General features: G+C 35.4%; 3 protein-coding genes across 4 annotated transcripts; all 3 read left to right on the forward strand.

Moving 5' to 3' along the window:
* Nucleotides 1–5,119: 5,119 nt before the first annotated feature.
* On the forward strand, nt 5,120–7,454 carry LOC131168139 (uncharacterized protein At4g26485-like). Of its 2 annotated transcripts, XM_058127379.1 has the most exons (5): nt 5,144–5,263; nt 5,627–5,644; nt 6,356–6,595; nt 6,724–6,922; nt 7,064–7,454. In XM_058127379.1, the coding sequence occupies exons 3-5, from the start codon at nt 6,361–6,363 to the stop codon at nt 7,353–7,355; spliced, it is 726 nt and encodes a 241-aa protein (XP_057983362.1). In that variant the 5' UTR covers nt 5,144–5,263; nt 5,627–5,644; nt 6,356–6,360; the 3' UTR covers nt 7,356–7,454. The 2 variants fall into 2 exon arrangements, with proteins under 2 accessions (XP_057983371.1, XP_057983362.1); XM_058127388.1 differs by lacking the exon at nt 5,627–5,644 and having other exon boundaries at nt 5,120–5,263.
* An 18,422-nt stretch (nt 7,455–25,876) lies between these two features.
* Nucleotides 25,877–27,031, forward strand: LOC131168169 (heavy metal-associated isoprenylated plant protein 47-like). Its single transcript, XM_058127439.1, has 3 exons — nt 25,877–26,033; nt 26,391–26,469; nt 26,573–27,031. The coding sequence occupies exons 1-3, from the start codon at nt 26,028–26,030 to the stop codon at nt 26,890–26,892; spliced, it is 405 nt and encodes a 134-aa protein (XP_057983422.1). The 5' UTR covers nt 25,877–26,027; the 3' UTR covers nt 26,893–27,031.
* Nucleotides 27,032–49,778: 22,747 nt separating this feature from the next.
* Nucleotides 49,779–50,981, forward strand: LOC131168162 (heavy metal-associated isoprenylated plant protein 47-like). Its single transcript, XM_058127427.1, has 3 exons — nt 49,779–49,951; nt 50,334–50,412; nt 50,516–50,981. Exons 1-3 carry the CDS (start codon nt 49,946–49,948, stop codon nt 50,839–50,841), a joined length of 411 nt encoding a protein of 136 aa, XP_057983410.1. The 5' UTR covers nt 49,779–49,945; the 3' UTR covers nt 50,842–50,981.
* The last annotated feature ends 21,108 nt before the right edge of the window (nt 50,982–72,089 follow it).

The following is a 72,089-nucleotide window of genomic DNA, read 5'->3' on the forward strand; positions in this document are numbered from 1 at the left end:
AATTTCCATACTGAGCATACCTCCCCAATGGCATCAGTAGGAATTTCACACACACAATCTTCGTACTGAGCATGCCTCCCCAACGGCATCAGTAGGAATTTCACACACAATTTCCATACTGAGCATACCTCCCTAACGACATCAGTAGGAATTTTACATACACAATTTTCATACTGAGCGTACCTCCCCAACGGCATTAGTAGGAATGTCACACATAATCTCCCTACTGATCATACCTCCCCAACGACATCAATAGGAAAAGAATACCACTTACCCGCAATTATTATGCGGTATTGGCATATCCTCAATCATATTTCAGTATTTTCATATCAATATACATCATTAATCTCATATCAGTATATCTCAATTCATTTTAACATAAATGTTCTCATCATTTTCTGTGCGTATTTCATCATCTCATAATAATATATATCGTGTTTCACGTATTTCAAAATTTCTCAAAATACCTATATCAGTAATTCACAAATTCTCATTTTTCATGCAAATTATTTTTACTCACATATATATACCATATTTCATATTTTCCACTAATCACATCAATAATTCTCATTTCAATATTTTCTCAAAAATTACCCATCGTTATATTTCACATCTTTAATCTAATATTGAGAATATATTAATTTCACACTCCAAAATATCACAATTTAATATTACTCAAATGTCACACAATTTATCTAATATTTATATCATAATAATAATCAGACAAAATATCATATGCTCATTTTCATATACTGATTTAAACAGTAATTTTAAAAATACTGTTATAATTTATTCCCCTTACCTAACTTACTAAGAGTCTCGTTAGAACCCCAAATCCCACACCCTTGGCGCCCGAAACTCAAATCCTGAAATTTGCATTTTTCCCAGATTAATTAATTCATTTTCCCCAAATACTATCCATCTAACCTTCCATGGGCCTCATGTACTCCAAATTTACATTTAAACCAATATTTGACACCTCTACTTAATTTTCTGAATTTTTCCTGGTGCTCCCAAAATTACACCCGCGATGCTCACCCGAGTCCTAAATTCTGAAAATTCTACTTCAACTCCAGATGCTCAACATTTTAACATTTCTAAATTAATTCTAATTAGTTAAAAATAAGCCCTTTAATAACCTACGTAACCCAAATTTGGGGTTTTGTCCACAACGACTCTACGAGAATTTCGTCCCACTAGGCTTGTAGAGATTTATCCCTAAATTTTCATGGTGGTGTCTATTCGTCAATCGAACTTATAATTTGTAAGACATTAAAGAAAAAGGAGAAATTGGTTTACCCCAAGAGATACACCTACGCCGCTCTTACCATTGATCCGCTCCGGTAGAAATGATGGCAGCGGGGAATGGAGTCCGGCGGTATCTTTCGATTTTCAATCGGGGAAAAATTCGTCACGAAACTGAGGAGAGAGGGAGAGAGAATGAGAGGAGAGAGGAGAGGAGAGAGAGAGAGGGAGAATTCAGAGACTGCTGGGGGGGGGAACCTTTGCGCAGGATGCTTCTTTGCATCCTCTTTTTTTTTTTTTTTGTTCATTTGAAACCCTCCTAAAGCTTCTGCTTCAAGAGGTGAAGATATAATAATAATAATAATAATAATAATAATAATAATATATTTAATTAATATTAATAATAATATATTTTATTAATAAAAACAAAAGTAAATTTTAATTTTTTTTCTTTTGTTTTATAAATTTAATTAACTAATTAGCTAGTTAATTAATTAATTAATTAATTATTTTTTAAATCACTCCACTAATCTTCTATATCACTTTTTGGGGTTATTACAATATATCTATACATAGGAACTTCTGCTATACCCTAGGATCCGTATATCATGATATATCCCCTCATGATAGGGTTGTACAGCCTGTAGGCTGGACTTACTCTGGTTGGCCTACCAGACAAGTCAATCTGAATCTTTAACATCCGCCAATAAGTATCAATCTAGCCCACAATAATCACTCCAGGCCATCTCTAACCTCTGTCATCGTCTAACCGGCTACCTCAACCCAGCATGTTGGGGAGACTGCAATCTCTCCTCACACGGTTAGATGGAATCAACATACTATCTAAGTTATGTGGTTGCACGTGTCCGAAATAGCAACGATACCGTGCTCTACCGTATATCTCTCTATGTAATATCTATAGGGGTCTGATATCGTGTAATACTGTATACATGTATAAATATATAATCATCTTACTCCTTTTAACATGATTTCAAAAACAATCATAACACTATAATTCTGAGTTGTATTATCTGAGATATCTGACTGAAAATATATATATATATATATATATATATATATATAATATATGTCTGTATCATCTGTGATTTCTGTCTGTACTATCTGTAATATTTGTATATAATATCTGTATATTCTATATATAATATCTGTAATCTCTGAACAATCTAACTGTAGCATCTTGATGCTATAACTGCATAATCTGTTTGAATAAACTGTCTGAATGTTATGGTTTAAAAATTATGTTATTCTAAAAAATACTGTAAATCTCATTCATTACTATAATTTGTATAACTGAATATCTGTAATATTGTAAAATCTACATACTATACTGTAATAAACTCATGCCACACATCTGGGTAATCAAAATGTCTTGCTCAATTTCTGTAATTCTACTGTAAAAATAATATTCATGTTATTCTGGAAAAATAATCTGATTTGCATGCTTGTAAATACACATTCATAATCTTCTAAAATATATAACGAAATCTCTAGCATAACATATTTCCCTTAACTAAACTCTGGAAAAACCCCTACTAAATTTTGGCTCTATACCTGCAGGGTTTCCTGCTCAACATCCTGAAAACAACATCCCCAGAATAAAATATCAGTTGGAAAAATATCTTACCTTGAAATTAGGATGAATTTCAAACCATCTCCACCAACGATCAGTTCCAGTAGACTTGCAAAGAACTTCGCCAAGAGCGTCGTGGTGGCTTCAGATCTTCAATCCGATGAGAAATGGAGACGGTATCGAAGAGAGAAGGGGAGGAAGACGTTTTAGAGAGAGAGAGAGAGAGAGAGAGAGAGAGAGGGGGGGTTTTCTTGTGCCAACATCTGCCAAAAATCTAAGTTTCAGCTATTTATAGAGTCGGATTCGTCGACGAGACACGTCACCTCATTGACGAATCCTGTAGAAAGCTTGTCGACTAATTTGCACCCTCGTCAACGAGTTTTAGTCTGCCTTAAACCCTCTCTCGATATCTTCTCGTCGACGAGACATGTCTTTATTGACGAGGTCCTCATTGTATCCTCGTCGATGAATCCCCTGTGTTCGTCGACGAGACCCTGATTAATTCCTCAAGTTATTACAATGTAAGCTTGAATGCTGATTTTAAATTGATTGTTGGTAATTGTTGGTTTGCAATTAAGATGTATTTATAGAGTTCTAAAAGTAATTTTCATGTTGCCCAAGTTACTTGCAGTATTTCTCAAGTTTATACAAAGTTTGAAGCTCAAACAATCATTTTTGGAAACTTTCTCATGCTACTTTATTTCAGATTTTACGAAAGTTAGTCACCTGTCAAAAAGTGTCAGTTGCTTATCACTTTAAAAATCCAACATATTTCAAAAGTCAGTGTTGTGTGAGTCACCTGAATGTGTTTAGTCAGTCGTCTAACTCAACCTCAGAAAATCTGTCAGTCAACTAAGAAGGATCTGTGAGGCGCTTGTCTCTGTTCTGTTTGCATTTCTTAAAAATCATATGAAAGGTCAGTCACCAGAGAATACTCAATCAAGCACTTGAGCATGCAAATTATTGTTTTTAAGAATTTGTTTATAAAAATTCTTTTAACTTTTAATCTTGGAATTTTTTATTTGAAACTTGAAAAATATATTTTCCAATGTCTTAAAAATGGGTCTCTAAGTCTATAAGCATTCCTAAAGAGCTTCAAACATTTATACTGAAAATATAAAGTACTTACATGAGACTCTAATTTTATGAACTTTCTAAAACACTAAGTGTTCATGTGGCTTTCATTCTTTTGATCTCTCTTGAAATTCTTTCTTCAATTGACTTTTACTTAATCATGAGCCATGTCTCTACGCATATATGATCTTCTCTAACCACTTGAGTTTGATCTTTTAGGAACTTGATCTTTTATAAGAATTTTTGAGCTGGATCTCTTTTGAGTCTTGAAACTTATCTTAACAAAATATGTTAAGTTTCTTTGGTTTGTTATCATTAAAATAAGATTCTAAACTTTGTAAGACAATAAAGTAGATTCCCTATTTTTTCAAATTTCAAATGGAGTCCTAAATTTCATCTCGCATGGTATATATAATCAGTTCTTTCTTCTTGCAGCCGCCACCGAACATTGGTCTGTCTGTTCCTGAAGAATGCCAAGGAATTAATTGCAGACAAGGGTGAAATTCACATTACCCACAAATCAAATGGTTTCCACCGCCGGTGGAATTTGGAGAGCTTGGCCTCGAGCGTTGGGCTGAGACTCATCGACTATCCAGGGTACCGCACCAAGTTTGGATTTGGAGGCGTTGGGAACATCGGGTGCCACCCTTGCAAAACGTACAAATCTGGATTATGAAGTACAACGAAACGCATACAGTTTGGATGTGATTAACGTGCATACATATATGATTCTGAAGTAATATATATATATATATATATATATATATATATATATATATATTTGTAGCAGTAGGAATTAAATGGGAAACTTTTTATGATGTGGAGACTTTCTTTTGAAGTTGTTTGATCTGTATTCTTCCTTTCTAATGGATGTGCCGTGCATACATGGTTTTACATTGGAATATCTTTTTCGGGTGATTGAACCATAGAATGAACAAAAATCTGCAACAATTCTGACGTTTGAGAAGAAAAATCTTTCTTTAGATTGGGGTTTGGAGTTTACCAACACATTTACTCTTCTCAAATGGGGAAAAGAGAAGAGTGGTAAGCAAAGGATTGTCAAGAAATGCTTTTAGTGACATGCATTTGCATGGAACAAATACTTTGATTCAGTGGTAAATCATAGGTTGGGTGTGTGAGAAGCAGCTTCCCAATGATGCATACTCGCATTCTTTTACATATAAATAATAATTAAAGCATCCAAAATACGAAGGAACTGCTCCCAGAGAATAGATAAAGCATTACAGTAGCTCTCAAAAGATAAGATACCGCTGGTGGGAGAAGGGAATTTTTCATCTGCTGCTGGTTTTGCCTCTGCTTCCAACATTGTTGCCACTTCTCTCGATTCAAAAGGTGCACGGATTCAAAGAGTGGATTCTTTTGTACTTTTTCTATTAAATCTTTTATCAAATTCGTTCGTTTTATTTTAGCAGCATATTCTGGCGTTGTCTCAAAACTGATTTTAAAATGGTGCAATACATTTTCTATTAAAATAATAGTGCAAAGTATTTACATAGAATTTCATTATGTGTATAAGAAAATTATTATAAGATTTTTTTTACAAGTGGTTTGACATCTTTATATTAGTTGAAATTTTCACGATGAACCAATCAATGCCAAGAAATTTTCATTTCCCTTGGGGAAAAATTCTGGTCATAGATTTTCTTGTGATGAATTGAGTTTTCTTTTTATATGTACTATTTACTTTCTTAACAGATTCGTGACATCTGCAAGGTACGGATATCCACTTTTTATTCAATATTATCATCATACAAATTTTCATTGATAAACCATAGGCTCCAATTGTGTCACCGTCACAGAAAGGGAGACCAATTTTTCACAATGACCACCTTTTTTGTAGACTACAAGTATTTTGTACAGCTATATTGTGAAAGGTAAAATGGGGAAAATATATTAGGCTGCAAATTAAATTCTTCAAGGAAAACAGTTAATTAATTCAATTGTATGGATGGCAAAGCATAGTGAAATCATTTCTTATATGCATGCGCATGGGGAGGAACACTAGAGGCGTCTTATTGTTCCCACAAATCAATGCAACAACTGACTAGCTATACACCTCTAAAACAGACAAATATGTTGGGTGGTCTTAGGCATGAAATGAGGCTTTCCTCACACTTAATAACTAATCATCAAGCCCCTTCCACAACTAATATAGGACAATCCCAATAATTTTCTCCTCACACATCGGGCTCCATATTGGTAGCACCACATGTCCGGCATCCCAGGGATAAACCATGGACTTTGATACCGAGTTGGGTGGTTTTGAGTCTTCTTAACCTCAAAAGTTAACTCACGAGGTAAAATTTTCCCTCACACTTAATAACTGACCACTAAGCCCCTTTCACAACCGATGTGAGACAACCCAACAAAATAGTCAAATAAGAATCACTGAGTTCGGTTCTACTGTTGGTTTTGATGCATAAGTATAAATGGAGCACATGCATACGCACGGTACTGCATGCTCTCGCCACATGGGAATGGAAGAATTGGATCAACGGGAGTATTGTGGTGGGGGTGGGAAGGAGGAGACCAAATGGATAAAGCATTACAGCAGCTCTCATAGGATACTGCTTGTGGGGGAGGGCAATTTCTCATTTGCAGCTTCCCTTGCCAACGCTTTTGGCTCTGCTTCCAACATTTTCGCTACTTCTCTCGACTCCAAAGGTTGGTGCATTCTCTAATATTTAACCCCTTGTAATTAACCACTACCCAATATATAGTAATATAATGTAACATTTTTTACTCATGATTAATTAACTACTAAAGTGTTTAATTTCTATGCTGATCATCAGATGATGTAATGCGGAAGCATCCAAGTGCGAGAGGCAACCTGGAAAGACTGGAGAGCCTGGAATGTACCATTATTCATGAAGTGGATGCCCACACCATGAGCCTTCACCCCTCCCTCTCCCGTCTCCCCTTCGACAGAATTGTGTTCAACTTCCCCCACGCTGGCTTTATACTCCCAGAACACAATCAGATCCAAATTCGGTAAGTTTAATTGTTTAGGAATATTACTGTAATAGCTAGAGTTTTGAGAAATTATACAGGAAATTAGATATATATGTATATATGTGTGTGTGTGTGTGTGTGGTAATTAATTATTTAGTTGAGATAACTAAATGCACGCAGGCTTCACCAGAAGTTAGTGAAGGGGTTCTTTGGGAGTGCAGGGAAGATGCTGGCTGAGGGAGGAGAAGTGCACGTGACCCACAAGACGACTTATCCATTTAGCGAGTGGAAGATAGAGGAGCTGGCAGGGGAGTGTGGGCTGAGCCTGGTTGAGAGGGTGGAGTTCTGTATATGGGATTATCCAGATTATAAGAACAAAAGAGGAGCTTCTCCTCGCAGCGACGGGGCATTTCCCGTTGGTCAATGTTCTACTTTTAAGTTTTCCAAAAGCATGTCGGCGCTGATTACTTAATTAAACCCCCCTACCTAACCCCTTTCCATTCTCATTCCCATCCATCTATGTTTGTTTAACAACATATATATATATGTCAGCCTATGGATTTTTTCAGCATGTCTAAAATATATGTGGTGTCTTTAGTACTACGTACATATAAAACAGCATAGCTTCGCAGTGAGCACCATTTGGATGGGGGTTTTACTAATTTCAAAATTCAAATGATGGGTTTTCAAATATGAACATGCTTGCAAAATTCTAGTTGGCTCGAACAAAATGGAATTATTCTAAACCACAAAACTAAAAATGACGTGATGAAATTGTAAAGGACTTTCGAACAGCAACTATATGCTTAAAAATGGGATTTCTTTACTCTTCCAAAATTTGGGCAGCTTTATTACCCTGACAAGGAAATACAAGTACACTTAAAAATACAGAAAATTCTATATCTGCACAGTACTCCCAATATTAAGCATACCAAGTTACAATATCTGCTACCTAATACATGATATAGAATGGAAATAATATGAATGGAATGACATGGAATGTAACTAAAAATAGATGAACTATTCGCGTTTTATTATTTGGATGCAAACACAAATGACATTAAAAAACAATTTGCATTTCAATTAAACATATGTTTGAATAGGAAAGAATCAACATTATTTTCTCTGTCATTTCCATTCTTGCTAGCAAACCATATTTAGAAAACAAAAAAAAAAAAAGAGGTTGTCTTCCAAACAAAAGAGGTCTGTCATTAAATTAATTGACAAAGGAAATCATCATGGTGTTAATTTCACTAATACAAATTGCACTTTCAGTTCTAACTATATATATATAATTCATCTCTCCCCCTATATCACTTTTTTTTTTTTTTTCACTTTGATAGCTTGTTTTTAAATTTTAATCACTCAGAATGTTCATACAAGACAAAGAGCAACTCTTCGAATTAGACTTGCGCAATTCAATGCATGGTTTTGTTGAAAATTAAACTTAACTCGAGATGGTCGACAACCCACTTCTGTTGAATTTGGGCTGGAGTCCGCAGCAATCTCACTAAAATCTCACCAACTTCAGCCACCATTATTGATTATATTGTTCTAACCCTACTCTAAATAGATGTGTGTGTGTGTAATGTGATATGCGATGTAGAGAGGGTGAATAACCAGTGAAAGATTTGTATTGAGATTTTCTTCTCTAATTTATTTCCAGTAAATTATTGAAATTAATTGTTTTGCAATTGAGTGCAATTTCTTACTGAGTTTCAATCACAACCAACGATAGAGTGAGTACCATCCACCCATCAGTGGTATCAGAGCGTCTAGGTTCGCTGAAATTCGCCAAATAGAGGCGGACAGAGGGGGAATTCGAATTTTTTCCCAGATTTGAAGTTGCTCAAAATCCAAAATTGAGTATATCATTGTGAAATTCACCTCGATACGAAACCAGAGGTGGAAACCACGTCTCAAATGAAGTCCCAGAGCATCTACACGTGCTCAAATGCATCGACAGACGAAACAGTGTCCTCTACATGCGCCGCATGCATCGGCGAGGATACTGACTGCCAATGTCACGCCCCACACGCTCCTGCATGCGTCTTTTTCGCTCGACTGGTGAGATCCGACCCAAACACCCGATCCGCAACCCGATCGAGTAACCAGCAACCCGAACCAGTGCCTCAAATATAACCCAACCCGACAGACCGACCCGTGTCCAATCCCCGACACGTGACACGCCCAAAATCTGCCACGTGGCCCTAATGGTAATCACTGTCATCGTTAAATTCCGTTAAGTCAAACCGTTCAAAAAAAAATCGGTCCATAACTTCTTTTAGTCGGTTCAGTGTCATTTTGACTGGTTCTTTGCAACCCAAAATCAGTTCCTAAGGTTTTTCGACCTTCTAAACACACTGGTGGCATCAGATTTGCAAAAATCAATCTCTATTACTCTTTTATATATATATATATATATATATATATATATATATATATATATATATTAAACCCAATGGCTAATGGTACTACACAAGTTGTTATTCCAAAGCTGACATGGGAGAACTATGACAATTGGTCTATTCAAATGAGAGCTCTACTAGGTTCTCACGATATCATGGACATCATTGAAGATGGATACAGAGAACCCCCATCAAAATAAGATGAAACAACTATATCTGACGTTCAAAGAACAATCTTGTGAGCCGATTGAAAGAAGGATTGCAAGGCGAAGTCCATAACCTACCAAGGCCTTGATGAGACCACATTCGAAATCATTATCTTTGCCAAGACGTCTAAAGAAGTTTGGGACTCTCTCCATCGAACACAAAAAAGTGTAGACAAACTGAAGAAGATTCATCTTCAAACATTGCGAGGTGATTTCGAATCTTTAAGAATGAAATCTATTGTATGTATTGTTGAAAACTATACATGAGTTATGATTGTATCAAATCAATTGAGAAGAAATGGAGAGACTCTTAACGACGAGAGAATTTGCGAAAAAATTTTGCGATCTTTGGATCCAAAATTTGATTATATAGTTGTGACCATGGAAGAAACAAAAGATTTGGAAACCATGCCCGTAAAAGAACTTGTGGGCTCACTCCAAGCCCATGAGCAGAAAGTCAACAGAATGAGTGAAGAAAAAGCACTGGAGCAAGCCCTCCAAAAGAAATTGTTCCTCATTACAAATAGATACGACAAAGGGGGGACATCGCAGTGAGGAAGAGGACAAGACCGAGGATCTTGTGGAAGAAGTTTTGGAAATTTTGAATCCAAAAAAGGCGAAAGAGGCAGAAGAGGTCCCATCAGAGGAAGACGCAATCAACAGAACTATGCCCCACAAGGTAGAGGACAAGGAAGAAAGGGGGATACAATAACCACATGAACATAGACAAGAGAAACGTTCAGTGCAACGACTACCTCAAGTACGGACACTATAGTAATGAGTGTAGAGGTAATCCCCAAAATCACGAAGTAAATGAAAATTCTAACTTTGCAAAAAAGGAGAATCGTTGATGCTAATGGCCCACAATGCAACCCACCAAGACCAAAATATTTGGTACCTTGACTCTTAAGCAAACAATCACATTAACTAGTAGAAAGAACCTATTTAATGAACTTGATAAGAAAGTTTAGAGAGAGATATTGTAAAGTCCCAAAAATTATAATAATTAAATAATAGAGAGGAAGGAAAATTTGAAAGGGATAAAGCAGGGTTTGTCGACAAATGCCCTAGTTTCGTCAACGAACTCCTTTGTAGCATTCGTGGATGAGTTTCAGTGTCTCGTCAACAAAGTGATACCGAGAGGGTGTATTTCAGACTCATTTGCTCGTCGAAGAGCTCACTACCTTTGTCGACGAACTCCCTTCTTCAGTTCATCGACGAGTACACTTGGTTCATCGATGAAGTCACGTGGGTAGTGGTGGATCGACTGACAAACACTACCCATTTTTTGTCGATTAGAGTTAACTACTCCATTGACAGATTGGCTAAGTTATATATCCAGGAGATAGTTAGGCTCCATGGTGTCCTAGTGTCCATAGTTTCATACAGAGACTCACGGTTCACATCTTATTTTTGAAAGAGTCTACAAGGGGCCATGGGTCCTTAGTTGTCGTTCAGCACAACTTTTCATCCTCATAAAGATGGGCATACAGAGAAGACAATACAGATTCTAAAGGATATGCTGTGAGCATGTGTGTTGGACTTTGGAGGTCGTTGGATACAGTATTTATCACTAGTCAAGTTTGCGTATAACAACAGCTACTAGGCCAACATTGGGATGGCACCGTATGAGGTATTATATGGTAGGAGGTGCTGATCCCCATTATACTGGGATGAGATTAGGGAAAGACAAATTTTGGAGCCAGAGCTGATACAACAGACTCAGGATAAAGTTAGACTCATCAGAGATAGGATCAAAACAGCACAGAGTCAGCAGAAGAGTTATGCAGATACTCGCTTGCGAGAATTGGAGTTTGACACAAGAGATCACGTGTTCCTCAAGGTGGCCCTGCTGAAAGGGTTTATTAGGTTCGGGAGGAAGGGTAAGCTGAGCCCTAGGTATATTGGGTCATTCGAGATTCTTGAAAAAGTAGGTCTAGTTGTCTATCGGTTAGCATTACCACCGATCCTGTCTGGAATCCATGACGTATTCCACGTTTCTATGCTGAGGAAATACGTTCTAGACCCCTCTCATGTGATCAGTTATGAAACACTGGAGTTGGGTGATACCTTGACTTATGAGGAAGTGCCAGTGCAGATTCTTGACTGGAAGGGACAGGAGCTACGCACGAAGAAGATTCCATTGGTAAGAGTTTCATGACGCAATCATGCTGTTGAGGAGGTTTCCTGGGAATTAGAGGATCAAATGCGTCAAATATATCCACACTTATTCAGTGGAGTTTAGAGTTGAGCCAGTCAGAATAAAGGGATAATACTGTGTATTTTGATTTGTATAGTGTAACGTAGGATAAATAAAGTTTATAGTTTTGGGATATGAATGACTTTGGGAGAATTTTGAATAGTTGTAATGTAGTAACCGGGAGAAAAAAATAATAATAAATTTTAATTTAAAAAAAAATATAATAATAATAAAATAATAAAATAAAATTAATGAATAGTATGATAAGGAACAAATATATATATATATATATATAAATATTAAAGCATGTATATATATATATATATATATATATTGTGTGTGTGTGTGTGTGTGTGTGTGTATATATATATATATATATATATATATATATATATATATATATATATATAAAGTATAAAAGCTTCTTCAAGAAGCTACACTTTAATAAATGTTTACTATTATATATATATAACACAAGCTTCTTTAAGAAGCTTTGAAAGTAAAATCCAAATTTAATTGGATTTTTGGTCGATGTGAGTTCATTCTCTCTCTCTCTTCTCTCTCTCTCTCTCTCTCTCTCTCTCTCTCTCTCTCTCTCTCCTACGACTCTCTCTCTTCGATTTCGGGCTAGTTTTACGCCGGATCGACAAACCGAAGCCACCACGACGCTCCTGGTGAAGTTCTCTACAAGTCTGCACGAGCGGATCGTCAGGGAAACGAAATTAGATTTCATCCCAAATCTAAGGTAAGGCTTTATATTCAATATTTGGATTTTTGACAGTTGAAAAAAGTAATATACGCGTAAAAATACTGAACTTTAATACTGGAAATTTTCAGTTCCAGGGTATTGATTGGGAACGTTGGGAATCATCCCTAAGTTGAGATAAGACTTTTTAAGTCGAATTTGACTTAGTGGTAGTTATAGAAAATGTTGTACGTACGAAAATACTAAACTTTAATTCTACGAGTTTTCATTTTCACGGTATTGAGTTGAGAACCTTGTGGTACGGGGAAGATTTTCTTAAGGGCTTTTCAGGAATCAGGTAAGGGGATAAACTAAGCTAGTTTTGGTTTGAGAAAATGTATGTATATATATATAGCATCTGGTTTCAGGAAAAATAAATATATTTATATATATGATTTATATTGGGAAAATACTGTTTAAATGATGATATGTTGAATACGTAGAAAATTTGTTTAGTGTGGCATGAGTATAAAAATGTTGTGAAATACTGTTTTTTTTGGAACGGGGATGATATAGATTTCTATGATGAAAAACTGGCGTACGGGCCAAGATATTTTTATATGTATATGTGATTTGCCGGCGTATGGGCCGTGCTATGTGGATGAGATTTGCCGGCGTACGGGCCGTGCTATGTGATTTGCCAGCGTACGGGCTGTGCTATGTGATTTGCCGGCGTATGGGCCGTGCTATGTGGATGAGATTTACAGGCGTACGGGCCGTGCTATGTGATTTGCCAGCATACGGGCTGTGCTATGTGATTTGTCGGCGTACGGGACGTGCTATTTTAAAATGTGTAATACCGGCGTACGGGCCGATGATTTTCATGATACACGTATATATGTGAAATGATATGATTGATGTGAAAATAAATGATATGAGATATTTATGTATCACGGTTTTAGTATATGTATATGATATCAGAACCTGGTTGGCTTGGTCTAGGCTAGCACTTGCACGGTACCGTTGCTATGTGTCCATGGTCCTCGTGATCATGATATCTGTGTTAACGCCGCTGTACGGAGTGGTGTGAGATTGGATGGTCGATGTGGTTATTTTCAAGAAGTGTGCTGTTATCGCCCCTGGTGTACGGACCAGTCTGGGTAGACCCATCGGACCTACAGACTACTGTTTGACCTGACAATGGTTGGCCGACCACTGCCAAGTCCCGCTTTCGGGCCACACAACCTAGTCCATGTGGGGGTAATACATGACAACAGCCAACTAACCAACTAGGATTGTTTTATGTTATTATTAGTGTATGAGATGAGATATGTTTAAGAAAATGCAGTAATTCTGCTATGTGTTGATATGCATATGTTTTCCCATATTTGATAAACAGTATTGAATATGTTATGTATGGTATATGTAGAACATAGAATACTCATGTTGCCACACACTGGTATTAGTTTATTTCCCTTACTGAGAGGTGTCTCACCCCTAAATCTTATACATTTTTCAGGAGCCCCTGATAGGAGAGCGGGAAAAGCCCCGCTGATCTAGATCAGTTGTTTGCCCTCTTTGGAAGGGTAAGTTTTTGGTAGGGATAGTTAGGTTTTGTGGGGATTGTCCCTAGATTTCATTTTTGAGATGTATATACTTTGAGATAGTAATTGTAGTGACTCTGGTATGTGTTATGCACATTATGATGAGATACATATATGATTTTAATACTTTCTGCTGTCTGCGGAGGCGTTCCTGTTTGTATGTTGTTTATCTCCCCTGGTGCCCCTCGGTCCCAGGTGGATTGGTGACCTGCTGATGCACTGGAAGGGATATGTGATGATAATTTAGTATTAAAAAAATATATAGTGAAAAAGTGAGCAGGTCGTTACATTGTATCTCCTAGAGCCTCTTTTGAGACACACAGTTGTTCCTCCCCTCTAAGTGATGAGTAATTAATAAATTGGGAAGTGTTTTCTTTTAGGATCGGGATGCGCAGACTAATACAGCAAATTTTCAAAACAAACGAATTTTTATAGGCTGAGAGAATGTACTAACCCAAAAATTTACGCGATCGACAAAACCGAAGCCACCACGACGCTCCTGGTGAAGTTCTCTACAAGTCTGCACGAGCGGATCGTCAGGGAAACGAAATTAGATTTCATCCCAAATCTAAGGTAAGGCTTTATATTCAATATTTGGATTTTTGACAGTTGAAAAAAGTAATATACGCGTAAAAATACTGAACTTTAATACTGGAAATTTTCAGTTCCAGGGTATTGATTGGGAACGTTGGGAATCATCCCTAAGTTGAGATAAGACTTTTTAAGTCGAATTTGACTTAGTGGTAGTTATAGAAAATGTTGTACGTACGAAAATACTAAACTTTAATTCTACGAGTTTTCATTTTCACGGTATTGAGTTGAGAACCTTGTGGGTACGGGGAAGATTTTCTTAAGGGCTTTTCAGGAATCAGGTAAGGGGATAAACTAAGCTAGTTTTGGTTTGAGAAAATGTATGTATATATATATAGCATCTGGTTTCAGGAAAAATAAATATATTTATATATATGATTTATATTGGGAAAATACTGTTTAAATGATGATATGTTGAATACGTAGAAAATTTGTTTAGTGTGGCATGAGTATAAAATGTTGTGAAATACTGTTTTTTTTGGAACGGGGATGATATAGATTTCTATGATGAAAAACTGGCGTACGGGCCAAGATATTTTTATATGTATATGTGATTTGCCGGCGTATGGGCCGTGCTATGTGGATGAGATTTGCCGGCGTACGGGCCGTGCTATGTGATTTGCCAGCGTACGGGCTGTGCTATGTGATTTGCCGGCGTATGGGCCGTGCTATGTGGATGAGATTTACAGGCGTACGGGCCGTGCTATGTGATTTGCCAGCATACGGGCTGTGCTATGTGATTTGTCGGCGTACGGGACGTGCTATTTTAAAATGTGTAATACCGGCGTACGGGCCGATGATTTTCATGATACACGTATATATGTGAAATGATATGATTGATGTGAAAATAAATGATATGAGATATTTATGTATCACGGTTTTAGTATATGTATATGATATTAGAACCTGGTTGGCTTGGTCTAGGCTAGCACTTGCACGGTACCGTTGCTATGTGTCCATGGTCCTCGTGATCATGATATCTGTGTTAACGCCGCTGTACGGAGTGGTGTGAGATTGGATGGTCGATGTGGTTATTTTCAAGAAGTGTGTTGTTATCGCCCCTGGTGTACGGACCAGTCTGGGTAGACCCATCGGACCTACAGACTACTGTTTGACTTGGCAGTGGTCGGCCAACCATTGTCAGGTCCCGCTTTCGGGCCACACAACCTAGTCATGTGGGGGTAATACATGACAACAGCCAACTAACCAACTAGGATTGTTTTATGTTATTATTAGTGTATGAGATGAGATATGTTTAAGAAAATGCAGTAATTCTGCTATGTGTTGATATGCATATGTTTTCCCATATTTGATAAACAGTATTGAATATGTTATGTATGGTATATGTAGAACATAGAATACTCATGTTGCCACACACTGGTATTAGTTTATTTCCCTTACTGAGAGGTGTCTCACCCCTAAATCTTATACATTTTTCAGGAGCCCCTGATAGGAGAGCGGGAAAAGCCCCGCTGATCTAGATCAGTTGTTTGCCCTCTTTGGAAGGGTAAGTTTTTGGTAGGGATAGTTAGGTTTTGTGGGGATTGTCCCTAGATTTCATTTTTGAGATGTATATACTTTGAGATAGTAATTGTAGTGACTCTGGTATGTGTTATGCACATTATGATGAGATGTATATGATTTTATACTTTCTGCTGCGTAGGCTTCTGTTGTATGTTTTGTTATATCCCTGGTGCCCACGGGCCCAGGTGGATTGTGACCTGCTGAGTTGGAATGTATGATGTGATGATAATTTATTTATATAAAAAAAATATATATGTGAAAAAGGAGCAGGTCGTTACATGTAATCTCCTAGAATCCTCTTTGTAGTCACGGTGTTCCTCCACCATAAGTGAAAGTAATTAATAAAATTGGAAGTGTTTTCTTTAAGGATGGGAAGCAGACTAATAGCAAATTTCAAAGACGAAATTTTTATAAGGCTGAGAGAATGTAATAACCCAAAAAAAAAAATGGTTGTACAAGATAATGGCGTGGGCATATCTCCTGGGGTAAGCTAAATTTCCACTTTTACCTCAATTTCTTATAAATTTTAAGCCCAATTGACGATTGGACACCACCACGAGAATCTAGGGATAATTCTCTACAAGTCTAGCTGAACGGATTTCTCGTGGGATCATCGTAGGCATTACCCAAAAATTGGGATAAGGAGGTTATTAAGGGGTCAATTATTATTTAATTAATGTTGATTTATAAATGCTAGAATATTGGGCATTCTGAGGTTGAAGTAGGGTTTTTGAAATTCAGGGACCGGGTGAGCGCAACGGGTGTAATTTTGAGACCCTACAGGCATAGTTCAGAAAACTGAAGGTGTTATATATTAGTTTAAATGTTAATTTGGAGTATATGAAGTCTAGGAAAGGTTATATGGGCATTATTTTAGGAAATGAGTTAATTAATCTGGGGAAAACGCAAATTGCAGGATTTGAGTTTAGGGCGCCAAGGGTGTAGGATCTAGGTTTTAACGAGACTTTCAGTAAGTCAAGTGGAATAAATTAAAACAGTATTTTTATATTATTGATTGAATGAATATGTGAAAAATAAAGCAATGGTATTTTTATTTGTGAAATTAATATATTATGAATATTAGATGAAAATTGTGTGGTATATGATGCATATTGAAAAATGTGAAATATAATGATGAGTAATTTTGAGAACATAATGAAATGAGAATTATTGATATGTTAGTGGAAAATAATGAAATATGGTATTTATATGTGAATAGAAATGATTTTTATGAAAATGAGATTGTGTAAATTACTAATTTGGGTATTTTGAGAAATGTTGAAATACGTGAAACGCGATATATACTATTATGAGATGATGAAATGTGCACAAAAAATGATGAGAATATTTTTACTGAGATGAATTGAGATATACTGATATGAGATTAATGGTGTATATTAATATGAAAATATTGAAACGTGAAAATGAGAACATGAATTTTGAAATGTATATATGGAAATGTGAAAATGAGAAATATGAATACTGCAATATGTAATTGAAATGTGATGACTGAATTAAGTATATTGACTCTGAATACTGGGAAAATGTGAACATTGCAAAGTGCAACTGTTGCAATGGAATCATTGAAATATGATTGATGAAATGCCAATACCGCATAATGATTGCGGGTATGTTGTAATGATAACCCTGATGGATGGTTATGGAAACCCTAATGATGGGTTGTGATATTAAGCACAGTACCATTGCTAGTGGTGTAGTGCGACCACACGGACTCTTAGAGCGTTTGGCATGACAGTCGACTGAGCTATTTAGTAGATTTGTTGTGCACCCTGAGTCCGGATCATGGCTATAGGCCGGTTAGTCATACTGCAGATGCGAGATATGTGATATGATATTTTGATCTAACCGGGTCAGCCAACCGCAGTTAGATCCAGCCTTTGGGCCACACAACATTGACCACGGGGGGAAGCATGGTATGGAAAGAAAGATTCTCAGGGTAGCCATGAGTTACAGGCACGATGTTGGTACTAGATACCAAGGATACTCATGAGCTGGATAGTGAAATGGAAATGGAAAGTGAAAGAATGATAGAAATGGGCTAAAGAAATGGATCCGTGTGAGTTAATAATATAAATAATTGAGGTGAAGTGAAACTCTCCGCCTAAGAGCTTACTGAGTAAGGTGAGTGTTCTGATAGGTATCAAATGTGATCATACCTGACTGCATAACGTGTTAGGGCAGAGGGAAGCTACTCGTATGGGCGGGTAATCTTCCCTATTCTCAGGAACTTCGTGGGTAAATATGTGTTGGAAATGAATGAACTTGAGAAATGGTTTTAAAGCTTATAAAATCTTGTGTTGTACATCTATATGATTATGAGAATGTGTATATCAGTGTATTTTCTCAGATGAAATGATGATTTAAAAAATAAAGTGTTTTATAACTGAACTCATATTGCCACACATTGTAAATAATTTATTCCTTCTTACTGAGATGTGTCTCACCCAAATTATCTAAATTTTTCAGGGAATAGAGATAGGCAAGATAGAGCTTCGAGATCGTAGGGAGCTGAGACCCTGATACACAGGGTGAGTTATTGGACTAGAGAGGTGTAATTTCCCTAAGGTTGTGTTGTTTTTGGGTATGTGATGGTAATGTATATATATGTATGATGATACTCTAGGTATTGTATTTTGATTGTTATGTATATACTGTCTTCCGCTGTTAGGGTGTATAAATGAAATGACTATTTACCCGGTACCTAATGCAAGTTGGGTCATATGAGTGGTAACAAGGTTGTTGATATAGCCGATTTGTGAATATTGTTGATGAAGACTGAATATTTATTATTGTTTATAAAAAAAAATTTGTACGAAAATCGAGGCATCACACTGGTGGCCTAGGTAAAGTACTCCCTGAAGGGGTGATTCCAGGGCCCCATCTGGCGGAGTATTCCGGATGACTCAGCCTTTGGGCACACAGAGAGAGATAGTAGGCACCATCGTACTACTATATGTTCGACTTAGCATTAGTCGGCCGACTATTTTCTAGGTCCAGCCTTCGGGCCGCACAACCCATCATGGGGGGAAGCATGTCGCACGTGTATATGATGGCGTGACAACGCTAGTCCTACAGACCAAGTTGTATCATCTAGGCATATATAGGCATGTTTACTATAGAAAGTTCTATATTGAGTTAGAGTATGTATTTTCAGATTTACAGAACAGTACAGTTTTAAAATGTCAATTAAATGTATTTAATTGTTAGCAATATTTGTACCACGAAATCTCATGCTAGCCACACACTGATAATAATATAATCCGTATTACTGAGAGGTATCTCACCCTGGCGTACAAATGTTGTTTCAGGTCCTCCGAGGGATTGAGCCTAGCATGTTGCCAAGCAGAGTTAGATAGTAGACAATCCTTGTCAGAGCTGGTGAGATGTTATACAGTGTCTATCTTTTGGGGATTGCATATATATATAGCAGATTATGTTTTTAGTTATGTATGGATGTATATAAAAAACAATTAGAAACTTTGGTAAGTTTTATTAGAATATATATGTTTTCCGCTGTGTATGTTTATGTAGTTCAATATGGGACACCCGTTTTTCCCTTATTTAGGCAGGTTGTTAATGTATGGTATCAGAGAGATGTATGTTTAAGGGCACTCCGGGCCCATCGAGAGGGTCGGGGCACTACAGTTGGTATCAGAGAGATATATGTTTAGTGGCACTCCATCCCACTGAGAGGGTCGGGGCGCTACATATATGCTCATAATCATATAGATATAAAACACAAACTTTCATAAACTTTTAATTTCATTTTCAAAATCATTCACGTGCAATCCAAGTTTACCAGTGAAATTCCTGAGAATAGGGAAGATTACACGCTCATACATGCAGGTTCCCTCTGCTCTGATATCATTTTTAGCATTACCTGATTAACTCGAGTTCAGTTACAACCGATACTTATCAAGAAACTCACCTTATTTAGTAAGCCTTCAGGCGGAGAGTTTTACTTCGCTTAATTATTTAGGTTATTAAACTCACACTCTTTCATTACATTTTTCATCATTCTTTCTTTTTTCCATTTCCATTTCCATTTCATTATCCAGCACATGAGTATCCTTGGTATTCAGTACAAACATCGCATCTGTAACTCATGGCTACCCTGAGGATCTCTTTACCACGTTATGCTTCCCCTCATGGTCACGGTTGTGCGACCTGAAGGCTGGATCTAACCACAGTTGGCCTACCCAATTGGTTCAAAATGGAAATTCATCCATGCATCCGTAGTACGACTAGCCAACCTATAGCCCTGATCCGAACTCAGGAGGCACAAAAACTCTACTAAACGGCTTATTCGACTGCCCACACCACACTCTCCATGAGACTGTGTGGTTGCACTAACACCTCACTAGCAACAGTACCGCGCTCAATATGACAACCCGTCATTAGGGTTTCCATAACCATCCATTAGGGTTATCATTACCATATACCCACAATCATTATACAGTATTGGTATTTCATCAATCATATTTCAATGATCCCATTGCAGCTTTCGCACTTTGCAATGTTCACATTTCCCAGTATTTATTGATCCTATTGCAGCTTTCGCACTTTACAATGTTCACATTTTAATTTCCATATTTCAATATTCATATTGCAGAATTTACATTGTAATATTCCCATTTTTAATATTCACATTTCAAAATTTATTTCATCATAATAATACATATATATATATATATATATATATATATCTCATTTCACGTTATTCAACATTTCCCAGTAAAACATTTCTATATTCCATATTTCATCATTTTTCAGAAAATACTCTTCGATATATATATATATATCCTCGTTTCAATGTTTCTCAATAAAACATATCTTCATTTCATTCACATACTAGCATATATCATAATTCACGTGTTTCAATATTTCTCAAAATACCCATATCAATAATTCGCACATTCTCATTTTCATAGAAATCGTTTATATTCACATATAAATACCACATTTCATCATTTTCCACTAACATATCAATAATTCTCATTTCATAATTTTCTCATAAATTACCCATCACTATATTTCACATTTTCAATATACATCATATGCCACACAACTTTTGTCTAATACTCACAATACACTAATTTTTCAGGTAACTCATCATATTCCGTTTTCATAAAATAATTCATTCAATATTCTCCAAAATAATTGCTATAGATTATTCCCCTTACCTAATTTCCTTAACTACGCCTGCAAGGATCTCGAAATCATACCCGCGGTGCAAAGACCCGAAGAATAATGGTATTTTAAATAATAAAGAAAAGAGAGGAAAATGGAAATCGAACAGAAGGAGGTAGCATCCTTTGTCGACGAACGGTTCACGTTTGTCAACGACGTGGCAGTATAGGCTCATCAACAAAGGTGTGTCTCGTCGACGAGAAGATACCGAGAGGTTTTTTTGGGCAACTCTAAATTTCGTCGAAGCAAGGGAGAGTTCGTCGACGAATTTTCTCTTGACCTCGTCGACGAGGTGACGTGGCTTGTCGACGAAGCACCTAGTATAAATAGCCTAAAACTTAGTTTTTACGCGAAAAATCAGAAAAATCACTCCCTCTCTCTCTCCTTATGATTTCTCTCTTTTCAATTTCGGCTCCTTTGTTCGTCAGATCAACGATCTGAGGCTACCACGACGCTCTTGGGGAAGTTCTCTCCAAATCTTCCGAAGCGGATCGTTGGTGGAAGCGAGTTGAAATTCATCCCTGAGTTGAGGTAAGGCTTTTTATGTCAAATTTGGTCTTATTGTAATTAAAGGAAATGATATTCACGGAAAAATACTGAAGTTTAGTTCTAGGAGTTATTGTTTTCAGGGAGTTGAACGGGGAACCCTACAAGTGCAGGACCGGAATTTTTAGAGGGTTTCTTTTCAGTATCGGGTAAGGGAATAAACTAAAGTAGTTATTTTTCCATGCAAATTAGTAATATTTATCAGCAAATTAATTTTCAGGAAAGCATGTTTTATATTTGAACATTATTAAGAAAATGCATATTTGGGAAATACTGTTGTTATATAGGAAATGTAATTTTAGATTGAAAAGTACGATTTTACACAACATTGTGTTGCATGAATATTATTTTTACACGATACATATTATATTATGGCAATTTTACGAATAAGCATGTTTTTAGGAATTATGAAATAATGCAGTATATGATGATTTTTGAAGTACATGATAAAAACTTATTTACTTATAATGATATGAATGAGATTTTCAGCGCAAGGTCATGATTGATAACTAGCGTAAGGTCGTGTATGTTATATGTTTCCGGTATAAGGCCATGTTCATGAAATGTTCTGCGCAAGGTCGTATTTATGAAAGTATAGAAATGCTATCAATCCATTTATGTTAAATGATATATTATCATGTACTATATGATATCAGAACCCAGATGTTAGTTTAGTTCAATTCAAGAGCACGGTACCGTAGCTATATAGATCATATATCTATGTTTAGATTGGAACTAACCACCCCACGAGGGCGTGAGAGATGGATAGTCGATGTGACTTTCAGTGTAGAGTTGTAGACGTCTACCTAGTAGTCTGGACCAGGGTGTGACGGGTCCATTGTACTTACAGACATTTTTGAATTAGCAGTGGTCGGCCAGCCATTGTCGGATCCCGCCTTCGAGCTGCACAACCCGTCATGGGAGTAATACATTACACCTACTAGCTATTCATACTGGGTATGTTTTTAGTATTATTAGCTATACCAGACAGTTATGATTAGTATGATTTATTAAAAATATGAAAGTATAGGTTTATGCAATTAGTAAATGATTAATGTTTTCTAGTATAGAAGATGTACTGTATATCTATATTATCATTAAATATTCATTTTGTCACACAGCTATATTTAGTTTATTTTCCCTTATTGAGAAGTGTCTCACCCCCGAACTTAAATAATTTTCGAGAAACCCAGAAGGACCGGCGGGTCGTGACCATCGTTGAGCCTATTGTACCACCCCATTAAGAGGGTAAGTTTGAACTAGGATCAATGGTCTTGTTGTAGGATCCTAGGAAATACTTTTGGTATTTTTGGATATTTTGGGAGATTGTATATACACACAGTGTTTTGGATTATTGTTAACTCTGGTATTATGTATTTTGTGGTATTAATGTTGATAATTTACATTTACTGCTACCTAGGTTCCGCTGTGTATGACAGGTGTCCCTGCTACCCACGGGTTCGGGTTGACTATTTTATTTACTATGTTCTATTATATGATTAGTTAAGCAGGGTATTACACGTGGCACTCACCTGAGTCCTAAATTCAATAACCCTAATTCAATCCCAAAATGTCAAATACTTTAACATTTCCAAATCTACAATAAGTAAATAAAAATTAATCTCTAAATAACCCCCTTATCCTAATTTTGGGGCTCTACCTATGATGACCCCATGAGAAATCCGCTCCGTTAGGCTTGTAAAGAATCATCCCTAGATTTTCGTGGTAATGTCTAATCGTCCATTTGACTTAGAATTTAAGAAAATTTGAGGCAAGAGTGAGAATTTACCTTACCCCAAAGGATATGCCTACATCATTCCTACAACAAATCCGCTTTAGTAGAAATGTCAGTGGCGGAGAATGGAGCCCAGTGGTATTTTTCGATTTTCGATTGGCACTCGTTAGGCCGATGAAATTGAAGAGAGAGAGAGTGAGAGGCAAGCATGAGAAATAGAGAGACTCCTGAGAGAGATTGCAGAGAGGCGCAGTGGCCCAATTCCAATTTTGAAATTGGAAAGCTTCTTCTGGAAGAAGCTTTGCTAATATATATATATATACCCAATTCCAATTTTGAAATTGGAAAGCTTCTTCTGGAAGAAGCTTTGCTAATATATATATATATATATATATATATATACATATATATATATATATATGTATATCCATCCTATTATTTATTTAATTAAATTAATTTAACAATGTTTAATCAATTAATTTAATTTAATAATGTTATATTAATTAATTTATTTTTATTTTATTTTATTTTATTATTATTATTTTTTACATTTCCATACATATTATTTTTGGGGTCGTTACACCTAACCAGTCTCATCTGAAGGCAACAAAGAGGATACTCTGCTATGTCAAGGGTACCATCACAGATGGTATGTTCTATTTATCAAGAGTTGATTGCAATTTTATCGGCTATTCAGATAGGGATTGGGGAAAAGATCTTGATGAAAGAAAAAGCACGACTAGATTCATATTCTTCATGGGAGATACAACGTTTACATGGTCATCAAAGAAGCAACCCATTATAACGTTGTCATCATGTGAAGCTGAGTATATTACTGCCAGTTCAGCTATTTGTCATGGTATATGGATCAAGAATGTACTGAAATATCTTAGATTTCTTCAAAATGACCCCACAAAAGTTTACATTGACAATCGATCAGCAATTGTACTTGCGAAGAATCTAGTATTCCATGAAAGAAGCAAGCATATTGATACTCAATATCATTTTATCAGGGAACATGTCAAGAAGAAAGAAGTGGAGTTGTTATCTTGGAGAACGTATGATCAAATTGCTGACATTTTCACGAAGCCACTCAGGCATGGTATTTTTGTAAGGCTGAAGACAATACACAGAATGACGAAACCAGAAGAGTCAAGTTTAAGGGGGGATGTTGAAAATTAAACTTGACTGGAGATGGCCGGTAGCCCACCTCTGTTGAATTTGGGCTAGAGTCGGCAGCAATCTCACCAAAATCTCACCAACTTCAGCCACCATTATTGATTATATTGTTCTAACCTTATTATAAATAGATGTGTGTGTGTGTGTGTGTGTGTGTGTGTGTGTGTGTAATGTGATATGCGGTGTAGAGAGAGTGAATAACCAGTGAAAGATTTGTATTGAAATTTTCCTCTGTAATTTATTTTCAATTTATTATTGAAATTAATTATTTTGCAATTGAGTACAATTCCTCACAGAGTTTCAATCACAACCAGTGATTGAGTGAGTCCCCTCCACCCATCAGACTTTTCGTGATGATCTAAAATGTACAAATGATACAACAGCTGTAAATGTCCCAACTCCATGATGAATCACCACAAGAATGATTAAATAAAACACCTAAGTTTAACTTTGACTCAATATGAACTCAGACCAGGACTCCACTTTTTGCTCCGTCCATGGAGGGTATGAATTTCCCGAAATGTATATAGACCAAAAGAGGGATAGGAATAGGAATTATGGTGCCATTGGAAGAAGGGGCACTTGTGGGAACATCTCTACTGATGAACCATTTCAATAGTATGGGTGCTACCGTGCCACCGACCATGGAAGTAATGAAAAAGTGAGTCTAGTTAGCTAAGAATGTGCATTTCACAACTATATAAGTTGCATTTTAAGTCTAATGGGGGAGGGGCGGGGGCGCTTGAAACGTTTGTACGTGCAAGACCAAATTATATTTTTACAAGTGCATGATGAAGAAAAGGCCGAAGGTAGAATAATTCAATGTATAATTCTAATTAATCTATGTCATAATTTACCAAATGTCCAGGTCCAAACATGGTTCATTAAATTTATAACCTCAACATCTCATGTACGTACGTTAATTCTCAACCCAACCCAAACTTCTTAAAATAGGTGATGAACCATTCTATTAGAAAAAAAAAAAAAATGAATTTGGTCATTTCCTCACCCCTTCCGCGCTTACCCCGTCAATTTGAGCTGGTTTTTTTTAAAAAAAAAAATCATTAAATCACATTATAAATAGATACGCGTTTGTTCTAGCCTAACTGCCCTCTTCTCATTTTTTTCCACTCTCTCTCTCTCTTGTAATAAACAGAGCTACCCGCTGGCTATTTATTTCCACATGTACTTATCTCTCTCTCTCACTCTCTCTCTCTCTCTCTCTCTGCTTGAAGGTTGATATCGATCCTTAACCATGAAGGTAAGCTTTCCTTACATATGGCAACTAATAAATTGCAGAAAATTTAATGGGAAATTAAGCCACGACCAGCACCAATCCATCCAGCAGTTCTACTGTCTTCTGGCTACCTAATATTAATCTTTCGCTGTTTTGATGTTCTATGTGTGTTAGAATTATCGAATTGATCATGCATTCATCATCTCATCTCATGTCCAAGAACTACTTGATAAATTTGCGGTTTTGAGCTGAGGGAAGGCATTGGCAGCTGCCTTAAGTAGATACACATAATTACATATACGCATGCATATATATGGTTAATGCGGAGAAGTGGCTCATGTTCATGCTTAATTGCTAATAAATTGATTAACAAATTTGCAGCAAAAGATCGTCGTGAGGGTGCAATTCAACTGCGATAAATGCAGATCCAAGGCCCTGCGGATTGCTGCTTCTGCATACGGTACACACATACATTGATTCACTTCATTAATTTTCTGTTCTTGCTTAATTGGTAAGTGCATATATAGTTAATTAATTAATTAACTTAATGCAATGCAATACAGGAGTGACGTCGGTGGCGATAGGAGGAGGGGATAAGGATGAAGTGGTGGTGACGGGGGAAGGAGTTGACCCGACGACCCTCACCGCCTCCCTGCGCAAGAAGTTTCGCTTCGCCACCATCCGCAGCGTCCAAGAACTTGAAGAGGATACTAGAACTGAACGCCACTCATCAAATGACCAAACTACCCCCTCTGCCCCCACTGATCAGTACTGTTGGCCATTCAATTATTATACGTATTGGTATCCCCCATCTCCACCTTACCACCTGCTTTACCACGCATACCCATCTGCTTCCCCTCCTTCCACCTGCTCCTTCATGTAATGAAGCTAGATTATGCTTAATTAATTACTTAATACGTGCATCCATCAACATGGATGTGATTAATTTTTTATTTTGATTTATGTTTCCATTAGTTTGGATCAATAATATTAATTATAGTGATATTGCTGTTTTTGAATTTCATCTCAATGTTACCTTTCTCTTTCATGATGATATATAAAACCCCAAAGGCAATAACGATCATCAACAACAGCAATAGTAACAAAAAAAAAAAAAAAAGGAATTAAACTATTTTTGGATTGTGTGTCACAATCTTAATGACTCGTTTGTTTTGCAGCATAACTATTCCTTAAAATAAAGTGAAATTTATATATCTATACATAGTAAACATTTTGGAATTATAAGTAGGAATTATTCTTTCTGTGATCCTTTTGATATTTTGAAAATCTGGTACGACTGTCGAATCTGTTGTGTCGAACACCCACTTGTGACAAACACAAATACTACAACTAATGCTATTGAATATATAAAAATTAAAGTAATGCAAAAACTAATAATAAAAGACAATAAAAAGAATAAGATAAGAATTTAACGAGATTCGGTACAGAATTACCTGCGTCATCGGGCGCCGACGATCAATCTACTACTTCAAGAAAAATTACAACTTGAACAAACTTCAAATTACCAAAAGTAAAAAGAAATACCCTAGAGTACAAATACTATTTCTAACTCTTTCAAATTTTGGTATGATTTACAAATGTAGTAGTGGTATCAGAGCCAACAGTTCATAACTTTGGGTGTGAGAGTGTATAACCGAGACTAAGAAAGATTATCTAAACTATCAAAATAGATCCAAATAGGGTCAAGACATGGGAGGTAGGATTGGTTTGGAGGCCCACTTGGAAGGCAATCTGAGACACGTAAGACACAGTGCTAAGGCCCACTTGAGCAAACTGTTAGAGAATTAGTCTCATGAGGGAGAAGATGACTTCCGTTCAAGAGGAGCAGTTGGAACTCAAGAGTGGTGGAGCTTCCTTTCAAAGCGGAGTAGTTGGAACTCACAAGTGAAGGGGAGATTGTTGAGAATTTCACTTGTGAGTTTATCCCATATTGAAAAAAGTGAGTGGCTAATGGGTGTTTATATATATGGTTGGAGTCAAGACCCAATAGAATTAAACTTTTGGGTTAAGTTGGTGTTTACTCTTATGTATCAAGCACACCTATGGACTCTTCCGGTGCTAACAGAGTCCTTATCTCCTTACTAAAACTCATAAGAGAAGTAATAACACCTGCAAAAGCCACCCTTTAGGCAAGCTAGGGAACCCAAAGAAAAATTGAACTTAGGACCTTCCTCAACCTTTATCTATTGCATAATCCTAATTAAGTGCTTTTTGAATTTATCGTCAAGGTGGAGATTTGTTTCTTTTTGTCTCACATTGGTAGAAAAATTTCACATTGGTAGAAAAATTGTTTTGAATTTTTTCTTTGTTTGTCCCACATTAGTGAAAGACTTGAGGTTGAAGTTATATAAAGAGTTTAATTCTCCATTTGTAAAAGAAATCTCAAAATTGTACTTTGTCAATAAATAGTGGATTGATTGTCGACGCCTGAGAACGTAGATAATTCTGTACCAAATCTCATTAAATTCTTATCTTGTTCTTTTTACTATCTTTTATTATTAGTTTCTGCATTACTCTAACTTCTTATATATTCAATAGTATCAGTTGTGGTATTGGTGTTTGGCACAAATGGAGTGCCCGACACAACATGCAGGACCAAATTGTATTTTTACAAATGCATTATGAAGAAAAGGCAGAAGGTAGAATAATTCAATGTATAATATTAATTAATCTATGCCATAATTGGTCAAATGTCAGGTTCCAAACATGGTTCATTAAATTTATAACCTCAATATCTTGTACGTACGTTAATTCTCAACCCAACCCAAACTTCTTAAAATAGGTGATGAACCATTTTATTAGGAAAAAAAAAAAATGAATTTGGTCATTTCCTCACCCCCTCCGCGCTGACCCCGTCAATTTAAGCTGGGTATTTTTTTTTGAAAAAAAATCATTAAATCACATTATAAATATATACGCGTTTGTTCTAGCCTAACAACCCTCTTCTTGTTTTTTTCCACTCTCTCTCTGTCTCTTGTAATAAATAAGCCGCTGGCTATTTATTTCCACATCTACTCTCTCTCTCTCTCTCTCTCTCTCTCTCTCTCTCTCTCTCCGCTTGAAGGTTGATATCGATCCTTAACAATGAAGGTAAGCTTTCCTTACATATGGCAACTAATGAATTGCAGAAAATTTAATGGGAAATTAAGCCATGACCAGCACCAATCCATCCAGCAGTTCTACTGTCTTCTGGCTAGCTAATACTAATCTTTCGCTGTTTTGATGTTTTATGTGTGTTAGAATTATCGAATTGATCATGCATTCATCATCTCATCTCATGTCCCAGAACTACTTGATAAATTTGCATATTAATTTGGGTTTTGAGCTGGGAAAAGGCATTGGCAGCTGCCTTAAATAGACACACATAATTGCATATACGCATGCATATATATATATATATATATATATATATGTATGTATAGTATATATATATGGTTAATGCGGAGAAGTGGCTCATGTTCATGCTTAATTACTAATAAATTGATTAACAAGTTTGCAGCAAAAGATCGTCGTGATGGTGCAATTCAACTGCGATAAATGCAGATCCAAGGCCCTAGAGATTGCTTCTTCTGCATACGGTACACACATACATTGATTCACTTTATTAATTTTCTGTTCTTACTTACTATAAAAAATTAAAGTATGAGCGACGGTTTTAAAATAGTTTCTATATCAACCGTTACTATTAACTTTTAGTGACGAATTCAAAATTTCGTCATTAATAATGGAGTATTAGTGATGGATTATAACCGTCACTAAAACCCTAATACCGTCACTATAAATTCTAGATCAGCTCAAATTCGTCACTAATAGTAAAGTATTAGCGAAAGATTCAAATTTTCACTAATACTGCACTATTAGTGTCGAATTTGTAATTCGTCACTAATACTCTACTATTAGTAACGAATTTGAATATTTCATTAATAATAGGAAAATTAAAAAACCTTTAATATTAATTGTTTTTAATGAGCAATCACAATAAAAATCTGTAATTACATTTTCACATACATAATTTGAAATTATAATTACTACAAAATTCGTAAATCATTCAAAATTTCGAATCCGAATACAAATTCAATTAAAATAAAGAAATAACATATGTTCAGATAATAAAAAAAAATTTAAAATATTCAAAATTCAAATACAAATACTAGTACAAATTCAAATTAAAATACAAAAATTCCAATTGGTCAAATAACAATAAAAATTACAAAAAAATAATCAAAAGTTGCATCCGACAACTGTAGTACATGCATGCATGGCATCGTGCTGATGTTATGACAGTCCCGAACCCTACAAATTAAGAGTCATTAAAAAAATTAGTATACAAATTGAGAGCTGACGCTTAGTATAATCAGGAAAAATAATTATATGATATAACAAATTTGCAAAGATTTTATAATCGTGCATATTACACAATTTGTACGGTGGTAATATCAATAATGAAAAAAATAATGTCAGTATTTAAAGCTAAACACTGAGTTCACATATTTCCATTGAGTTGCGTACGTGAAATGTAACCTATAAAGTCGAAGGGATGAAAGGATCTTTGAATAACCATGAGAAGATACACACACAACTATACTTGCAACTACTTATATATATATATATATATTATATGTGTAATTACCTTTTAATTTTTTTAAAGATAAAACCGAGTGCATTCATTAATAAACAACTACCAATAATTATTATCTTAAGATTGAGACACCTTTAATTATGGAGGTTGTCTTATCTTTTCTTTTTTCTTTTTTCTTTTTTTGTGATAGTGTTTAAAGTCTTTTACGCATGTTTCGTCATGAAAGTTATTTTATAATTTTTTTATATAATGGTGTTTAAGACCTTTCAAATAGTTGATTAATTTTTTAGGACATGAGGTTAGTCTGTCCTTCTAACCTAATCTCCAATTAAATAAATTTATGTCTAATATTTGAGTCATATGTTGCCCTTTTGATGAGTTTAGGTGCTTATGGGCAGGTAACATGGATCCTTATGTCATCCTCCTTTACCGTACTCAGGAGCAGAAAAGTAGCATTGCATCAGGTGGGTCTTCAATCAGTTTGAATTTATGCCTAAGAAATAATAGAAGGAAAGTGAATAATTTTTGTTGTTAGTTGGATTAGTGTACTTACATTGGGCATTTAAGCTATGTGCTTAATAGTAAAAGTGATCATTGTAATATATATTATACAAGTTTGGTCACTATTATGTACAAATGGCTGATACAGGATAAGGGTCTCAGTCATAATGGAATAAGAATTTTGTATTCACCATAACTAGTGAAATCTCCGAACTCAGGATGAAGATCATGGACAACGATAGTGCTACTCAAAATGATTTTGTGGGAGAAATAACATGAGTTGCAATTTATTATCAGTTGTTTTTCTTTCTTTTTTTTCCTTTTTCATTTTATTATTTACTCAAAGTACTGACTTGGTTGCATCCTACATTTTTATGCATTATACATGCTGCTTGGCTTTTCACTTGTAAATATGGGATTCAAAAATTGTGAACCATGGGTATTTGCACATTGCCCCTTGATTATTATTATTATTATTAGTTTCTAGATTATTATTATTATTATTATTATAAAATGTCACTATTTTTTTTTTTGTGATAGTGTTTAAAGTCTTTTAAATATATTTAGTCATGAATGCTTCTTTAAATGAACTAAGCCTACATTGCCTCATTTCTTATGATTCCTATCTTTCACTCATCCTTTCAAAAATATTTTAACATTCATTTTATCATAATTATCTTTGTATATGATTTTTTTTTGAAAAAATTTTAACGAAATTTCGGCAGCATGCCGTTTGTAAATTGAACATTTTCCCATAAAACTTGTACGTAATAGGTTCAAATAAGTCATTTATAATTCAGTTCAAGGCACACGAGAACCTATATCCACTACCAGCATGCAATACACATCAACTGCATCCGCCATGCAGGAGACATTCTAGACTAGCATGCAATCAAGTAGCAATCAACAAATCACAATATATAATCTATCCATTAAATTAAGAATATAAATAGCAGAGAACAGTGGATAATATTGCGTTCAGTGTAGTATTGTTATTCATCTAGTCATATGAACATGAATGTTATGAGATGATGAGAACATTTAATTTAAAGAATTATTAAGATGATGTGCCCTCTGAGTTATGTATATATTCAACTTATGCCTTTTTCTAATTTTCAAATCCTTAACCAAGTGTTTTTAAGATTTACTAGTTTTCTATGATTGGAAGAATTCCGCAAGTGCCTCATTCTTCATGACAACATCCCAAACATTTCGGTCACTGGCAATTGAAGCTACAACAGTCTGTGCACACAACAAAGTAGACTAATATAATTTCATAAGAGTATGCATCTTATCGAACAAAAAGTTCAATTATCAGTTCACCGCATTTACTTCAACTGCAATTGTCACCAAAAACATGAATATGGGAATAAGACACTTAAGCAAATAGGCTCTAATGATGAGCCTCAGTAAAATATAGGAAATTAATTAACTTTTTTTACCCCCTCACCAGTTCCTCAAGTAGAGGAGATAAGATTGCATAAAATATGCCCTCCCCCTCCCTAGACCCCGAATGGCCTAAGACCCTTGTGCACTGGGTGTTACAGTTTCTTTTTGTTTAATTATATTTTTCAACCAACATGCAAGCAGCTCTAAATATCAAGAATTGGTATTTCAAAATTTAAAGCATGTACTGTCAAACATGATAAGAATTTCTTTAGCAGTTCCCTCAGATACTTCATCAACGTCCTAACAGTAATTTTAATAGCTCAGCTAAATTCTTTGTCAAACACAAGATGGTAAGGGGCTTAGGAAACCCATAACACACCAGATAAAATCTAATCCACAAGACCTGTTCTAAAATAAATGATGTCAAGTGCAACACTTGCATTTTTAATGAAATGACTTTTCGTTTAACTTTCATTCATCCTTTCAAAAATATTTTAACATTCATTTTATCATAATTATCTTTGTACATAATTTTTTTAAAAAAAAAAAAATTTTAACGAAATTTTGGTAGCATGTCATTTGTAAATTGGACATTTTCTCATAAAACTTGTACCTGATAGGTTCAAATAAGTCATTTATAATTCAGTTCAAGGCACACGAGAACCTATACCCACTACAAGCATGCAATACACATTAACTGCATCCGTCATGTAAGAGGCATTCTAGACTAGCATGCAATCAGGTAGCAATCAACAAATCACAATATATAATCAATCCACTAAATTAAGAATATAAATAGTAAAGAACAGTGGATAGTATTGAGTTCAGTGTAGTATTGTTATTCATCTAGGCATATGGATATGAATGTTATTAGATGATGAGAGCAATTAATTTAAAGAATTATTAAGATGATGCTCCCTCTGAGTTATGTATATATTCAACCTATGCCTTTTTCTAATTTTCAAATCCTTAGTCAAGTGTTTTTAAGATTTTCAATGATTTAGGCTTGGCAATGATAGTCTTTTTCCTTAACAATTTGTTTGGTTTATGGAATGAATTGAAGTAGGGAAGGAATTAGGGTAGAAATGGAATTGCTTTTGGAGTACAATTACTGCGTTTGGTTAGTGACATGGAATGATTGTAGGAACCTTAATTTTGATTTCTTTCCAACATTTAATATTCTTCAATGACTTCTATGATGTGAAGAAAAATAAGTCATTTGTTTGCATTTGTTTCATGCTAAAATTGCAAGAAATAAAAAATGATTAAGGTACAACTAGAATCACACAAATTACTACCACAGTAAACTTAATTAGAGAATATAAGGGGCCATTTTGTATTACTATTAAAAATTATGAGACTAAAAAATAAAAAATAAAAACAGAAACTAAAAATCAAAAGCCGGCAAAACTATTTAGTTGATATTCCTAAACTAAAACAAATTAAAAACTTGATTAAAGAAATGTTCATTAGGACCCTTTTTAGCTCTGTTTTTACACCCATCACAATGCACTTCATTTCCCCCTGAACACTTCAAGTTAGCTAAGTCCCTTGGGACCCTTTTTAGCTCTGTTTTTACACCCATCACAATGCACTTCATTTCCCCCCAGGATCACAAAACTTAAAATCCAATTTATGCATGAGATCTTGAACTTCTAAATCCTTCCTTGAAATATCATCCACTAGTGTTGGTAAAATACTGTTCTTGTGCTGCATCTCATTAATCAAATCATCATTTTCAAGTATAGAGACCCCATCTAATCCTTCTAAAGAGGATGGAAAGCTTCTTCTTGAAATTGAAATAAATGGATGTTTAAAAAGTATAATGGCACTTGTATATTTAAGAGGTGATGTAGAGTATTTCAAAATCTAGGAGTTATAATTTTTAACTTTTATCTCTTTAGCTTTCTTATTTAATGATACCTTTTACATAATCAAATTTAGCAAATTTTGATTCTAAGATGCCTGCATTGTTGAGTTTAATCCGAATACAGGCTTTGCCTTCATCATACAATTATTAAGTTTAAGATTTTAGGTAGAGTAAGTTTTGATGTAACCAAGAATGTCATTTGTTGTAATTGTCCACAAAATTCCTAAAATTTATGATGTTAGTAAATTTACTCCCCACCCACAAACATCTTTGAGGTCAAATATTTAAGTGTTTACATGGACATAATATTTCAAGAAAACATAAATACCAATATGTGTACTAATTTTTATCTAGAATAACTTTCATAAATATAAATATCAATATGGGTACTAGGATTTATCTACAACAACTTTCATTAGAAAAAAAAATGTCCGATAATCCTTAGATAATTGATCATGAATTTCGTTACTGTACTTGTATACCCTTTTTACTTTGATTTTTATAAGTCTATGTATCTTAAGCGTTTACTTTTTTTCTTTTTGAAATGTCTACAAACAAGCAGACAAGACAAAAATATCATTGCGGCGTAAAGAAAATAATTATCGAACCAAAATGGGGCATTCCGATTCTTCCAAAAATCAAGTCGATTTCCATTTACTCGTTTCATTTTCCCGAATTCCAGAACGAAGAATCCAATCGATAGCATTGTTCAAACAAATTTCTCTAAATTTAAGGCACTGTAATGCAAATTCAAAGCAAACATCATCCGTAGAAAGTAAACAAGTAGAACTAACAAGTACCTGCAAGAACGCGAATTGAATCCGCAGGAAAAGGAGCTTAGAATGCTTGTTGAGAACCCTAGACCTAGAACTCCTTTTGAGCACGTACTGCTCGTCGTAGGAGGGAGGAGGGAGCTTTTCGAGCCACTTCTGGGCAATGCTAACCTCACACTCGGCGGAGCAGGTGTCAATGTCCTCCAGGCGGTGTGAAGCAGGGTCAATGAGACCATGGTTGGACAGAGCTCGCAGAAGGGTGTGCCCTGCCAGCCCTAACACCTCCCGTTTTTGCCCATCGAGGTCAATCGCGAACGACTTCACAATGTGATCGGCGACCTTCTTGGAGCTGGAGGTGGAGGATGGCGATGAAGAGGAAGAGGAACTGGAGAGTATGGACTTGGAGTAGAGATACAGGGGAGGAGATCGGTGGAATCGGGAGGTCGGCCTTCAGCGCCATTTTTGTTATGGGTCAAGGGAGGGAACGCAGGAGAGGGCAGCTCTTATTAAAATTAAAAAATTTTAATTTTTTTAAAAAAGGGGAATTATTAGTGACGGCTCTCAAATCCGTCACTAATAAATGAGTAATAGTGACGAATTTCTAAATTCGTCACTAATAGTTTCAAATATTTTTTTTCTTTTTTTTTTAAAAAAAGAAAATATTAGTGATGATTCTCAAATTCGTCACTAATAAGGGATCAATAGTGACGAACTTAGAAGTTCGTCACTAATACTTTAAACTAAAAATTTTTAATTTTTTTTAAAAAAGGGAATTATTAGTGACGGTTCCAAATTTGTCACTAATAATGGGGCAATCGTGATGAATTTATAAATTCGTCACTAATACTCTGAACTTAAAATTTTTAATTTTTTTAAAAAAAATGAATTATTAGTGACAGTTTCCAAATCTGTCACTAATAATTAGATAATAGTGACGAATTTTTATATTCGTCCCTAATACTCTGAAATAAAAATGTTTAATTTTTTTTAAAAAAGAGAATTATTAGTGACGGTTCCCAAATCCATCACTAATAATGGGACAATAGTGACTAATTTGGAAATTCGTCACTAATATTCTAAATTTAAAATTTTTTATTTTTTTAAAAAAAATGAATTATTAGTGATAGTTCCCAAATCCGTCACTAATAATTGGGCAATAGTGATGAATATACAAATTCGTCACTAATATTCTGAATTAAAAAACTTTACTTTTTTTTAAATAATAGTAGTGACGGTTATTTAATCGTCACTAATGTTTATCTTTTAGTGACGAATTAAATTCGTCACTAATACCACAAAAATCGTTGCTAATATTTTTTCAAAATAATTTTTACGCGAAAAATATTTTCGCGCTATATTTTTCGGTTTTAGTAATGAAATTATTTGTGACGGATTCAAATTCGTCACTAATAATGTCATATTAGTAGCTGTTACTAAAACCGTCACTAATACCCTATTATTAGTGACGAATTTGAATCATTCACTAATAATTTCGTCACTAAAAATTAATTTTTTTGTAATATAATTAATTGTTAAGTGCATATATAGTTAATTAATTAATTAACTTGATGCAATGCAATACAGGAGTGACGTCAGTGGCGATAGGAGGAGGGGATAGGGAGAGAGTGGTGGTGACGGGGGAAGGAGTTGACTCGGCGACCCTCACCGCCACCCTGCGCAAGAAGTTTCGCGTCGCCAACATCCTCAGCGTCCAAGAACTTGACTAAAACTGAAAGCTACTCATCAAATGGCCAAACAACCTTCTCTGCCCCCACTGATAGGTACCGTTGGCCATCCAATTATTATACGTATCCCCCATGTCCACCTTACCATATGCTTTACCACCCATACCCATACCCATCTACTTCTACTCCTTCATGTAATTAAGCTAGATTATGCTTAATTAATTACTTAATACGTGCATCCATCAACATGGACGTGATTAATTTTTATTTTGATTTATGTTTCCTCTGTATATATGTTCGTTAATTTGGATCAATAATATTAATTGTAGTGATATTGCTGTTTTTGATTTTCATCTCCATGTTACCTTTCAAAATATATATATATATATATATATATATATATATATATATACTTTATTAGCTAGTTAAATTCAAATATGTGTGACGAATACTCTATAAGGGTCCATTTGGGTCGAGGATTTTAGTGGGGAAAGGAAACCAAACGAAAAGTAGAAGAAAGCTTATTTTCCAATATACTTTTCTCACCACATCAAATATTATTAAAAAAAAATTATTATACTAAAAAAATTAAACATATCAAATTTTTGTTTAGTGATTATTTTTTTATTTTCTTTTTCACTTTTTTTTGATAACTAAATATGAAAAGTTAGATTTTTTTATATTTTATTTTCTATTCTCTAATATTTTTCAAGTTCCACTGTGTTTTGAGTAATGTATGGATGAGGGTAAATTGTATAGATGTCATTTCCTTCGTATGCTTCAAAATCAAACAACAAGAAATCATCATGTGAACATTCATTTTTCTTTCCTGCCTTTGGTGCAAACATATATGCTTCGCTGCAATTTCCCAATTCCCAAATTAGGGAATTGGGAATCAGTCAATATTCACAGAAAAGCAAACAATTAATCAAAACTTTTTTTCAAATTATTAAGCAACTATAGTCTAGAAGAAGCTGACTACTAAAAAAACATATATATATATATATATATATATATATATATATATATATATGAGGACGGAAAGCAATTTCTTGGAAACTAGCACAATGGTTAATTAGAAAATTAGGTAGCAATCAATGAGAAGCCCAAAATTGATTAAGTAAAAGAGAAATTGGGATTGAATTCACCAATAGGGATTCATGCAACCTCTTTTCTATTCTCTTCTATCGAGTTTAGTATACACAAAGAAGAAAAGGGACATATGGAGTCGGTTTGGATCAAGGTTTTCACTTGAAGAAAGGAAAATAAAGCAGAAACTCATTTTTTGTTATATTTTCTTTCTCTATTTAATACTATCAAAAATAAAAATTTATTTTAACATTGCCAAAATAAAGAGAACTAAAAATTAATGATGTGTAAATTTAAATTTTTATATATAAATTTGACATATTTTTTATTTTCCTTTCCACTTTCGTCTATAACAAAATATGAAAATATGAATTTTTTAATATTTTTCTTTCCTTTTTCTAATATTTTCTGAATTCCAAATGAGTACATAAAGATTAAAAACTTTTTCATACATATATATTTATAGATGTCCACATGTCAAATGATAATTAAGGATGCATCCTTTCTTTTTTTATTATCGCATAGGAACTCCAACCACTAATGAGTTTTTCGGACCCCCTAGTGCGGCACCAAACATACGGATCAACGTCCTCCGCCCCCAAGTCTCGCTGATTAAAGTAAAGCTCGGATGCAGACACAGTTTCCGTGCATTAGTTGGACGTTCGGCCAACCAGACCCCTAAGACACATCTCAATTACCATCCACAATCTCCACTGGTTCACAGAAAACTCTCACCATCCACAGTCCCTACTAGCTCACAAAGCGAACTCTCACCATCCACGGTTCCCGCTGACTCATAGAGTAAACTATCACCATCCATAGATACCGCTGGTTCTATGAATGTATTTACCTGAAATTAAACCCCCGATACTCCTTACGTGCTGATGTCTTTCCACCGCGTCATGCCCATGGGGTAGGATGCATCATTTTTGCATTCTTCATTCGAGGCCTTTGCGAATAATCACTTTCAATATCAAATTAATGTCACAAGTTATATGAAGGAACAATTTCTTTAAATGAACGATATCTTAATTTGGAAAAATTTGTGACAAAATAGATGATGGTGATGAAATCATGGTGAGGATTTTTCACTAACTTATGCTTTGGAACACTAATTAAAAAAGCTTGATCTCTTAACCACAATTATAATCAATTATATATATTGTTTACCTTTTATTTATTGTATATTGATGGTCAACACATATAGCCCATGATATGAATTAGGTTTGATTCCTCTCCGTTTTTATCAATTTTTCCCATGTTAGGTTATTTTAGCATTATATAATTGACAAAAGAGAAATCACATTTTGTAATCTGGGAATTATATTTGTGGGTATAGACTTATGCTTTGTTTAAGAGTATTATTTTTCGATTTTAAATTTGGATTTGAATTTCAATACAATTTTGTATTGTATCTTATCTTAATCCAATACAAATCCAAATCCAAAACTTCTCGAAACATAGGGTTACAAAATTTCAACCTTATTGAATGAAATATTAGTATGTACTTGATTTTTACGTGAAAAATTTTAAAGAATTCTTAAAACTTTTGTAACTATTGTAACTAATAAGTTGATCTTTAATATCTATGAATCAGACCTTGACTCCTCTATCATGTATGGCATCAATATCTTTTTACGTGTTAAGATTTTGATACAGAATGGACAAAAGATCTCACTTAAAACAATTTCACATGATTTAACCCGCGTTAATGTTTTATTATTACTAAAAAATATATATATTAATAGATCATCCCAAATGAAGGAAATGTATAGTAGATAACCAAATGAAGAAGAGGCAAATCCAATTTAATAATTTAGGCATCCCTTATTATGTAAGATTGCAGTTTAGAAGCAAGAAGGGAGAAGCTGGACAGAAACTTCTGCTTTCCCTCTTTGGTGTTTGCCCCACAGCTTCCTCAATTCATGATGCAAGTTGAATAATCAATTAACTTATTGATATTGGCAATTGCTCAAGAAATTTTCTCTTCATTGTCATGCTTATTTTTATAATATTATTTCTAGCATTGAAATTTTCATGGAGTCTTTATAACTAATACTAATCCAATCCAAAAACTCTTACTCTATATTTAGAGAGATCTTGAATTTAAATTTGAATAAAATATAATATAAAATTATATTAAAATTTGTCCAAGCCCACCCAAATCTAAATCCAAAGTCTGAAATTCATGCTGCTGCTTGAAGTTAATCTTAGATTATACACTTCTCTTATTCTTTCATATTCTTCGCAATTCCTCTTTTTTCTGCCCTTTCATTTCTCAACCTCTTCATATATCTTTCTCATTCATCTCTCAATTTCTCTCCCACCATTTCCTTTCTAATTCTTTTCTGATCTTTCTTCATCAAATGGTTTTGGGATACTTGAATTAATGTTAAACGGTTTTCAGTAATTCAAAAATTTGCAATTGATTAATTTATTCAGAATCATAGGTTTGAACTTTAAATTATTAATAAGTGGCGAGTAACTTGTAATGTCTTCGAAGGTTTCAAGATACTCTCTATTTATTTTATTTTTTTACGAACCTTTATCAATTTTTGAAATAGAAAAGGATAATCTCGTAACTTGTTTTCGTCTCTATCTTCATCTCAAAAGTTCAAAATCCCTCGCTCAAACATATATAGATTTTGAAGGATGAGGAACCCTACTAGTTCTCACAGTAGATTACGAAATACACATTTTCATATGTTTAATTAAATTATTATGACAACAAACACGTCAACTCAAAGTTCAATCTGCATATCAACTTCGCAAACTCATGTTGTGGTTAATTAAGTCTTAAAACTTGTATGGATTCTAATTCAATAATGATTTAATTATATATTTTTTTTAATAATTTACCATCAGCTACTGAAAAAATTATTATAAACTTATCATACAATTTTAAAAATTAAACTAGAAATTGATGAGATAGTTTTGATATAAATCTATTTTATTTTTGGCGCAAGGCAGTTTCAAAACAATCATTATTGACAAAATTATGTTCCCATTAATTAATAGAACAAAAATATATATAATAAGATGATTTTCGTATTTTTTCAAAAATGTTAAATTTATTCTTATAACTATTTCAAAATACCTTTATAATTATGTTAAATTTATCCCTATAACTATTTATAATTATTTTTAACCCATAATTGTGCGTGAATACTTTAGAAAAGAAAATATAGATCCTACAAAAAGGTAGAGATGGAGTGACCATGGGCTGGGCCTCAAGTCTGGGTAACAGTTAAAATAGGCATAAACTCTATTTGTCCGACCCGGCCCATAAATGTTTGCTTTAATGCTTTTTTTTTTCTTGTTGGGCCCTTTTAGGGCCTTCTAGGTCAATGTGAAAAATGCAAAAGAGGAGAGGGCCCAAGGCACTTCACTAATGGCCAGCAGGAATTATTATTCATTACTTTTATCAAAGAAAAGAATTTAGACATCCATGTAATTATATGGATCATAATTATGTGACTCTTTTAAATTTATTGCATACCTCTTAACTCATCAATTCCTTTAAATTTTTAATCTTATTAATTATAATAATAATTGATTTATTTAATTTATTGTATTTAAAAATATATTACGAGTAAGTAATTAATATTATAATTTAAATTTCTATGTGTTCAATGGAATTATGTATTTTTTCAATTTGAATATTTGTATAATTACATACATAATTTGATTTGACTTTCAATTTAATTAATATGCGCGCATGTTCTTAATTGCATAGTTGGTTCAGTTTAGATGTTTTCGTAATTATATCAGTGTGTGATTATAGTATTGTCTAAAACTTATCATTTATAATTAAATTTAATAATTATTTAATTATAACTATAATTAAAAAATCTAAATGCATGATTTTATAATTATAGGTAACTCGAGTTATGCAATTATGTATGTGTAAATAATTTGATTTACTGTGACTTTTCAAAACAATAAATATGTATGCTTATAGATACATATTTAATTATAATATTGGCTGCAACAACCATTTGTTAAACTATATAATTAATTGCAAAACTAATATTAAAATTTGAAAATATATACAAATAATTTTGTAATTATAGACACCTTGGATTATATATATATATATATGCACACAAATATGCAATATTAGTATACTTAAGTAATTAGGTTCGATTCACTACAAAAAAAAACAAGGTTATTAGTGATGGTTTCAAACCATCACTAATAATACCAAACTGTCACTAATATGTATTTGTGATGGTTCGATCAATATTAGTAATAGTTTGAAATTAGTCGTCAGATCTTAGGTTACTAATACTTATTAGTGACGAATCTACAAAACGTCACTAATACTGGACTTTTAGTGACGATTTTATGTCGTCACTAAAAGCCTAAGACTGTCACTATAAAATCTATATGTTCTCAGCTCAAAATCGTCACTAAATCCCAAATATCCCAAATATTAGAAACAGTTTAATAACCGTCACTAATATGCCGCTATTAGTGATGGTCACTTAACCGTCACTAATGCTCCACTTTTAGTGACAATTTTAATAATCATCACTAATAATGGCCTATTAGTGACGGTTATAAAATTGTTAATAATATTTGGCCTTTAGTAAAGATTTTGAATCGAGAAAATGTAGATTATAGTGACGATCTCGGTCTTTTAGTAAATTTCGAGGACGAAATTTTATAAGGAGGGGAGAATGTAAAGACCCGAGAAATAATGGTATTTTAAGTAATAAAGAAAAGAGATGAAAATGGAAATCGAACAGAAGGAGGCAGTAGCCTTCGTCGACGAACGTTTCGCGTTTGTCGACGACGTGACAGTATAGGCTCGTTAATAAAGGTGTGCCTCGTCGATGAGAAGATACCGAGAGGTTGTTTTGGGCAACTCTGAATTTCGTCCGCTGAGTTGAGGATCGACGATTTGAGACCACCACGACGCTCCTAGAGAAGTTCTCTCATCCCTGAATTGAGGTAAGACTTTTTATACCAAATTTGGTCTTATCGTAGTTATAGGAAATGATATTCACGGAAAAATACTAAAGTTTAGTTCTGTGAGTTATTGTTTTTAGGGAGTTGAATGGGGAACCCTGCGAGTGTAGGACCAGAATTTTTAAGGGGTTTCTTTCCAATGTTAGGTAAGAGAATAAACTAAAACAGTTATTTTTCCATGTAAATTAATATTATTTATTAGTAAATTAATTTTCAGGAAAGCATGTTTTATATTTGAATATTATTGAAAAAATGCATATTTGGAAAGATACTGCTGTTATACAAGAAATGTAATTTTAGATCGAAAGGTATGATTTTACACAGTATCATGAATATTATTTTTACATGATACGTATTATATTATGGCAATTTTACAAATAAGCATGTTTTTAGGAATTATAAAATAATGCAGTATATGATGATTTTTGAAGTACATGATAAAAGACTTATTTACTCAGAATAATATGTATGAGATTTTTGGCGCAAGGTCATGACTGATAGCCGGCCCAAGGTCATGTATGTTATATGTTTCCAGCACAAGGTCATGTTTATGAAATGTTCGGCGCAAGGCCGTATTTATGAAAGTATAGAAATGCTATCAATCCATTTATGTTAAATGCTATATTATCATGTACTATATGTTATCAGAACCTAGATATTAGTACAATTCAGTTCAAGAGCACAATACTGTAGCTATATAGATCATATATCTATATTCAGATTGGTGCTAACCACCCCACAAGGGGGTGGGAGATGGATAGTCAATGTGACTTTCAGTGTAGAGTTGTAGACGTCCACCTAGCAGTCCAGATCAGGGTGTGGCGAGCTCATCGTACTTACAGACATTTTTGACTCTACAGTGGTCGGTCGGCCATTGTCGGTCCCACTTTTGGGTTGCACAACCTGTCATAAAGGATAATACATGACACCAGCTAGCTATTCATCCTGGGTATATTTTTAGTATTATTAGCAATACGAGACAGTTATGATTAGTATGATTTATTAAAAATATGAAAGTATACATTTATGCAGTTAGTAAATGATTAATGTTTTCTCGTATGTAAGATGTACTGTATATCTATATTATCATTAAATATTCATTTTGCCACACAACTGTATTTAGTTTATTTTCCCTTACTGAGAAGTGTCTCACCCCCACACTTAAATAATTTTTAGGAAACACAGAAGGACCAGTGGGTCGTGGCTGCTGTTGAGCCTATTGTACCACCCCGTTAGGAGGGTAAGTTTGAACTAGGATCAATGGTCTTGTTGTAGGATCCTAGGAAATACTTTTGGTATTTTTGGATATTTTGGGAGATTGTATATACACACAGTGTTTTGGATTATTGTTAACTATGGTATTATGTATTTGTGGTATTGAGGTTGATGATGTACTTTACTGCTGTCTAGGTTTCGCTGTGTGTGACAGGTATCCCTGCTACCCACTGGTTTGGATTGACTATTTTATTTACTATGTTCTATTATATGATTAGTTAAACAGGTCGTTACACGCGGCGCTCACCTAAGCCCTAAATTCAATAACCCTAGTTCAATCCCAAAATGCCCAATATTTTAACATTTTCAAATCTACAATAATTAAATAAAAATTAATCTCTAAATAAACCCCTTATCCTAATTTTGGGGCTACACCTATAATGACCCCACGAGAAATCCGCTCCGTTAGGCTCGTAGAGAATCATTCCTAAATTCTCGTGGTAGTGTCCGATCGTCCATTTGACTTAGAATTTGAGAAAATTTGAGGTAAGAGTGAGAATTTACCTTACCCCAGGAGATATGCCTACGTCGCTCCTATGACAAATCCGCTCCAGTAGAAATGTCGGTGGCAGAGAATGGAGCCCAATCGTATTTTCTGTTTTTCAATCGACACTCGTTAGGCTAATGAAATTGAGGAAAGAGAGAGAGAGAGGCAGGCATGAGAAACGGAGAGACTCCTGAGAGAGATTGTAGAGAGGTGCAGCGGCCCAATTTCAATTTGAAATTGGAAAGCTTCTTCTGGAAGAAGCTTTGCTAATATATATCCATCCTATTATTTATTTAATTAAATTAATTTAACAATGTTTAATCAATTAATTTAATTTAATAATGTTATATTAATTAATTAATTATTTATTTATTTATTTATTATTATTATTATTTACATTTCCATGCATATTATTTTTGGGGTCGTTACACCTGACTAGTCCCATCTGAATGCAACAAAGAGAATACTCCGCTATGTCAAGGGTACCATCACAGATGGTATGTTCTATTCATCAAGAGCTGATTGCAAACTTATCGGCTGTTCAAATAGCGACTGGGGAAGAAATCTTGATGAAAGAAAAAGCACGACTAGATTCATATTTTTTATGGGAGATACAATGTTTACATGGTCACCAAAGAAGCAACTCATTGTAACGTTGTCATCATGTGAAACTGAGTATGTTGCTGCCAACTCAGCTATTTGTCATGGTATATGGATCAGGAATGTACTGAAATATCTGAGATTTCTTTAAAATGACCCCACAAAAGTCTACATCGACAATTGATTAGCAATTGCACTTACGAACAATCTAGTATTCCATGAAAAAAGTAAGCATATTGATACTCAATATCATTTTAGCAGAGAGCATGTCAAGAAGAAAGAAGTGGAGTTGTTACCTTGGAGAACATATAATCAAATTGCTGACATTTTCACGAAGCCACTCAGGCATGATATTTTTGTAAGACTGAAGACAATGCTCGGAATGACAAAACCAGAAAAGTCAGGTTTAAGGGGGGATGTTGAAAATTAAACTTGACTGGAGATGGCTGGCAGCCCACCTCTGTTGTATTTGGGCTGGAGTCGGCAACAATCTCACCAAAATCTCACCAACTTCAGCCACCATTATTGATTATATTGTTCTAACGTTACTATAAATAGATGTGTGTGTGTGTGTGTGTGTGTGTGTAATGTGATATGCGGTGTAGAGAGAGTGAATAACCAGTGAAAGATTCGTATTGAAATTTTCCTCTATAATTTATTTCTAATTTATTATTGAAATTAATTATTTTGCAATTGAGTACAATTCCTCACAGAGTTTCAATCACAACCAGTGATTGAGTGAGTCTCCTCCACCCATCAAGCTTTTCGTGATTATCTAAAATGTACAAATGATACAACAGCTGTAAATGTCCCTGTCGCGACGTCCCGGACCCGGCCCAGAGAACCAATCTCTGGTTTAAAAATGGGTTCGGTTTGCGAACTGGGAAAAATGAATGTGTATTTTGAAAATGTGAATTTTGTAGAAAACGATGTGTGGTGGAGTCGCCACTAACCTTTTGAAGTGTGGTTAGAACACTTGATTGCTACCCCGTTAGGGGTAGAATCGGTCTGCATCACCAAAGTCAGGCTTGGGAGTATGGTTACGCAAGGGGAAGGTATTAGCACCCCCTACACGCCCGTTCTTATGAACAGTACCAGATTAATAAAGTGTTTTCCCTAAATAAATGTAATAAGCCTTTAAAGATTACTCCCTTTCAAAAGTCAAAAAAAAAATTGAAAATACTATATAGGTATTCCCTCAGAACCGGGGCAATCTAGTACTCCGAAGAGTCAATGTTCTCGTTTACAATCATCGGGAAGGAAAATCGAAAATAGGATACAAAATACGCTCCCGGGGATTTTGAAATCTATAGGTTTTTTTTTTTTTTTTTTTTAAGTATCAAAAATACTATTTCGGGAGGTTTTTGAGATTTGTTCGAGATTGGAATGAATTTTTCTTGTGCCTAAAAAGATATTTTTTGTGATTTTTCCTAAGTGTGAAAATGATTTTTGTGATTTTTCCCGAACTTTCAAAATAACACAAATGAAATCAATTGAAACCAAAATGTGAAAATACTTTTGGAATTTTTGAAAATTTCATGATTTTTGTGAATTTTATGGATACAACAATAATATACAAACGAAATGGAGAAAACTGGGGTGAACCAGTTGGGGAATGGTGAGCCGGTCAAACGTTGACCAGTTTGGGGGGGAAAAACTAGTTTAAGGTCTTGGTCGAGACCAATGATTTTCCGGGATTTTCCAATGTCCTTCCGAATACAACAGAATTTTAGACAACAATCACGAAAGTCATGGTTTTAAAGATATGCCTTTAGAATGTATTTTTGAAAATCTTGAATGTAGGGAAACAAATCTAACCTTTGCCAAACATGTTGGAAACTTTCTTGGATTTTCTTCAAAAATTTTCAAAGGTAAATAAGTTTCAAAGCTTTAAAAATTTTTGAATTTTCTTTGAAAATTTTTCTGAATTTTTGTGTCTTTTATGAAATTTTTTTTGTTTTTGTTTTTATGGGTTAAAAGGAAGCTATTTAAAGTAAAGAAAAGTGAAATAAAGTCAAATAAACCAACAGAGGCCGATTAGGGAAAGGGGGACGAAAATGTAACATAAGAGGAGAAAGTTCATTGGTTTTACCTATCGTCTTTTTCTCCTTCGGTCTTCCTCTCCTGTCTGTGAATCCGCAAGGGTTAGTTTACAGCGCCTTCCCGAGGGTTGTTCTTGAGCTTCGACTCGAGGCACTAAGGAGTATCTTCTTCGAATGGAGTGACCCGGCACCAGCAGGAAATGGGATCAATCGATTGCTTGATCTTCTTTCGCTTTCCTCTGCTCCAGTCTTCTTTTCCTGTTGGTGAATCTACTAGGACCGCTCTACAACGTCTTCCCGAGAGTTGTTCTTGAGCTCTGATTCAAGGCACTAAGGGGTGCCTTCTTCAAATGGTGTGACTCAGCTCCGATAGGAAACGGGATTAGTCGACCTCTTGATCTTCACTAAAAAAAAAACTAACTTCACAAACTTATAATAGAAAACTTCAATATTTGAAATCTTCTCCTCACCACCACTAGGAGCTCTCTTCCCCTTGTGCTTGGAATGAGAGGGCTATTTATAGGCTTAGTTTGGGGCAGGCATAGGAAAGAAGACATAGGGGAGTCATGATGGGGGGAACCAAGTATGGGGGGAAGAATGATGAAGGGAAATTAGCATGGGAAGAATGATAAAAGGAAGAAACATGACATGTGGTGAGTGATGATGGAGGGAACAAAGTATGGGATGAAAAATTATGAATGAAATATAGTATGGGAAGAATGATAAAGGGAAGAAACATGACATATGGTGAGTGATGATGGAGGGAACAAAGTATGGGATGAAGAATTATGAATGGAATATAGTATGGGAAGAATGATAAAGGGAAGAACATGACATATGGTGAGTGATGATGGAGGGAACAAAGTATGGGATGAAGAATTATGAAGGGAATATAGTATGGGAAGAATGATAAAGGGAAGAAACATGACATATGGTGAGTGATGATGGAGGGAACAAAGTATGGGATGAAGAATTATGAATAGAATATAGTATGGGAAGAATGATAAAGGGAAGAAACATGACATATGGTGAGTAATGATGGAGGGAACAAAGTATGGGATGAAGAATTATGAATGGAATATAGTATGGGAAGAATGATAAAGGGAAAAAAACATGACATGTGGTGAATGATGATGGGGGGACAAAATATGCTTGCATTTGACAAATTAAAATAAATAATAATAATAATAATAATAATAATAATAATAATAATAATAATAATAATAAGGTTCTAGAAGCTGTGCGGAGCCCATCGGAAATGTGTGGAGTCCACGCACCATGTGGGGTCCACAAGCCGTTTGACGGTTACAGGAACCCGAGCTAGCAAGGCATCGGATATGTGGATCCGAGCTAGCGTACCAAAGGGGGTAACGTGCATCGGATGTAGGAATCCGAGCTAGCGTACCAAGAGAGGTGGGGCCCACCAAACATGTGGGGCCCAATGAAGATATGTGGGGCCCACAAGCCACATGGGGTCCATGAGCCATTTGAGGGTTATAGGAACCCGAGCTAGCAGGTGCAAGCGTGCCAAAAGAGGTAACGTGCATCGGATGTAGGAATCCGAGTTAGCGTACTAGAGGGGGTAACGTGCATCGGATGTAAGAATCCGAGCTAACGTACCAGAGGGGGTAACGTGCATCGGATGTAAGAATCCGAGTTAGCGTACCAAGAGAGGTGGGGCCCACCAAACATGTGGGGCCCAATAAGGATATGTGGGGCCCACAAGCCACGTGGGGTCCACGAGCCATTTGAGGGTTATAGGAACCCGAGCTAGCAGGCGCAAGCATGCCAAAAGAGGTAACGTGCATCGGATGTAGGAATTCAAGCTAGCGTACCAGAGAGGGTAACGTGCATCGGATGTAAGAATCCGAACTAGCGTACTAGAGGGTAACGTGCATCGGATGTAGGAATCCGAACTAGCGTACCAAGAGAGGTGGGGCCCACCAAACATGTGGGGCCCAATGAAGATATGTGGGGTCCACGAGCCATTTGAGGGTTATAGGAACCCGAGCTAGCATACCAGGGGGTAACGTGCATCGGATGTAGAAATTCAAACTAGCGTACTAGGGGATGTGGGGCCCACAACACATGTGGGGCGCCATGGAGATATATGGGGGGGCCCACAAGCCATTTGAGATTACAAAGATGTATGGGGTCCACAAGCAGTGTGGGACCTACAAGAATGTGTGGGGTCCACAACCAGCGTGGGACCTACAAGAATGTGTGGGGTCCACAATCAGTGTAGGACCTACAAGAATGTGTGGGGTCCACAGTCAATGTGGGAAGGTTTTGACATGAGGTCTCCTCGGAAAGGCCTGATTAAAATTGGGGTGTCAACAGTCCCAACTCCATGATGAATCACTACAGAAATGATTGAATAAAACACATGAGTTTATTTTTGACTCAATATGAACTATGACCAAGACTCCACTTTTTGCTCCGTCCATGAAGGGTATGAATATAGACCAAAAGAGGGATAGGAATAGGAATTATGGTGCCATTGGAAGAAGGGGCTACCCGCTGGCTCTTTATAGAGCTACCCCCTCCGTCTCTCCACATATACTCATCTCTCCGTCTCACTCTCTCTCTCTCTCTCTCTCTCTCTCTCTCTCTCTCTCTCTCTGCTTGAAGGTTGATATCGATCCTTAACCATGAAGGTAAGCTTTCCTTACATATGGCAACTAATAAATTGCAGAAAATTTAACGGGAAATTAAGCCACGACCAGCACCAATCCATCCAGCAGTTCTACTGTCTTCTGGCTACCTAATATTATTCTTTCGCTGTTTTGATGTTTTATGTGTGTTAGAATTATCGAATTGATCATGCATTCATCATCTCATCTCATGTCCAAGAACTACTTGATAAATTTGCATATTAATTTGGGTTTTGAGCTGGGGAAAGGCATTGGCAGCTGCCTTAAGTAGATACACATAATTACATATACGCATGCATATATATATATATATATATATGGTTAATGCGGAGAAGTGGCTCATGTTCATGCTTAATTGCTAATAAATTGATTAACAAATTTGCAGCAAAAGATCGTCGTGAGGGTGCACTTCAAGTGCAATAAATGCAGATCCAAGGCCCTGAAGATTGCTGCTTCTGCATGCGGTACACACATACATTGATTCACTTCATTAATTTTCTCTTCTTGCTTAATTGGTAAGTGCATATATAGTTAATTAATTAATTAACTTAATGCAATGCAATACAGGAGTGACGTCGGTGGCGATAGGAGGAGGGGATAGGGATACAGTGGTGGTGACGGGGGAAGGAGTTGACTCGGCGAAGCTCACCGACTCCCTGCGCAAGAAGTTTCGCTGCGCCATCATCCTCAGCGTCCAAGAACTTAAAGAGGATACTAAACCTCCACCGTCTAAACCGCCTAAACCCTCCACATCAAATGACCAAACTACCCCCTCTCCCCCCACTGTTCAGTACTATTGGCCATCCAATTATTATACGTATCCCCCATGTCCACCTTACTATCCGCTTTACGACGCATACCCATGTACTTCTTCCACCTGCTCCCTCATGTAATTAAGCAACATTATGCTTAATTAATTACTTAATAAGTGCATCCATCAACATGGATGTGATTAATTTTTTATTTTGATTTATGTTTCCGTTAATTTGGATCAATAATATTAATAATAATGATATTGCTGTTTCTGAATTTCATCTCGATGTTACCTTTCTCTTTCATGATGATATATACAACCCCAAAGGGTAATAATGGTCATGAACAACAATAATAGTAACAAAAATAAAATAAACTATTTTTGGATTGTGTGTCACAATCTTAATGACTCGTTTGTTTTGCAGCATAACTATTCCTTAAAATAAATAGTAAACATTTTGAAATTATAAGTACGAATTATTCTTTCTGTGATCCTCTTGATATTCTGAAAATCTGGTGCGACTGTCGAGTCTATTGTGTCGGATATCCCACTTGTGACAAATACCAATACTACAACTAATGCTATTGAATATATAAAAACTAAAGTAATACAAAAACTAATAATAAAAGACAATAAAAAGAAAAATTACAACTTGAGCAAATTTCAAATTACCAATAGTAAAAAGAAATACCTTAGAGTACAAATACTATTTGTAAGTCTTTTAAATTTTGGTATGATTTACAAATGAAGTAGTGGTATCAAAGCTAACAGTTCATAACTCTAGATGTGAGAATGTGTAACCGAGGCTAAGAAAGATCATCTAAACTGTCAAAATGGATCCAAATTGGGTCAAGACGTGGGTGGTAGGATTGGTTTGGAGACCCACTTGGAAGACAATCTGGGACACGTAATACCCAGCGGTAAAGCCCACTTGAGCAAACTGTTAGAGAATTAGTCCTATGAGGAAGAAGATAACTTCCATTCGAGGGGAGGCAGTTGGAAATCATGAGTGGTGGAGCTTCCTTTCAAGAGGGAGTAGTTGGAACTCACAAGTGAGGGGGAGATTGTTGAGAATTTCACTTGTGAGTTTGTCCCATATTGAAAAAAGTGAATGGGTGATAGATGCTTATATATATGGTTAGACCTAAGAATAATAGACTTAAACTTTTTTTGTTAAGTTGATGCTCATCCCTGTGTATCAAGCACACCTATGGACTCTTCCGGTGCTAACAGAGTCCTTATCTCCTTACTAAAACTCATAAGAGAAGTAATAATACCTACAAAAGTCAGCCTTTAGGCAAGTTAGGGAACCCAAAGAAAAATTGAACTTAGGACCTTCTTCAACCTCTATCTATTGCATAATCCTAATCAAGTGCAAAGAAAAAAGTTTTCATTATCTAGCTAAATTCAAATATGTATTATGAATGCTCTATAAGGGTCCGTTTGGATCAAGAATTTTAGTGGGGAAACGAAACGAAAAGTAGAAGAAAGCTTATTTTCCATTACTTTTCTCTCCACATCAAATACTATTAAAAATAAAAAATTGTTATACCAAGATCAAAATTTTTTTAAAAAAATTAAACATTAATGGTGTTCAAAATCAAATTTTTGTTCATTAATTATTTTTTTTTTTTCAATTTTTTTGATAACTAAATATAAAAAGTTAGATTCCTTTATATTTATTTTCTATTCTCTAATATTTTTCAAATTCTAAATGAGCATTGTTTTGACTAATGTATGGATGAGGGTAAATTGTATAGATACCATTTCCTTCAAATGCTTCAAAAGCAAACAACAAGAAATCATCATGTGAACATTCATTTTTCTTACCTGCCTTTGGTGCAAACATATATGATTCGTTGCAATTTCCTGTAACCAAAGGAAAAAATTAAAAACAGCCGCCAAATTAAGGAATTGGGAATCAGTCAATATTCACAGAGAAGCAAACAATTAAGGTGACTTTTTTTCCAAATTATTAGGCAACAATAGTCTAGAAGAAGCTGACTACTAAAAAATCATATATATATATATATATATATATATATGTATATATATGAGGACCCAAAGCAATTTCTTGGAAACTAACAAAATGGTTAATTAGAAAATTAGGTAGCAATCAATGAGAAGCCCAAAATTGATTAACTTTTATCAAGTTTAGCGTACGCAAAGGAGAAAAGGAACATATGGAGTTGGTTTAGATCAAGGGTTTTACTTGAGGAAAGGAAAATAAAGCAAATACTCATTTTTCGTTATATTTTCTTTCTCTATTTAATACTATCAAAAATAAAAATTTATTTTAACATTACCAAAATAAAGAGAACTAAAAATTAATGATGTGTAAATTTAAACTTTTCTTTATAAATTTGACATATTTCTTATTTTCTTTTCCACTTTCGTGAATAACTAAATATGAAAATATGAATTTTTTAATATTTTTCTTTCCTTTTTTTAATATTTTCTGAATTCCAAATGAGTTCATAAAGACCAAAAACTTTTTTCATACATATATATATTTATAGATGTCCACATGTCAAATGATAATTAAGGATGCATCATTTTTTATTTGTATTACATAGGAACTCCAACCACCACCAACGAGCTTTCGGATCCCATGGTGCGGCACCAAACTTACGGATCAGCTTCCTCCGCCCCCAAGTCTCGCTGATCAAGGTAAAGTCTAGATGCGAACACGGCTTCCGTACATCAGTTAGACGTTCGGTCAACCTAACCCCCGAGACGCATCTTCATTACCATCCACAGTCCCCACTGACTCACATAGCGAACTCTCACCATTCACGGTTCCCATTAGCTCATAGAATAAACTCTCACCATCCACAGGTACCGCTGGTTCTATGAGTGTATTTACCTGAAATTGAACTCCCGATACTCCTTCTTACGTGCTAATGTCTTTTCATCGCGCCATGCCCATGGGGGCAGGATGCATCATTTTTGCATTCTTCATTCAAGTCCTTTGCGAATAATCACTTTCAATATCAAATTAATGTCACAAGTTATATGAAGGAACAATTTCTTTAAATGAACGACATCTTAATTTGGAAAAATTTGTGACAAAATAGATGATGGTGATGAAATCATGGTGAGGATTTTTCACTAACTAATGCTTTGGAACACTAATTAAAAAAGCTTGATCTCTTAACCACAATTATAATCAATTATATATATTGTTTGCCTTTTATTTATTGTATATTGATGGCCAACACATATAGCCCATGATTTGAATTAGGTTTGATTCCTCTCCATTTTCATCAATTTTTTCCATGTTAGGTTATTTTAGCATATATAATTGACAAAAGAGAAATCACATTTTGTAATATGAGAATTCTATTTGTGGATATAGACTCATGCTTTCTTTAAGAGTATTAATTTTCGATTTTAAATTTGGATTTGAATTTCAATACAATTTTGTATTTTATCTTATCTTAATCCAATACAAATCCAAATCCAAAACTTCTCGAAACATAGGATTACAAAATTTCAACCTTGTTGAATGAAATATTAGTATGTACTTGATTTTTACAAGAAAAATTTTAGAGAATTCTTAAAACTTTCGTAACTATTATAACTAATAAGTTGGATCTTTAACATCTACGAATCAGACCTTGACTCCTTTATCATCTACTTGATGTATGGCATCAATATCCTTTACGTGTTAAAATTTTGATGCACAATGGACAAAAGATCTCACTTAAAACGATTTCACATGATTTAAACCGCGTTAATGTTTTGTTATTACCAATATATATATATATATATATATATATATATATTAATAGATAATCCCAAATGAAGGAAATGTATGGTCGATAACCAAATGAAGAAGATGCAAATCCAATTTAATAATTTAGGCATCCCTTATTATGTAAGATTGCAGTTTAGAAGCCAAAAGGGAGAAGCTGGACAGAAACTTCTGCTTTCCCTCTTTGGTGTTTTCCCCACAGCTCCCTCAACTCATGATGCAAGTTGACTAACCAATTAACGCATTGATATTGACAATTGCTCAAGTCTTTTAACGTGTCATTGGGTTTCAGCGTCTACTGTTGATTTTTCTCCAATGAAGGAAACCCCTATGGTCGTTTATGCACATGATCAAATGTGCAGATGGGCAAGTGGAGACACTGTGCCATGTTACTGAAATGACTTTAGAACGTAGAAAGGTGATAATCATGCAGCCGAAGAGAGGGACTGCCAGCCATGAAAGCTACGGGACTGTACGGGGTGAGCTAGAGAATATATGCGAGTATCAAAATATTTTTTAGAGTTTTATGGTGTCTTCTCTTAGCTTTAGCTTGATTAGCATTGTTCTTCTAGATGTTGCAGGAAGGGATGGTTAAGATTTGTCCACGATGCAAAAATGCATTAGGACAAGTGAAGGAGACTTCTTCGGCATTCATCCAAGACCAGCGGAATTAGTACATACGTGTGGACCTCAAAGGGAAAAAAAAATTACACTGACAAGATATGAAATCAAGAAATTTTCTCTTCATTGTCATACTTACTTTTATAATATTATTTTTAGCATTGAAATTTTCATGGAATCCTTATAAATAGTACTAATACAATTCAAAAACTCTTACTCCATATTTGGAGAAATCTTGAATTTAGATTTGAATAAAATGTAATATAAAATTGTATTAAAATTTGTCTAAACCCACCCAAATCTAAATCCTAAGTCCGAAATCTATGCTGCCGCTTGAAGTTAATCTTGGATTATACGTAATTCAAAATCTCTCACTTCTCTTATTCTTTCATATTCTCCGCAATTCCTCTTTTTTCTGTCCTTTCATTTCTCAACCTCTTCATATATCTTTCTCATTCATCTCTCAATTTCACTCCCACCATTTCCTTTCTAATTCTTTTCTTTATCTTTCTTCATCAAATGGTTTTGGGATACTTGAATTAATGTTAAACGGTTTTCAATAATTCAAAAATTTGCAAATGATTAATTTACTCAGAATCATAGGTTTGAACTTTAAATTATTAATGAGTGGCGAGTTACTTGTAATGTCTTCGAAGGTTTCAAGATACTTTCTATTTTTTTTATTTTTTATTTTTTGCGAATCTTTGTCAATTTCTTTTAATTTAATTTAATTTTTGTTGTGTTTGAAATAGAAAGGGATAATCTTGTGGCTTGTTTTCGTCTCTATCTTCATCTCAAAAGTTCAAAATCCCTCGCTCAAATATATATAGATTTTGAAGGATGAGGAACCCTACTAGTTCTCATAGTAGATTACGAAATACACATTTTTATATGTTTAATTAAATTATTATGACAACAAACACGTCAACTCAAAGTTCAATCTGCATATCAACTTCGCAAACTCATGTTGTGGTTAATTAAGTCTTAAAACTTGTATGGATTCTAATTCAATAATGATTTAATTATATATTTTTTTTAATAATTTACCATCAGCTACTGAAAAAATTATTATAAACTTATCATACAATTTTAAAAATTAAACTAGAAATTGATGAGATAGTTTTGATATAAATCTATTTTACTTTTGGCGCAAGGCAGTTTCAAAACAATCATTATTGACAAAATTATGTTCCCATTAATTAATAGAATAAAAAAAATATATAATAAAGATGATTTTCGTCTTTTTTCAAAAATATCAAATTTATCTTTATAACTATTTCAAAATATCTTTATAATTATGCCAAATTTATCCTTATAACTATTTATAATTATTTTTAACCAATATTTGTGCGTGAATACTTTAGAAAAGAAAATATAGATCCTACAAAAAGGTGGAGATGGAGTGACCATGGGCTGGGCCTCAAGTCTGGGTAACAGTTAAAATAGGCATAAACTCTTTTTGTCTGACCCGGCCCATTAATGTTTGCTTTAATGCTTTTTCTTTTTTTTCTTGTTGGGCCCTTTTAGGGCCTTCTAGGTAAATGTGAAAAATGCGACAGAGGAGAGGGCCCAAGGCACTTCACTAATGGCCAGAAGGAATTATTATTCATTACTTTTATCAAATAAAAGTGTTATGTGTAATTCAGCTGATTGCTAATTCTATTTTCAAATTGTATTAATTCCAAACAAACCACAATAACAATCTGATTTTATCCAAGCATCAACCACAATCACACATAAACTTAAACTTGTTTATTTTGACGCGTGTGTGTGTGCTAAGCCTGATCAAGAAAAATATATGTTTACCAATCCAATATTCAACAAATCCTCAATAAATCCAACAAAATATAAATATGTCAATCACACAATCACAAGAACATATTTACGTGGTTCGGCCCAAAAATTGGCCTACATCCACAGCAAAAACTCACATCCAGAGAAACTACATTAAATCAGTGGAAATAAATATACATACACAGATTTACCCCTTCTTGGCTTACCAATCTTCTCTGGAAATCAGCCCAAGAACAACCCAAGAAAGCCCCTCTTCGCATCTGCGAATAACCCTTGGTTTCTTCTTATTGTTCTCCCTGATTTCCCTAAAAGAAACCCTCCCCAAGAAACTAAAGCTGAGCTTTTACCTTGCCTTACCCTTGTGCGAACCTCCGTTGGAGATACCCAACGTCGCACCCACCTCCTGCCGTCTCCCTTTCCCGTGCGCTACGGCTGAAGGATCTCTTGGCGGTGATGGCTTCCTCATCGCAGGTCTCCTCTCTCGGCTGGGAAGGCTCTCGCGGCTGGTGAAACAGAAGTCTCGCGGCTGTTTATCTACGCTGCAAACAAAAAGTGAAGAACCACACCCCCCCCCCTGCTGTTCTGTTTTTGTATTTACAATTGATGATAGCAAATTACATTCATGCCCCCATAATAAATAAAACAAAAAAATACATCAACCATTGGATCTCTTCAACAAAACGGACGGTCTGGATTTCTTCAAACCTTAACACTCCAACAATTCTCCACCTTGGCAAGCTTGTGACCCTTGCACCTCCTTAGCATCTCCTATGGCAGTTCCTGCAAAACAAATACTAACAGCTTCCAAGGTTAATCAAGTTCAAACAATGTTCAAACTTGGATTTAGGTACTGCTTTAGTCATCATATCCGAAGGATTATCCTCCGTTGGAATTTTCCTTACTTCTATTTCTTCACTAGAAATAATATCTCTCACAAAATGCAGGCTAGCATCTATATGTTTGGACCTATCATGATAAACATGATTCCTAACCAATTGAATAGTGCTTTGATTGTCACAATAAATTGTAATGGTTCCACTATACATTCCTAACTCTAGGCACAATCCTTTTTTCCATATAGCCTCCTTAAAGGCTTTAGTCATGGCAATATATTCAACCTCCGTGGTAGACAAGGCTACCACCGACTACATGTGAGATTTCCAACTAATAGCACTACCTAAAAAAGAAAAGACCATACCAGACAAAGACTTCCTGGTATCTAGATTTCCAGCATAGTCAGAATCTACATATCTTTTTAATCCTATTTCACAATGCATATCCTTTTTACCAAATATTAATCCGTGCTATTTTGTTTCAGACAAGTATTGAAAATTTTGTTTCAAAGCATGTCAATGTGGTTTTCTAGGTTTGCTCATAAATCTACTCACTTGACTTACAGCATATAATAGATCAGGTCTAGAACATACTATAGCATACATTACACTACCAACCATACTAGCATAAGGTATTCTATTCATAAACAGTGACTCATTTTCAATTTCAGGACACTATTTTCTAAACAATTTAACATACTGTGCAACAGGAATAGAAGTAGATTTAACATAACTCATTCCAAATCTTTTTAATACCTTTGAAATATAAGACTTTTGAGACAAGTAGAGAAACTTTTTATTCTTTTCTCTAGTTATTTCCATACCAAGTATTCTTTTAATAGGTTTTAAGTTTTTCATTTCAAATTCAAATTTAAGTATGCACTTAACTTGATGTAACATATTCATGTCTCCACAAGCAACCAACATGTCATCAACATATAATAGCAAATATATATATGACATTTATCACATTATTTAAAATAAACACAGCCATCATAATTGCTTCTACAGAAATCATTTTGAATCATGTAAAAATCAAATCGTTTATACCATTGTCTAAGTGATTGTTTCAACCCATATAAAGATTTCTTTAAAAAACATACATTATTTTTATTCATTTCAGTATCAAAGCTCTCGAGAGGTTGCATATAAATTGTTTCTTCTAAAGTACAATGCAAGAAAGCAGTTTTAACATCAAGTTGTTCCAAATGCAAGTCATGTACAGCAATAAAGGATAATAGAATTCTAATAGAACTATGCCTCACAACAGGGGAAAATATTTCTGTAACGACCTGCTTAACTTATCACATAATAAACATAAATAATAATAACATCAACCCGAACCCATGGGTAGCAAGGATAGCCTTACATAAACAGTGGAAACCTAAGCAGCAGTAAAAATAAATTTCATCCATCAAACCATTAGTTACATAATACCAGAGTTTACTACATCATCAAAATACTATATTTACATACAACCTCCAGAACATCAAAATGACCCTAGGATCATACAACAAAAATAATCGTGATCTTAGTACAAAATCTTACCCTCCTAATGGGGTAACTTAATAAGCTCAATGGTGGCCACGACCCACCGGTCTCTCAGGGTCTCCTAAAAAATTAATTAAGTTCGGGAGTGAGACACATCTCAATAAGAGAAAATAAACTAAATACGACTGTGTGACAACATAAGTATATAATGCAGTTATACATTTACAATACATTTCACATATCTGTAAACATTCGTCATAATATAATGAATCATCATATACTTTCATATTTTTCTAGTAACTCATATTGTAGTAACCGGGAAAATAATAATAATAATAATAAAATTTAATAAAAAAAATATAATAATAATAAAATAATAAAATAAATTAATTAATTAAATTAACAAGTAAAATGAATAGTATGATAAGGAAAATATATATATATATTGAAGCATGTATATATATATGTGTGTGTGTGTGTGTGTGTGTGTGTGTATATATATATATATAAGTTATTATGATATGTATTTAATATAAAGGTTAAAGGTTAAAGGTATATATATAGAAAGTGGAAAGCTTCTTCAAGAAGCTTACTTGGATATTTTTTGGAAGTGCTCTTTCTCTCTCTCTCTCTCTTCTCTCTCTCTTCTACGACTCTCTCTCTTCGATTCCGGACTAGTTTTACGCTGGATCGACAAACCGAAGCCACCACGACTCTCCTGGCGAAGTTCTCTACAAGTCTGTCGGAGCGGATCGTCAGGGAAACGAAGTTAGATTTCATCCCAAATCCAAGGTAAGGTTTTATATTCAATATTTGGATTTTTGACAGTTGAAGAAAATGATATACGCGTAAAAATACTGAACTTTAATACTGAAAATTTTTAGTTCAAGGGTATTGATTGGGAACGTTGGGAATCATCCCTAAGTTGAGGTAAGACTTTTTAAGTCGAATTTGACTTAGTGGTAGTTATAGAAAATGTTGTACGTACGAAAATACTAAACTTTAATTCTGCGAGTTTTCATTTTCAGGGTATTGAGTTGAAAACCTTATGGGTACGGGGAAGATTTTCTTAGGGGCTTTTCAGGAATCAGGTAAGGGGATAAACTAAGCTAGTTTTGTTTTTAGAAAATATATGTATATATATATAGCATCTGGTTTCAGGAAAAATAAATATATTTATATATATGATTTATATTTGGAAAATACTGTTTAAATGATGATATGTTGAATACGTAGAAAATTTGTTTAATGTGGCATGAGTATAAAAATGTTGTGAAATACTGTTTTTTTTGGAATGGGGACGATATGGATTTCTATGATGGAAAACCGGCGTACGGGCCAAGATATTTTTATATGTATATGTGATTTACCGGCGTATGGGCCGTGCTATGTGGATGACATTTGCCGGCGTACAGGCTGTGCTATGTGATTTGCCAGCGTACGGGCTGTGCTATGTGATTTGCCGACGTACGGGCCGTGCTATGTTAAAATGTGTAATATCGGCGTACGGGCCGATGATTTTTATGATACACGTATATATGTGAAATGATATGATTGATGTGAAAATAAATGATATGAGATATTTATGTATCACGGTTTTAGTATATGTGTATGATATCAGAACCTGGTTGGCTTGGTCTAGGCTAGCACTTGCACGGTACCGTTGCTATGTGTCCATGGTCCTCGTGATCATGATATCTGTGTTAACGCCGCTGTACGGAGTGGTGTGAGATTGGATGGTCGATGTGGTCATTTTCAAGAAGTGTGCTGTTATCGCCCCTGGTGTACGGACCAGTCTGGGTAGACCCATCGGACCTACAGACTACTGTTTGACTTGGCAGTGGTTGGCCAACCATTGTCAGGTCCCGCCTTCGGGCCACACAACCCAGTCATGTGGGGGTAATACATGACAACAGCCAGCTAACCTACCAGGATTGTTTTTATGTTATTATTATTATGATATGAGATGAGAAATGTTTATGAAAATGCAGTATGTTCTGCCATGTTTTGATATGCATATGTTTTCCCAGATTTGATAAACAGTATTGAACATGTTATGTATGGTATATGTAGAACACAGAATACTCATGTTGCCACACACTGGTATTAGTTTATTTCCCTTACTGAGAGGTGTCTCACCCCTAAATCTTATTAACTTTTCAGGAGCCCCGGATAGGAGAGCGGAAAAAGCCCTGCTGATATAGTACAGTCTATCTACCCTTTTTGAAGGGTAAGTTTTGTAGGGACAGTTAGATTTTGTGGGAAATGTCCCTAAGTTTTATTTTTGAGATGTATATATGAAAATACAGTGATTGTAGTAACTCTGGTATATCGTGGTATATGGTATTGAGATGTACATGTTTGTATATTTTCTGCTGCTAGGGCTTTTGCTTGATGCTTTGATATATCCTTGGTGCCCACGGGCCTAGGTGGATTGTGACCTGCTGAGCTGGAATGTAAGATGTGATGATAATTTATATAAACAAAAAATATATGCAAAAAAGGAGCAGGTCGTTACACATATCATTCATAAATCGTTTGTTATATCTAATAATATTAAAAATATACCCAGGATGAATAGTTAGTTGATGTCATGTATTACCTCTCATGACGGGTTGTGCAGCCCGAAGGCAGAACCCGACATGGCTGGCTGACCATTGCCGAGTCAAAAAGGTCTGTAAGTACGATGGGCCCGCCACACCCTGGTTTGAACTTCTAGGTGGACATCTACAACTCTACATTGAAAGTCACATTGACTATCCATCTCCCACCCCCTCGTGAGGTGGTTAACACAAGTCTGAACATAGATACTGATCTATATAGCTACGATACCGAGCTCCTGAAACTGAAGTAAACTAACATTTAGGTTCTGATAACATATAATACATGATATTATAGCAGCCTCGTGCCGATCATTTCATAAATATGGCCTCGTGCAGAACATTTCATAATTACGGTCTCGTGCCGAATATTTCATAATTACGGTCTCGTGCCGAACATTTCATGCATATCATTCTGAAAATAAATCAATTATCATGTATTTCAAAATTATCATATACTGCATTATTGCGCAATTCCTGAAAACATGTTTATTCGTAAAATTGCCGTAACATAATACATTTCATGAAAAGTAATACTCATGCCACATAAGGCTGAATGAAATCATACGTTCCATCTAAAATCGTAATTCCTATATACAACAGTATTTTCTCAATATATACATTTACTCAATAATATTCATATATAATACATGTTTTTCTAAAAATCAATTTACTGAGAAATAATGGTAATTTGCGTGGAAAATAACTGCTTTAGTTTATTCTCTTACCTGGCTACTGAGAAAAGCCCCTATAAACTTTGGTCTCACACCCGTAAGATTTCCTGATCAATACCCTGAAACTGAAAACTCTCAGTTCTAAACTTCAGTATTTTCACGTGTATATCATTTCCTATTGCTACCGTAAGACCAAATTTGGCATAAAAAGCCTTACCTCAACTCGGGGAAGATTTCCAACTTGCTTTCACCAACGATCCACTCCTGCAGATTTGGAGAGACCTTCCTCAGAAGCGTCATGGTGGCTTCAGATCGTCGAACCGGTGAAAATCCAGCCCAAAATCGAAGAGAGAAGAGAGAGAAATCGTAGGAAGAGAGAGAGTGTGTGTGATATTTCCAAATTTTGAAGATTAAATTCTGGTTTTTGATATTTAAAGGACTAGATTCGTCGACGAGCCACGTCATCTCGTCGACGAGTCCTTTAATAATTTCGTTGACGAAATCCACTCCTCGTCGACGAAATTCAAACTGCTCAAAACCTCTCTCAGTATCTTCACGTCAACGAATCTTGGCTTCGTCAACGAGCTCCTGCTATACCCTCGTCGACAAGTCCCCTATATTCGTCAATGAGGTGCTGAAAATTTCCCCGGGATTATCCTTTCCAAAATGCAACGTCGTTGACTGCCTCCTTCTATTTCTGGCTTCCATTTCTCTTTCTTTTTATTATTTAAATTCCATTATTATTCTGGTTGTCACATTCTCCCCTCTTTATAAAATTTCTCTCTCAAAATTTACTATTCATATAATTCATCATCCCTTAGTAGGCAAAATGGTCTACTTATTTTATTACTTACCCTCACTTATGGCGAAGGAATACTGTGGTTACATTTCAAGTCTTGGGAGAGTACATATACCAAAAGAAAATTTCCTCCAAAACTAAAACACCACATGCTACCTAAAACATTACATGTACCTACAAAAGAAATATTACATATTTACTTCACATTTTCGTAATCACATATGGACTTCTTGGAACAATTGTGGATACTTCAGCCCAATCTGTTCCTTGAGCCCCCAAGAAGCCTCTTCTACTGCATGATTCCTTCATAAAACCTTTACCAGTGGAATCTTATTATTACATAGTTCATGTTCCTTTCTATCCAGAATCTGCATTGGTACCTCCTCATAAACTAGCGAATCACTAAGCTCTAACTCACTATAGCTGATAATATGAGAATGATCTAGAATGTATTTCCTCAACATAGATTTATGAAATACGTCGTGCATCCTGGATAGTGTAGGTCGCAAAGCTAGCATGTAGGCCACTAGCCCCACTTTCTCTAAAATCTCAAATGGACCAATAAACCTAGGGCTAAGTTTACACTTCCTACCAAACCACATAACTCCTTTTAACGGAGCTATTTTTAAAAATACGTGATCACCCACATCACATTCTAACCATGGGATGTCGACGGCAGCGCTGAAACGAAGTCCATGGATATATTATCCCACTTCCACTCTGGGATAAATACCGGCTGCAACTGACCCACTAGCCTCTTATGCTGAGCTTTTACCTGCTGGCACGTCAAACACTGGGCTACATACTCAGCAATCTCCCTCTTCATACCACTCCACCAGTAAAACTCTCACAAATCCCTGTACATTTTCGTACTTCCGGGATGAACCATATACAAGGATCTGTGAGTCTCCTCTAAAATAGTCCTCCTAATGTCAGCATAAGCAGGAACACATAGCCTGGAATAGAATCACAAAACTTCATCATCTAAAATGCAGAACTCCTCTCCGTGTCCACTCGGCACTCTGTTCATTAACTCTACCGGATCTTCTTTCTGGGCGGCTTTAATTCTTTCCTGCAGAGTAAGTTGTACCACTAAACTGGCAATATACACTGGAATATTATTCTCAATCAATTCAATGTCGAGTCTCTCTAGATCCATCATGATCAGACGCTGGATCTCCATAGCTGCCAACGCTGATTCCCCAGATTTCCTACTCGGTGCATCAGCTACCACGTTTGCTTTCCCTGAGTGGTAACTAATAGTACAATCAAAATTTTTAATTAACTCTAACCACCTTCTCTGTCTCATATTCAATTCCTTCTGGGTGAAGAAATACTTTAAACTCTTGTGGTTAGAGAAAATCTCGCACTGTTCGCCGTACAAGTAATGCCTCCAAATTTTCAATATGTGTACCACTGCAACCAGTTCAAGATCATGGGTAGGGTAGTTCTTTTCGTACTCTTTCAACTGTCTAGATGCATAAGCCACCACCTTACTATACTGCATCAATACACAGTCAAGTCCCTTCAAGGACACATCACTGTAGATAGTATAACCCTCACCCCAAGACGGGATGATCAATACAGGCATTGTGACTAACCTTTGCTTCAATTCCTGAAAACTCTGCTCACAACTATCATCCCATTCAAATCTGGCATTCTTCCTAGTCAGTCATGTCAGTGACCCTGATAAAGCTGAGAACCCCTCAACGAAACGACAGTAATATCCAGCTAACCTCAAGAAACTCATGATCTCTTGTACGTTCCTCGGTCTAACCCAACTCACTACCGCCTTAATCTTACTGGGATCTACCGAAATTCCATCTCCTAAGATAACATGCCCCAAAAACACAACTTTCTCGACCCAGAATTCACATTTACTTAATTTTGCATACAGCTTCTTCTCCCTAAGCATCTGCAAGACCTGCCTCAAGTGTATCTCCTGCTCCTCATAGCTCCTCGAATAGACCAGTACATCATCAATAAAAACAACCACAAACTGATCTAAATAGGGATGAAAGATCCTATTCATCAAATCCATAAATATCGCAGGAGCATTCATTAGACCAAATGGCATAACAAAAAACTCATAATGCCCATATCTGGTCTTGAAAGCTATCTTCGATACATCCTCTACTCTCACTTTTACCTGATGGTAACCTGATCTAAGGTCAATTTTAGAATATACCCATGTACACTGAAGCTGATCGAATAAGTCATCGATATGAGGTAGAGGATACTTGTTCTTAATGGTCACTTTATTAATTTTCCTGTAGTCTATGCACATCTTCATAGACCCGTCCTTCTTCTTCACGAACAGTACTGGAGCTCCCCACGAAGATGCACTAGGTCGTATAAAGCCCTTATCAAGAAAATCCTGCAACTGATCTTTCAGTTCTGCTAACTCTACCGGCGCCATTCCGTACGATGCTTTAGAGATCGGTGCTGTACCTGGAAGTAGATCAATGGGAAAATCTACTTCTCGATTAGGCGACAAACCTGGTAATTCCTCTGGGAAAACGTCTGTAAATTCTTTCACCACAGGTGTATTGATAAGCTTTAATTCATTTTCTGACATTTCTTTCACAAAAGCCACGAATCCCAGATAGCTATTCTGGAGCAGCCTCCTTGCCTAAATAGCTGAAATCATCTGAGGTAAGGATTGCACTCGTGACCCTGTAAATCTGAATTATGATTTTCCTGGAGGTCTGAATATCACTTCCCTTGCATGACAGTCTATAATAGCAGAATTAGCTGCTAGCCAATCCATGCCGAAGATGATGTCAAACTCGTGCATATCCAGCACCACCAAATCAACAGATAAAATTCTCCCCTGAATATCAACTGGACAACCATGAAGCATCCTACTACATCTCACCGCTGACAGTGTATCCACTAACAGTTCAACATCTAATGTTTGCATTTCCGCCCCACATAATGTAATACACCCTAAGGACACAAGCAAATGTGTGGCACCAGAATAAAAAAGTGCAATAACTTTAAATGAAAACATGTTAACCGTACCTGTTACCACGTCACCGGCCACCTCAACATCGCCCAGCGTCAAAGCGAAAACCCTGGCTGGGGCTATATTCCTTTACTGGCCTCCACATGGCGCCTGGTAGCCTCCTCGAGCAGGTCTAGGAGTAGGAGCAACACCAATCTGAGCCTCGCAATCCCTCATCGCATGCCCTGGCTCCCCACACCGATAGAAAACACCTTGCCCGGCATGACACTCCCCTAGGTGCGTCTTCCCACAAGTCGGGCAAACTGGAGGTGGTTGTACACCCTGAAAATCGCGATTCACGGTCTCCTGCCTCCGATCTCTATAATAGCCACCTCTCTTTCACAAACTACTTCCAAAAGGTATGGATCTCTTCTTCTGTCTCTGCTCCTCGGCCTCCAACTAATCACCAATTTCTGCTATAGTGGCTCGGTCAACCAGCTCGGCAAAATCCTGCAACTTCAGAATTGACACTTGCTTATATATTTCTCTCCTCATACCTCTTTCAAATTGTCGTACCTTCTTCACGTCATCTGGAATAATGTACGGGGCGAAGCGAGATAACTTAATAAACCTCGTCGTGTACTGCTACACTGACAGCTGTCCCTGCTTTAGATTCAAGAACTCCTCAATCTTAACCTCCTTAGACGAGGCTAAAAAATACTTGTCGAAGAATATTTCTTTAAACCGCTCCCACGTCATCTCCACAGGTATAGTCATCTGCTGTTCTAAAAGTCTCACTGCTGACCACCATCTCTCGGCCTCTCCAATCAGTCTGTAAGTTGCAAACAGCACCCTCTGCTCCTCAGAACACTGCAGCACTGCAAATATTTTTTCGATCTCCTGCACCCAGTTTTCAGCGACTACAAGGTCTGTCCCTAATGAGAAAGCCAGAGGACTCATCTTAATAAACTTTTCAATCGAGCTACCATGGCCTGCCAATGGACCACCTTGTTCCTTCGAACTCCTGGCAATTTCTTCCATAACCTGCTGTGCAACGCTACGTAAGACGGCACTTGAATCACTACCCACGGAGCTTGAGGGTCCAGCACTCTCACTCCCACTGGTGTGGACACTACTTCCACCAGGGTCCATCCTGAAAAGCAAATAACTTAACTCAGAACCCCCTCCTTACACATATCATCCAACTCATATAATATATTCTCCTAATTAATTCATCCCTCCTGATCTTAATTCAAGGCTCAATCTTGCAACTTAGATGCCCAACCCAACAATAGTTTACCATGACTTTCCAAAAATCACACAAACCACCACGAAAGTCCTGCATCTAAACTACAAAATCAGACCTCAAATCCCCTTATCCTATACTCTGGTATTATTACTGCTGCATTCTAAAGTCTACAGAACCTAGTATCCTAGGCTCTGATACCAAACTATAACGACCTGCTTAACTTATCACATAATAAACATAAATAATAATAACATCAACCCAAACCCGTGGGTAGCAGGGATAGCCATACATAAACAGGGGAAACCTAAGTAGCAGTAAAAATAAATTTCATCCATCAAACCATTAATTACATAATACCAGAGTTTACTACATCATCAAAATATTGTATTTATATACAACCTCTGGAACATCAAAATGACCCTAGGATCATACAACAAAAATAATCCTAATCCTAGTACAAAATCTTACCCTATAGTGGGGTAACTTAATAAGCTCAATGGCGGCCACGACCCGCCAATCTCTCGGGGTCTCCTGAAAAATTAATTAAGTTCGAGGGTGAAACACATCTCAGTAAGGGAAAATAAACTAAATACAGTTGTGTGGCAACATAAGTATATAATGCAGTTATGCTTATACAATACATTTCACACATCTGTAAACATTCGTCATAATATAATGAATCATCATATACTTTCATATTTTTCTAGTAACTCATATCATTCATAAATCGTCTGTTATATCTTATAATACTGAAAACATACTCAGGATCAATAGCTAGCTGATGTCATGTATTACCCCCCATGACGGGTTGGGCAGCCCGAAGGTGGGACCTGACAATGGCTGCCCGACCACTGCCGAGTCAAAAATGTATGTAAATACGATGGGTCCGCCACACCCTGGTCCAGAATGCCAGGTGGACGTTTACAACTCTACACTGAAAGTCACATCGACTATCCATCTCCCACCCCCTTGTGGGGTGGTTAGCACAAGTCTGAACATAGATATCTGATCTATATAGCTATCGTACCGAGCTCCTAAAACTGACCTAAACTAACATCCAGATTCTAATAACATATAATACATGATATTATAGCGGCCTCGTGCCGATCATTTCATACATATCATTCTGAAAATAAATCAATTATCATGTATTTCAAAATCATCATATACTGCATTATTACGTAATTCCTGAAAACATGCTTATTTGTAAAATTGTCGTAACATAATACATTTCATGAAAAGTAATACTCATGCCACACAAGGCTGAATGAAATCATGCATTCCATCTAAAATCGTAATTTCTGTATACAGCAGTATTTTCCTAATATATACATTTACTCAATAATATTCATATATAATACATGTTTTTCTGAAAATCAATTTATTGAGAAATAATGGTAATTTGCGTGGAAAATAACTGTTTTAATTTATTCCCTTAACTGACTACTGAGAAAAGCCCCTATAAACTCTTGGCCTCACACCTGTAAGATTTCCTGATCAATACCCTGAAACTGAAAACTCTCAGTACTAAACTTTAGTATTTTCACGTGTATATCATTTCCTATAACTACTGTAAGACCAAATTCGGCATAAAAACTCTTACCTCTACTCAGGGATGATTTCCAACTTACTTTCACCAACGATCCGCTCCAGCAGATTTGGAGAGAACTTCCCCAGAAACGTCGTGGTGGCTTCAGATCGTTGAACTGACGAAAATCTGGCCCAAAATCGAAGAGAGAAGAGAGAGAAACCGTAGGGAGAGAGAGTGTGTGTGTGATATTTCCAAATTTTGAAGATTAAATTCGGGTTTTTGATATTTATAGGATTGGATTCGTCGACGAGTGACGTCATCTCATCGACGAGTCCTTTAATAATTTCGTAGACGAAATCTACTCCTCGTCGACGAAATTCAGACTGCTCAAAACCTCTCTCGGTATCTTCTCATCGACAAATCTTGGCTTCGTCGACAAGCTCCTGTTTTATTAGAGACGTTCAATACTTCTGCACTATCATACCCATCTAAAACTATAGCTACCTTACCCTTTGATTCAGAGGTGGTGGCATTTGCACCATTTTTCCTCTCAGGGCAGTCCCTCTTAAAATGTCCTTCCTTGTGACATGCAAAACACTTTAGTGTCTTCCTCTTAGACTTTGATCTAGACCTTTTGTCCTTTCCTTTCTTTTTCCTCTTTTCAGACCTACCTCTCACATTTAACCCTTCCCCTAGCCCTGATTTAGACTCAAACTTAGTGTGCAATTCCCTAGAGTGCAAAACGGCTTGCACATCTTCTAAAGTCAGCCTCTCTCTCCCATACATCATAGTTGCTTTAATATTTTCATATGTGGAGTCAAGAGAACTCAATAAAAGAATTGTCTGGTCTTCTTCATCTATACTAATATCAATATTAGTAAGATCCAAAAGAATTTTATTAAATTCATCTAAATGTTCATCAATCGATGTTTCAGGGGTCATTCTAAAGGTGTAGAGTCTAGTCTTCTTATGGAGTCTATTTGTTAAGGATTTTGTCATGTACAAACTTTCTAGTTTTGACCAAACTCCAGCTGTCATATCCTCATTGGCAACTTCCCTAAGCACTTTGTCTCCTAAGGACAAGATAATGGCACTATGTGCCTTTTGGAGGATTTTGGGCTTCACTTTATCGGTGGAGGGAAAACTTGATTTCCCCTCTTGTGAAGTGGAAGACCCTTTCTTTTCTCCAAGAAGAGCCTCCTCAAGCTCCTGTTGTACCAAGATGGCACACATCTTAATCCTCCACAAACTAAAGTCATTTTTTCCAGTGAATTTTCTATTTCAAACCTAGCGGTCCCCATCACATAGCCAGGCTCTGACACCACTTGTTGTGTGTAATTCATCACCAATCCAATATTCAACAAAGTCTCAATAAATCCAGCAAAATATAAACATGCCAATCACACAATCACAAGAATACATTTACGTGGTTCGGCCCAAAAATTGGCCTACATCCACGGCAGAAACACACCTCTAGAGACACTATATTTAATCGATGGAAATAAATATACATACACAGATTTACCCTTTCTTGGCTTACCAATCTCCTCTGGAAATCAGCCCAAGAACAACCTAAGAAAGCCCCTCTTCGCACCTGCGAATAACCCTAGGTTTCTTCCTATTATTCTCCCTGATTTCCCTAAAAGAAACCCTCCCCAAGAAACTAAATCTGAGCTTTTACTTTGCCTTACCCTTGTGCGAACCTCCGTTGGAGATACCCAATGCCGCACCCATCTCCTTCCATCTCCCTCTCCCGTGCGCTACGGCTGAAGGATCTCTTAGCTGTCATGGCTTCCTCGTCGCAGGTCTCCTCTCTCAGCTGGGAAGGCTCTTGCAGCTGGTGAAGCAAAAGTCTCGCGACTGTTCATCTACGGTGCAAACAGAAAGTGAAGAACCACACCTCCCCGCCCCCTGCTATTCTGTTTTTGTATTTACAATTGATGATAGCAAATTACATCCATGCCCCCATAATAAATAAAACGAAAAAATATAGCAACCATTGGATCTCTCCAACAAAACGGCCGGTCTGGATCTCTTCAAGCCTTGACACTCCAACAAAAAGAATTCAGACATCGATATAATTATATGGATAATAAATATGTGACTCTTTTAAATGTATTATTTAAATGGGTTAGATGAGTGTACCCTTTTAACTCATCAATTCATTTAAATTTCTAATCTTATTAATTATAATGATAATTGATTTATTTAATTTATTGTATTTAAAGATATATTACGAGTAAGTAACTAATATTATAATTTAAATTTCTATGTTATTAATGGAATTATGCATTTATTCAATTTGAATATTTGTATAATTACGTACATAATTTGATTTGACTTTCAATTTAATTAATATGCACGCATGTTCTTAATTGCATAATTGGTTCAGTTTAGATGTTTTCGTAATTATATCAGTGCATGATTATAGTATTGACTAATACTTATCATTTATAATTAAATTTAATAATTATTTAATTATAAATATAATTAAAAAATCTAAATGCATAATTTTATAATTATAGGTAACTCGGTCACAATATGTACGCAATTATGCAATTATGTATGTGTAAATAATTTGATTTACTTTGATTTTTCAAAATAATAAATATGTATGCTTATAGATACATAGTTACTTATAATATTGGCTGCAACTACCTTTTGTTAAACTATATAATTAACTGCAAAACTAATATTAAAATTTGAAAATCTATATAAATAATTTTGTAATTATAGACACTTTGGATTTTACATATATATATATATATATATATATATATATATATATATATGTAAGTACACAAATATGCAATATTAGTATACTTAAGTAATTAGGTTCAATTCACTACAAAAAAACAAGGTTATTAGTGACAGTTTCAAACCATCACTAATAATACCAAATCGTCATTAGTATGTATTGGTGATGGTTCAATCAATATTAGTAACAATTCAAAATTAGTCACCAGATCTACGGTTACTAATACTTATTAGTGACGAATTTACAAAACGTCACTAATACTGAACCTTTAGTGACGATTTTATGTCGTCACTAAAAGCCTAAGACTGTCACTATAAAATCTATATGTTCTCA

This window comes from Malania oleifera, chromosome 1 (genome assembly GCF_029873635.1).
Source record: "Malania oleifera isolate guangnan ecotype guangnan chromosome 1, ASM2987363v1, whole genome shotgun sequence".
Taxonomy (NCBI): Eukaryota; Viridiplantae; Streptophyta; class Magnoliopsida; order Santalales; family Ximeniaceae; genus Malania; species Malania oleifera.

What these genes read in the sequence shown, in the direction of transcription:
- LOC131168139 (XM_058127388.1), top strand. Translation starts at nt 6,361, where the DNA reads ATGGAGCACATGCATACGCACGGTACTGCATGCTCTCGCCACATGGGA. An exon ending in TACTTCTCTCGACTCCAAAG is followed by an intron (nt 6,596 to 6,723) that starts GTTGGTGCATTC and finishes GCTGATCATCAG; the next exon opens with ATGATGTAATGCGGAAGCAT. An exon ending in CACAATCAGATCCAAATTCG is followed by an intron (nt 6,923 to 7,063) that starts GTAAGTTTAATT and finishes AAATGCACGCAG; the next exon opens with GCTTCACCAGAAGTTAGTGA.
- LOC131168169 (XM_058127439.1), top strand. An exon ending in GATTGCTGCTTCTGCATACG is followed by an intron (nt 26,470 to 26,572) that starts GTACACACATAC and finishes AATGCAATACAG; the next exon opens with GAGTGACGTCGGTGGCGATA.
- LOC131168162 (XM_058127427.1), top strand. An exon ending in GATTGCTGCTTCTGCATGCG is followed by an intron (nt 50,413 to 50,515) that starts GTACACACATAC and finishes AATGCAATACAG; the next exon opens with GAGTGACGTCGGTGGCGATA.